The 72,089-nt window shown below is 36.5% G+C and overlaps 1 protein-coding gene and 1 pseudogene across 5 annotated transcripts; both read left to right on the top strand.

Annotated features, from left to right (window-relative positions):
* The first annotated feature begins 20,849 nt into the window (after positions 1-20,849).
* LOC114183054 (RNA methyltransferase family protein) lies at positions 20,850-36,703 on the top strand. Of its 5 annotated transcripts, XM_028070158.2 has the most exons (5): positions 20,850-20,939; positions 21,096-21,883; positions 22,465-22,710; positions 24,389-24,422; positions 33,174-33,787. In XM_028070158.2, the coding sequence occupies exons 2-4, from the start codon at positions 21,173-21,175 to the stop codon at positions 24,404-24,406; spliced, it is 975 nt and encodes a 324-aa protein (XP_027925959.1). In that variant the 5' UTR covers positions 20,850-20,939; positions 21,096-21,172; the 3' UTR covers positions 24,407-24,422; positions 33,174-33,787. The 5 variants fall into 5 exon arrangements, with proteins under 5 accessions (XP_027925959.1, XP_027925730.1, XP_085526051.1 ...); XM_028069929.2 differs by lacking the exons at positions 24,389-24,422; positions 33,174-33,787 and adding an exon at positions 36,442-36,703; XM_085669925.1 differs by lacking the exons at positions 24,389-24,422; positions 33,174-33,787 and adding an exon at positions 34,790-34,816.
* LOC146888679 (uncharacterized) lies at positions 24,429-33,167 on the top strand (annotated as a pseudogene).
* Positions 36,704-72,089: the final 35,386 nt, after the last annotated feature.

A 72,089-nucleotide genomic window follows, 5' to 3' on the forward strand; every position in this document is an offset into this window, starting at 1 on the left:
TGGATCTGTAATAATTGGTTGTGATAATAATATGTGGATTGATCAATTAAAAGATTCGAGATGATTGTGATATTAAGGTTGCTAAATGTCAAGTCATGACTAGAGTGAGTTAGGATATGGATCATGGTAACGAACCAAGAATGGGGTGCCACTAATTCTTCATTTCGAAGTTGAACAGTAAGGGAACATGGTTAACTTGATGTTGTTTAGTGGTGTAAGTTCATGTGCGCTGGCCTATGCAAGAATATCAGATAGTGCATGGTCACTGTTGTAGCGCCTGGCGGCACGGGGGTGTGCGCCAGGCGATAGAAACCACTGCAGAGGTCTCTGCATCGCGGGGCGCCTGGCGGCAAGGGTGTGCCCCGCCGGGCGGTGGTTGGGATACAGTGGCGCTGAAGAGCGCTGGCGCCTGGCGGCAGGCAGATACCGCCAGGCAGTCTGAGCCTGTTTCGCCAGGCGGTGCTGGCTGATGTGCCAGGCGGCTGTGCATCAGGTTATGAGTTGTGTGTGTTGTTTTTAACTAACAATGATGCTTTGCTTGGATCGGGAGATGTTGTGCCATGAGCGGGTAGGTTCATGGATGGTGTTTGACATGTGATGATATGAGCGGGGAGGTTCATATCCAGTTACTCTCACGTGGGGATACGAGCGAGGTAGGTTCGTATGTTCCGTGCTCACGGTGAGAGATGCCACATGCGGGGAGGTACGAGGCTAGTGGGTCACATGTGTTGGACTACGGGCGAGCAGGTCCGTAGAGCAGGACTACGAGCGGGGAGGTTCGTAGAGGCAGGACCACGAGCGGGCAGGTTCGTGTGAGCGTCATATTCCCGAGTCCAAGGCTAACCAGTTGTGTAATTTGAAGGCTATAAAGCCTTGGGGTTAAGGTCTTGGCCAAGCACTATGTAGAATGAATAAGATGGGTATATGATTTATCTTGTGTTTTATATACCTGTTATTTTATTTTCTCAGCTCACCCTTTCTGTTTGTGTATGGCGATGATCGTGTGATTCGTTGCACGGGAGCAGATGTTGACATAGGTGATGCTGAGGATGTCCAGGCGACGGAGTGAGAGCTAGCTTTAGGATTTAGAGCTAGGATTTACTCACATGTATTTTTATGCTTTTATTTATGAACACAAACTTTGAGAACTTGTAACACATTATGGTTTAAGTTATGAGTTTTGGCGCGCTTTTTAATAGATTTTAAATTTTCCCGCGTTGGGATTATTATTAATACGACTGTTGATATAATTTAATTCTTTTAGTATTTATTTTTAAGTAATATTCCTTAGGGATGTTACAACATTTCTTTTGCGTTTATGTTTAATGTAATTAATGCTTTGTTTGCTATTGTGTATGCTAGATGTTTGATGATGTATGTTATGTTTGGCGAAATCGATTGTATGTTAAAGGTGTTCGACCCAAGCCGCTTACTTGTGGTACGGGTGGGGAACTTAAACAAATTAACCAATGAGTTAAAGGTGTTCGACCCAAGCCGTTTACTTGTGGTAAGGGTGGGGAACTTAAACGAATTAACCAACGAGTTAAGGGTGTTCACCCTGGTGCTTACTTATGGTATGGGTGGGGAACTTAAACGAATTAACCAACGAGTTAAGGGTGTTCGACCTAGGCCGTTTACTTATGGTAAGGGTGGGGAACTTAAACGAATTAACCAACGAGTTAAGGGTGTTCGACCCAGGCTTCTTACTTTTGGTAAGGGTGGGGAACTTAAACGAATTAACCAACGAGTTAAGGGTGTTCGACCCAAACCGCTTACTTGTGGTAAGGGTGGGGAACTTGAACGAATTAACCAACGAGTTAAGGGTGTTCGACCCAGGCCGCTTACTTGTGGTAAGGGTGAGGAACTTGAACGAATTAACCAACGAGTTAAGGGTGTTCGACCCAGGCCGCTTACTTGTGGTAAGGGTGGGGAACTTAAACGAATTAACCAACGAGTTAAGGGTGTTTGACCCAGGCCGCTTACTTGTGGTAAGGGTGGGGAACTTGACGAATTAACCAACGAGTTAAGGGTGTTCGACCCAGGCTGCTTACTTGTGGTAAGGGTGGGGAACTTGAACGAATTAACCAACGAGTTAAGGGTGTTCGACCCAGGCCGCTTACTTGTGGTAAGGGTGGGGAACTTGAACGAATTAACCAACGAGTTAAGGGTGTTCGACCCAAGCCGTTTACTTGTGGTAAGGGTGGGGAACTTAAACGAATTAACCAACGAGTTAAGGGTGTTCGACCCAGGCCGCTTACTTGTGGTAAGGATGGGAAACTTAAACGAATATGAGAAGTTAAATAAAGAGTAGTCGTAAAGTTGGGAACCCTTTGTATTATTCATTGAATCTGGGGTGCCTCGTTAAAACCTCCCTGGCCAAAACCTTCCTTAGGGAAAAAAGACCAGGTGAGGAAAAAGAGTACACCCAAGGTTACAAGTGTTTTGATGTGATACAATGCATGCTTAACTAAAGTAAAACTTGAGGTGGGACACATTCCACGTATTAGGTATTTCCTCCCCAGATAAATGCTCCAAGCGATATGCTCCTCCTCTTGCGTCTTCACGTATGCGGTATGGACCGTCCCAATTGGCGGAGAACTTGCCATCCTTCTTTCGTGCACTGCTTGCCATTCTCCATACTAAGTCTTCGCTTACGAATGATCATGGACGTAGGTTTGCGTTGTACTTTCGGGTAGCTCTTTGTTTGGCAGCTAAGTTGCGTATCTGGGCTTTTTCTCTGAGTTTGGGTAGGAGGTCGAGATGAGTGGCCATGTTTTGATGGTTACGGGTTGGGTTGTATAGTTCTCGGCGCAGGGATGGTTCGCCAATTTTGACTGGTATCATGGCGTCTGCACAGTAAACTAGGTTGAATGGGGACTCGTTTGTTGATGACTAAGGGGTGCACCTATAAGCCCATAGCACTTCCACTAGTTCTTCGGGCCATCGGCCTTTGGCGCTATCTAACCTTTTGCGTAGTTCTACTAGGATAACTTTGTTGGTCGCCACTGCCTGTCCATTTGTTTGTGGGTGCTCTACAGAACTTGTTATGTGTTTGATGACCAGACCAGTGTAGAATTTGGCTAGCTCCTTATCTATAAATTGTCAGCCATTATCGGTGATGATAGTATGTGGAACACCATATCTGCATATAATATCTTACCAGACGAACTGCTGAACCTGCTGGGTTGTGATAGTGGTCAATGGTTTAGCTTCTATCCATTTGGTGAAATAATCAACGGCTACTATCAGAAATTTCACCTGCCCTTTTCCGGGGGAGAAGGGGCCGAGGATATTTCATTCCCCATTTAACAAAGGGCCATGGGGATAGTATGGAATGAAGTTGTTCTTGCTTTTGGTGGATGAGGTGGCCATGTTTTTGGCATGGTTTGCATTTTTTGACGTAGTCTTGGTAGTCTGCTTCTATAGTCGGCCAGAAGTAATCTGCTCGAAGGATTCTAGTGGCCATAGTACGTGCGCCAGAATGGTAGCCGCAAATGCCTTCATGTAACTCTTTAATGATATAATGTGCTTGTTCTGCAGTGACACATTTGAGAAACGGTTGGCCATACCCGCGTTTGTAGAGGTCATCGCCTATCATGGTATATCTGGTGGCCTTAGCCAACCAAGTTTTGTCGGCATCTTGTGGGGGGTTGCCGGTTTGGAGATATTGGATGTAGGGGGTGGTCCAGTTGTGGGTTTGGGGAGGGGTGGTATTGTCGGCTGGGGAGTGGGTTAGGTTGTGGCAAGTATTTGTGATGGAAGATGTAGATAATGTTTGCTGTAATAGGGATCGGTGGCGGCTTTTTAATTTGGTGCTGGCTAATTCGGATAGGATGTCAGCTCTGATGTTGTCGGTCCTGGGAATGTGTTCTATGCGGACTTGTTCAAAAGCGGATTGGATGACTGCGCGGACCAGATGGTAATATTGCAAGAGGATGGGGTCCTTAATTTAGAATTCATCATTTAGGTGGCCCACAGTAAGCTTGGAGTCGGTTTTGCACGTTAGGGTTTTGACGCCAACTTCGCGGGTAAGGGAAAGGCCGGTGAGGATGGCTTCGTACTCGGCTTGATTGTTGGATGTTTTGAAGGCAAAGTGGAGTAATTTTTCAATGAGGATATCCTTGGGCTCTTCTAACACGATACCAGCACCGACACCTTTCGAATTTAAGGAACCATCTACATGAAGCGTCCATTGGTCCTCTGTGGGTGTTTGCTAGAGGTCATTAACAAAATCTAGGAGGCATTGGGCTTTTAATGGGGCCATGGGGTTCGTAATGAATGTTGAATTCTGACAGCTCGATAGCCCAGGATGACATCCGTCCTGCTAGGTCTGGTTTTTGCAATATCTTTTGGATTGGGTAGTCGGTTTTGACGGTGATGTTGTGGTTTTGGAAGTATGGGCGTAGGCGGCGGGCTGCGTGGACCAAGGACAGGGCCAACTTTTCCACCATTTGATACCTGGTTTCAGGATCTTGCAGCGTTCTGCTAACGAAGTAGACGGGATGTTGCGTGCCCTCTATATCTTGGACAAGCGCGGCGCTGACGGTGTGGTCCGTGGCTGTGATGTACACTAGCAGGGGTTGACAAGTGTCCGGCTTATGGAGGATAGGTGGTGAGGTGAGGGTTGTTTTTAGTTTCTGAAAGATTTGTTCACAATCGTCCGTCTACTGAACCGGGCGGATTTCTTGAGGAGTTGGACTATGGGTTGGGTTTGTTCAGCCAGTTTGGGCAGGAAGCAGGAAATGGCTGTAAGGCGGCCTATGAGGCGTTGGACCTCTTTAATGGTGGTGGGACTACGCATTTCGATAATTTCCTTGCACTTTTCAGGATTGGCCTCTATACCACGCTGGGTTAACATGAATCCGAGAAATTTACCGCGGTCGATGCCGAATACACACTTGTCGGGGTTGAGACGAAGGTTGTATTGGCGTAATACAGAGAAGACCGCTGAGAGGTCTTGGGCGTGTTGGTGGTGGCTTGGAGACTTGACAACCATGTCGTCAATGTATACTTCGACACATTACCCCATTAGATGGCTGAAAACTTTGTCCATTAGCCGTTGGTAGATTGCTCCAGCGTTTTTAAGACCAAAGGGCATAACTCTGTAAAAGTAGTTGGCGTCATCCGTAATGAAGGCGGTCTTGTTCATGTCAGATGCGGCCATAGGGATTTGGTTGTATCCGGAATATGCGTCCAAGAAACTAAGTACTTTATTCACTGTCGCGCCATCAACAAGTCGGTCGATATTGGGTAAGGGGTAGGCATCTCGAGGACATGCCTTGTTTAGATCCGTGTAGTCTACACACATCCGCCACTTGCCATTGGCTTTCTTCACCAGAACTACATTAGAAAGCCAAGTGATGTATTGAGCTTCTTCGATGAATCCTGCGCTCAATAACTTATCGACCTCGTCCTTAGCTGCTAGGCGTCGCTCTTCGCCGAGTTTGCGTTTTTTTTGGGAGATGTAGTGGGCTTCTTTATAGATGGATAGCTTGTGGGATGCTACTAGAGGGTCTACCCCAAGTAAGTCAACGGCTGACCAAGTGAAAAGGTCCGTGTTGCTGACCAGGATAGGTGTGATGATGGCACACTCGTTAGAGTTCAAACCGGTGTCTAAGTTGATGGAGTGGCCATTTGGAAGTTCTAGAGGGGAGGTTTCTTCGACAGGTTCGAGACAAACATCCCGGCCCACTCTGGGGTTTAAATCTTCGCCTGATAGAGCAATGCTGGAGCTAGGTGATCGCTCAATGTGGTTGGTTTGCTGGATTGGGAGTTGTGGGCGTAGGCTGGCCATGTAGCATTTACGTGCTAGTCATTGGTCGCAATGGACGGTGAGGATGTCGCCAGAAGGGGAAGGGAACTTCATGGCCAGATGAGGGGTGTAGACGACAGCGCCGAGGGTGTTGAGCGAAGGACGACCAAGGAGGACATTGTAGGATGTGGGTGCATCAATGATAAGGAAGCGGATGGGAGTGGTTTTAGTTTGGGTTCCATCGCAAAACACGGTGTGAAGGTCAATGTAGCCGCGGGTGGAAACTTGTTCGCCAAAGAAGCCATAGATTGGTTCGTCATATGGAACCATGGCAGTGTCTGGGAGTTGGAGTTTTTGATATGTGGTCCAGTAGAGGATGTCGACAAAGCTGCCCTGGTCAACAAGGACTTTCTTAACGACATAGTTTTCGATTTCAACAATGATGACCATGGGGTCGTCTTGTTAGTGGTTGAGGTCGTGAAAGTCGTCGTCTGTGAAGATGGTGGGAGGCATGCGGCGTCTGTGATGGGAATGGGTAATATGGTTGATGTATTGAATATGGCGGAGGTGTTTCTTTCTGGCAGAAGAAGTGGATCCTCCACTAGCGAAGCCACCAGAGATGGTGTTGATAGTGCCACGTAGGGGAGGATCGGGGGGAGGGGGTGTTGTCGGTGGTCTCGTTTGTTGAACTCTTGGCTAAATTGTACACCTGTTATGTGCGGTTGCCGTTGGACGACTTCACCATGAGTGTGTTGCGTGCGTTGAACGTTGCACCTACACAGCTGCACCCAAAAAGTTGGGCCTATATGCAAGCCTTCCGTGTTTTGTGCCAATCCCTATATCTGCAGCCTTCTCCTTATGCATTTCTATACTTCTACGATATTAGGCCCCGCCAACCGACTACTTGGCTATCTCTAATAAGTCGTCCCAGCATTAGCAGATTTGACGCGTTCTCTCAGTCCTTCAAGCATTTTAAGGACGGATACTTTAAAGTTGTGGTAAAAGAGGAGGGCAGGTCCCATTTCCTGAATGCAGATGGGAGTACGAAGTTCCCGTTTAGCTGGACGGGAACCCCCTCACGATATAAGGATATGGGCACCGACGAGTTGTCGGCGGGGGATAAGGAGGTGGTGGAGATCTTGATGAAGTTTATCGATAAGTTGCCTACTAAGGGTCTAGTTAGAGTTTATAATTCAGTGCACTCGATTATTGATATTAAAGGTATCTGTTTATTACTTAAACTGTGGTGTACCATACCAAGCCAACTTAACAAAATAATAATAAAACGATCACCATACCTATACACCAAAACATAATAGTAATCGGCCTAGGATGGGCTGACCTAAGTCTAGCCGGCCTGAACTGGTAACATAAACATCTAGAGGAATAACCTGCCTAAGACAACATATGGGCAACACAAACCGCCAAGGGAAGTAGTCGGTTTAGGCCGACAACCTTAATACACTTAACAAAATTAAAGCCCCCTGATATTCAATGAGTCCACAATAATCGACCTGAGGGCCTGGGTTAAGGCCCAAGCCCACTTACAGCCCAAACTAGGGCCTAAGCTAGGGCCCGGCGCATGTCATAACCAAACATAATTAATGCTCTATATATACACGTGGACCCCAATAATTAAAGGTACGCATTCATTACTTCATTAATCACCTGATTTGACTTTTTGAGAGCTTTGGCTAACTTAAGCTTCGGAGGTAACCCCTCCTGGGTCCAAGCAGACATGTACCAACCAGGAAGAGGCCAACTAAGGAGATAGCGGACTGCATAGGTAAGGTGACACTTGTGCCTAACTTATCTTGTTAATTCTCTGCAAGAACAACTTTTTTTTATATGGTGTCATGTGTGGTCAAGGATCCATCACATTTCCTTTCTTGGAGAGAATTCGACCACAAATTCTTAAAATCTATATCAAAAGGAGAAAAATCACCCACATTAAAAGTATAACTCATGTTATAACTATGGGGTAAATCTAACTCAAACATTGTTGTTGATCTTCCAAATCACTTGGTAAGGGCCATTCACCCTCGAGAGGAGCTTGGACTTCCTTTGAGTAGGGAACCTCTCCTTTCTCAAGTGAAGCCAAACCCAATCACCCAACTTAAAGGTGACCTCTTTCCTACCCTTGTTAGCAAATTTTTTGTGTTGGCGAATCTTCCTTTTTATGGTTTCCTTGACTTGAGCATGGAAGTCTTAGATCATCTTATCTCTAGTTACTCCATCTTGGCAAGTCCATGCCTCATGAGTGGGATGAGGGGAAAGATCTATGGATGTTAGGGTATTAAACCCATATGCAATCTCAAAAGGAGAGTGGGAAGTGGTGAAGTGCACCATCTTATATTATATGCAAACTCAATGTGAGGAATAAGCTCCTTCCACTCTCGAATGTTATGAACTATCATGCATCGCAACATTTGACCGAAAGTTCTATTGACCACCTCAGTTTGGTCATCGGTTTGGGGTGACAAGTGGTAGAAAATAGGAGCTTGGTTACAAGCTTCCCCCATAATTTCCTCCAAAAGTGGCTTAAGAACTTTGTGTCCCTATCACTTACGATAGTTGTAGGCATGTCATGCAGTCTTACAACTTCTTTGAAGAAGAGATTTGCAATATAAGTTGTATCATCAATTTTGTGGCATGGTATAAAATGAGCCAAGATCTAAATTTTTTTAAAGTGATTAGAATAAGACAAAGGTATGATATTACCTAATAGAGAGTTATTTGTATAAGCAAAACCAATTTGGAAAATTTGATTTGCCAAAATAGACCCGAGTTGGTTCGGTTGAATTTATGAATTCTTAGCATGGACATTCTTGAAGAGACCAACAAGAAATTGGTATTGCTGATTTGTGAGGCGAATGCCCCTAGTATCACTGATGGTTGCATCTTTTTCACTTCTATTTTCTTCCTAAACAACAATATTGTGAGCCTAAGATGGTTTACTATTATGCAATTTATGACCAAGAGGATAGTCTTGCTCCTTATAGCAAACTTCAATGGTATGGTTGTTTCTCTTATAGTGTGTTCAAATCCTTCTAGACTTTGAGTTCTTGAAATTCTTTATTTCTTGAGTGGGAAGCCCATTTTTTTATAGCAAAAAGACTTGGTGTGACCATCTTATCCCCAAAAGGTGCAAATAATGGAGGTGTTCGCAGTTATTCCACCATTAATCTTGGTTGCGACAATGATGCTTTCAACACACATGTTTTTCTCTTGTTGAGTCACTAAAGCAAACACCTTTCTGATGGGTGGGGTAGGTTCCAAAAGTTGAACGTGAGATTTAATATTGTTGTAGTTGTCATTTAATCCTTGAAAGAATTGCATCGCTTGATCTTCCTCTTTCCTAGTTTTTTGGAGTACTCGCAACATGACATGAGCACTTGGTTTGCCAAACACACAGAGGATCGAGTTTGTAGTTGTCCAATTCATCCCGCAAAATACATCATTTAGTGAAATACTTAGACACATTCAAATCATCTTATGCAAGTGTGGTTGGCTACATTTGCAAATAAAAAATGTAAGATAGATTTCCTTGTGAATATTGATTTTTCAAATTATTCCAAATGTCATAAACTTTGTCCATCCATATCACACTAGCGAATCAAAGTGGAGATAGAGTGAACCAGTCACGAAACAACCATGTTGTTACATTGGTTCCAAGCATCAAACATGCTTTACTTCTTATCATGTTGTTCAGTTGTATAAAGAATAAACTCAATTTTGTTCTTAGCATTGAGTGGAGTCAAAATCGAATGACTCCATGAATGGTAGTTTGAAGCTTCAAGAATGGGAGAGACCAAGGCTATGGCATGATTTTTGTTTGGATGGAGATAAAGGAAACTTTAGGCATTTGATTCTTCTGCCATGATTCAAGAAAAGACAAAGAAAGAAAAAAAAAGAAAGAAAAGAGGGAGATAGGAATAGCCCATAGTTGATGAGGCTCCAAATGCGTGATTGATGGAATAATGGAGCTTCATAGATGATTAGCGAAAGTAATATGCAAGATAGAAACAAAAGGCTCGGTAGTGGTGAAATCGGGTGGTGAAGGAAAGTTGGGCCAATCTTAGAGAAGGAGGCTAGAAGAGGTTCCTAAGGGAAGCTCTAGCAAGTGACTCTCAAGAATAGGTGTATGTGGAGTAATCTCAACAACATAACTTTGCATAAACTCAAGAGTGTTTTTACATGGGATGAAACTCTCAATTTATAGGAAGGAGAGCTCTAACTTTCTAGCCGTGAAAAGTGGATCAAGTGTCAAGTGGCACCTCATATTTACCATACTTTGCACCATGTGCTAAATATGTTAAATGAGTGGTGGTCTAGAAGGAACTCTCGGCCTAGCCTTTGAATTGGGTTTTAATTGATCAAATTCAAATGTTAGGTGATTTTCCATGATCCAGTTTAGTGCACCACTAATTACTTTAAGCAAGGCCTAAATTACATGGCCCAAAATTAAATCTACTCTATTGGCCAAAATGCAAGCCATCATCTCTTGATATCTTCCTTGGCCCAAGTAAATAGAAGTTGAAGCCCATTAGGCCTATGTGTTTCAACATGCTCCAAATCTTCTTGCATTCTCCTTAGCATGCTTCAAGTAATTGAGCCTCTAGTTAGGCATATGTCATCAAGAGTGGTGCAATAGAACTCTTCAAAAGAAGAGCTCTGATATCATCATAATGTATCCACTTGTCATCTTCAAGATCAAAGAACAGAACAAAAAATGTGAACTATGGTGAGAAGAAAGCTAATCAAAAGTGTTTGAGGAAGAAAAAGAGAGAAGAGAACGGGAAGGGGAACACATAAAGCTTTGTACATAAAAGTTTAGTACACAAAAGCTTCAAATATATAAACAAGAGAAAATAGAAAAAAAGTGCTTAAACAAATAACCAAAAAGAGATATGCGCAAATTGAAGCTCAAGCATTCAAGCGGGAAAAATAGAGAAAAACTAGCCAAAAAAAGGTATATGCTTTCATTCATTAGACAAAAAAAAAGTAATATGAACATTCCAAATAAAATCCATGAACAAGCTAGGAATGTTTATTTAGTGGTGGATCTTAACCACTAATTTTGGGGAACTAAAATAATATACTCAAAATTTATATATTTTATCATTATTACTAATATAAAAAAATGAATATGTAATTTAATATAATTATATTATAAATGAAATCACATATATCTAATACATTATTTTTCGTTTTTTCAAATTATCGAGCCTATCAATAATTTAATCAAATCTAAAAGTTTCAGCTATTTTTGTTTTCAATGTAAATAATCGTATTGTGTGCAAGAAATTTATCTCCCATTTTATTCTATAATCTTGTTTTGATAAATCATTATAGAAAAAGTATCTTTTCATTCAAGTAAAACATACTTCCTATTCTTACTAAAGATTAATATAACTCAAATAGGATTGATAATTTTTTCAAATTTGGATGGTTAAGAGCATCTACAATAAAATAGTGAAATTCAATTTTTAAACTAGTTTTCTTTTGAATATGATATTGGAAACTTAATAACAAAATTGTTAATTGAAAGCAAGAGAGCAAGCAAAAAATTCATGATAAATGTTATCATCTTTCTTCATATTTTCAAATTCAATAATTATTTGAGTTTTATCTCTAAGAAAATTAATTTTTGAATACTTATAATTTAAAATAATGAGCATATATTATTATATTTTAGTGAAGAAGTGAAAAAATTTTGGGGGAGCCAAAGCCCTCTAGAGACCAACCAAGCTTCGACACTGGTTATATTCATGAAACAACGAAACCGTGAAAACAAAAGAGTTAATAACTATGAATACAAACTTTGTAATGTTAGAGTAGAACGAGTCTTCTAAATGTTTAACTTCTAATAACCTCTAATCTCTTATGATTCCTACCATACAAACTTGATTGAATTACATAAGTAGTATATAATATATATTAACACATCATTATTAGCTTTTAAGAATTCAAGTGTAAGTCTAATTCTCACATTTGATAGAGAAAAAAAAAAGAGTACACAACCCATCAATACAAGAAAAATACTTAAATATCGTTCACCATTGCATCACACCCTCACTTCCATTGTCTTCATCATTGCCACCACCACCACCACCACCACTACCGCCTATGTACCGCTACTAGAGAGGAAGAAGAAGAGTGAAAATGCTAAAAAAATCCATTCTAAAAAGTTTTTTCTAGAACATATTTCATATGTTCTAGAAATCTCTTTCCGGAACCCATTTCATGTAAGGATGCATCAGAAAACTCATTTCAAGAAGTATTATATGCATTCCGAAAAGTGTGTTCTAGAAATCTATACCGAAAAATTGTGTTCCGAAATTTATGAAATATATTATGAAAATCTTTTCTGAAAATTACATTTCAATTTTTTTTCTTCTAGAAATTATGTTCCAAAATATTTTGTTCCGGAAGTATTATTTCGTAAATCCTGTTCCAGAAAGCCTGTTATAATTATGTTATGTTGTGTTTACTTGAAAGGATTTACTATATAGAGAGATTAGAGAGACATGATTTGAGGATGAGTTACGTGTTTATTTATAGGAATTTAAGAGAGAGGGAAGGAAGGAACAACATGATTCTCTTATTTTAGCATCTTTCCTCGTGTGGGATGATTTGAGGGTGATTTGAGGAAGATTACCATCATGTCCTCGATTCATTTCTCCTTTTTTTAATTAATGTTAATTCACGTATATGAAAATTAATGACACAAATCATAACTAATAATGTTACATAATTATGATAATAATGTAAAAATGTGGCTTTTAAAATTAAACTTACAATAATAATTAATACTTCAAATTTCTAAATTATTTATAAAAAAAAAGTTGAAGAAGTAAATATATTGTATTTTTATCATTTTTTTATTAAAATATTTTTTTTAATTTATTCATTTCAAATATTTTTTATAAAATAAATCTAATTCATTTAAATATAATTTTAGATTACTTTTAACATAAAGGACAATTTGGTAATTTTGCTTTTTCTTTTAATTAAATTTAATTGTTAATCCATTATATCAATCAAATCCCTCACAAATTTTCAGAAATTTTACTTCTAAATCCACTCACTTTCATCTCTAAACCCTTTAAAGTGAACAACACAAACTTAATCCTCTAATCCACTCAAATCCATCATTTTCTTCTCTCCCGAATCAATTTTTACAAGTAAACACATCCTTAAAGTTTTTGGTTGAAAATGATAATTGAGTTCGATTTAGATTTATTGGTGTTGTATGTTTCCAAGAAAGTCTTTCTCAAAAGATCCATCATTAGCAAGATAATCAAAGTAAGAATGTGTAATAGATAAGTGGTTTAAAATTGGTGTTCAGCTAGGAACAACTAAACTCATAATTAGCCTTATTTTCTGTCTATGGATGGGGAAAAGAAAAGCTTCACATCAAGGTACTTATTTGTCAATGTTAATAGATCAATACCATCATTCAATTTCATTTCAAGCACTTTTCTTCTTTAGTAACCTTGTTTTACTACATCTTGCCTTGAGAGAGAAGAGAGAAAAAAATGGGGAGCAACCTGTTTAATTTCGTGGTGTGTGAAAATTAAAAATTTAGGAAAATATCATAATGAATTGAAAACTGGAAATTCTTTAAGAATTTTCAGTTATGCATCGATCATAGCTACTAAAAGGTTCTCAATGGAAAAAAAAGGTTAGGAGAATGGGACTCTATGTTAAGACTACGTCTCCTAACAGGCCCATTATGGTGGAACAACTAAGCCCAGAGAATATTCAAGAGGAAATAGAAAATGATGCAAGACCACAACGAATTCGGAGGAGACCAATTTACCTCAAGGATTATGTAACCAAATGACTACATGGCAGTATCTATAGGAATTAGTTAAGCAGCAGGGAGCATGTCTAACAAACTTTATTCTCTTTTCTTATTTTGCACTATTTTGCACTATTTTGAACGTTGCATGTATGACGCTATATATGAACAGTTAATGATTATGAAAAAGGGGACACATGTTAAATACAAAATTTCTCCCCTGATATTCTCATACCTTCTGATTATTCCTTTCTATTTTCTATGCTAACCTATCATTGGTGCTTTCATTGACCCTCTTCCTCCTATGGCTGACACTTCTGACGTTTTTTCTTCCCTTGACAAAAAATTGGAGCAAATACTTCTTTCTCAGCCCAATTTCTCCAATACATTACATGACATCGCTACTCGCACCTCCCTTTTGGAATCCAAATTGGAAACCAAACTCTTTGTACCACCTCTCACTCCTACATACACCTCTGCCCGCCCCCTTAAGTTCGACCTCCCTTCTTTCAATGGTGATGATGCACTGGGTTGGATTTTTAAGATCACTCAGTTTTTCGACTTTCACAATACACCACCGAAACAAAGAACCCAGATTGTTTCCTTCTACTTAGAGGTCCATGCACTCGCTTGGTACCAATGGATGCACAATAATGGTCTTCTCACCTCTTGGGATGTCTTCCTTCTTGCCTTGGAACTGCGTTTGGCACCATCAAAGTTTGACGATCCGATTGATGCACTCTGTCGCCTCACTCAAACTCAGACCCTTCATGACTATATTTTTGAGTTCGAGTCGATTGCCAACCGCATCTCAGGGTACCCAACCAGCTTCTACCTTAGTTGTTTCATCTCCGGCCTTAAGCCCCACCTCAGACGTGAGGTCACCACCCTCTAACCCACTAACATGCCACAAGCTGTGGCGTTCGCCAAATTACATGATGACAAATCCAAACTCCGTTCCGCTCCTATGCCTTTCCACAAATTCCCCAGACCACCACTCACCACTACCACTACCCTCCAAATCACTCCCACCACTACTTCCCACATCTCCCTCCAAACTACCCATCAAACGCCTTACTGAAGCTAAAATGTAGACACACCGTGAGAAAAGCCTTTGTTATAATTGTGACGAAAGGTATACACGTGGCCATCGTTGTAAGTCACAGTTCCTCTTGCTCATCATTCCTGACCCCGACGATGTTTCTAGCTCACTCACGGAAGTGGATTGTGACCCACCAGATAACCCATCTTTGGAAGCAGGGTTGATTAGCCTTCACTCTTTTTCGGGTCATTCGACTCCTATAACTTTTTGGGTCACAAGCTCTATTAACAGTTGTGAAGTACATATCATGGTTGATAGTGGTGCCACCCATAATTTCATACAAACAAAGGTAGCCTATTTTCTTAACCTTGCACTTGAGCCCACTTCGGGTCATGGTTAGGAATGGTGAATTTTTACCTTGCACTACTTTTTGCCCACATTACTTTAGCCTCTCTCGACTTCCCTATTGACTTATACCCCTTAGATCTATCTGGCACTGATGTAGTCTTAGGGGTTCAATGGCTTACTCAAGTTAGCCCTTTCATTATGGACTACAATGGCCCTTTCATGAGATTTATGTGGGAGGGTCAGATGATAGAACTCAAGGGGGAACAAGGCCGAAACCCTACACCTATCACCGCCCACCAACTTAAACGCCTACAACAAACCAACAGATTAGATGCCCTCTTTCAACTCACACTCGAGCCTTCTCCATCCATCCATTCCCACATTTCAGTTATACCTCATTTGCCCTCTGATACTGCTATTCCTTCTTCTTCTACCCCTCAACTACAACACTTACTCACCACCTACTTTTCTCTATTTTTCGCACCAACCACCCTTCCACTGTCTCGTTCCACCGACCATTCCATCACCCTTTTACCCAACACTGCTCCCATTTTAGTGCACTTTTACCGTTACCCATACTTTCAAAAACAAGAAATTGAGGCTTAAGTTCAAAAAATGTTGCACTCGGGATTCATTACACCGAGCACAAGTCCTTATTCTTCCTCTATTCTTCTTGTTAAGAAGAAGGATGGTACATGACAATTTTGCGTCGATTACCGTGCCCTCAATGCAGTTATTGTCAAAGACAAATTTCCGATACCTACTATCGATGAGCTTCTGGATGAACTCGGTAATGCTACATGGTTTTCAAAATTGGATCTCTTCGCAGGTTTCCACCAAATTCTCATGTTGCCTAATGATTCCCCTAAAACGATGTTCCCCACCCACAACGGCTACTTTGAGTTGAAGGTCATGCCATTCGAGTTGTGCAATGCACCTTCTACCTTTCAGGCTACCACGAATACCTATTTCGCCCCCATTTACGTCGTTTTATTGTCGTCTTTTTTTATGATATTCTTGTATACAGCCTCACCTTGGAGGAGCACATCTCTCATTTGAAAATAGCCTTCCAATTGCTACTTACAAACAATTTTCATCTTAAGGGTTCCAAGTGTTTCATAGGGCAGCAATTGATTCAATATTTGGGTCATGTAGTTTCTTCTTAGGGTGTCACACCAGATCCTTCAAAGGTCCAAGCTATCGTTGATTAGCCCTTACCCACCACTTTGAAGTCTCTACGTGGTTTTCTTGGCCTCACGGGATTTTATCTTTGATTTGTAAAGGGGTATGCCTCTATTGTTGTTGCCTTAACTAATTTACTTAAGAAGGATAACTTACTTGGTCTGCTTCAGCTACTACGGCGTTTGAGAACCTTAAACTATTGTTACTTCCGCACCAATTTTGACTCTGCCACGGTTTGATCTGATTTTCACTGTTCATACAGATGCCTCCGGTTCTGGTATGGGGGTCGTGTTATCACAACAGGGACACCCAATTGCCTTTTTTAGTAAGCAATTTTGCCCTAAATTGTGTAATTCATCAGCATACATAAGAGAACTCCATGCTATCACATCTCCTGTTTAGAAATGGCACCAATACTTGCTCGGTCGCCACTTCGTCATCTACACTGATCAGCAAGCCATCAAGGAATTGCTTTCTCAAACTGTGTTAACTCCTGACCAACAATCCTATGTAGCCAAACTATTGGGCTTCGACTTGAGATCCATTTTAAACCTGGCAAAACAAACACCGTTGCTGATGCACTTTCCCGTATTTCACCTGATGCATACTCATTTTTCCTCATTTCTCTGTCTCAAATGGACTTTCTTTAAGACCTTAAGCACACTCTTGCTTCTGATGCTAATTTTTTGGATCTTAAGAATCATATTCTGCAAGATCCCTCCATGTTCCCTGATTTTTCCATCCAACAGGACCTAATACTATATAAGGGAAAAATTTGGTTTCCCAAGTCATGATCTATGATTCCCTTACTCCTCCAAGAGTTTCACTCAACCCCTTTGGCTGGTCACCCGGGGGCTGCTCGTACATTGGCTAAAATTAAGGCTAACTTTTATTGGGATTGTATGCGAAAATATGTTTTCTCTTTCGTTGCTCACTGCACCACTTGTCAACAAACGAAAATTTCGACCCAACGTTCCTCCGGCTTGTTACAACCTATCTTGCCTCTGTCACGCTGCTGGGAAGATCTCTCTCTAGACTTCATAATTGGACTGCCCCCGTTTTAGGGCCATTATACTATCTTGGTTGTGGTGGATCGATTCTCTAAAGGTGCACATTTTGGTATGTTGCCTCGATCATTCACCATTACTAAAGTTACTGATCTCTTCACATTTGGTGTGCAAATTACACGGCCTTCCTCAGAGCTTAATTTCAGACCGTGATCCTATATTTCTCAGTCACTTTTGGCGCGAACTATTTCGTTTGAGTGGCACAAAGCTGCGTATGTCCACAGCTTACCATCCTCAAACGGACGGAAAAACTGAGGTCGAAAATAAAATTCTCCAACAATATTTGCGTTGTTTTGTCCATCACTAACCATCTTTATAGGGCAAATTCCTTCCATTGGCAGAGTGGTGCTTCAACACCACCATTAATTCCTCTATTGGTTTCACTCCATTCGAAGTTATGTTTGGTCGTCCTCCACCAAACATCCCTCAGATTTTGGATATGACTACTACCAATGTTGCAGCATAATTTGACACCAACTCCCGCGACGCAATTCTTCGCAAATTGCAGTCCAATCTTCTTAAAGCACAACATGCCATGAAACGATGGGCTGATTCCCATCGATGGGATGTTCACTTCAACATCGGTGATTGGGTTTACGTAAGGCTTCGCCCACGTCGTCAACGCTCTATCACTGGTCAGTACCTTGGAAAGTTGTAGAAAAGGTTCTTTGGCCCCTATCAGGTTCTTGAAAAGATAGGTGACGTAGCATACAAATTGGACCTTCCTTCTAATGCCAGGATACATAATGTGTTCCATGTGAGCCTTCTAAAGCCTCACCAAGGCCCCCTTCCTTCTCCTCAACCATTACCTCTTCCCTCTAACATTGAAGACAATCAACCAGTCCTCACTCCCACTGTTATTCTGGATTGGAAGTTGTCCTCTAACACTGATGCTCCACAACAATTAGTTTTGATTCAATGGCAGGGCCATCCTTTAGAAGAGGCCACCTGGGAACCTTGGGCACAAATTCAAGCCCAATTTCACCTTGAGGACAAGGTGACTCTCGCAGAAGGAGATGTTAGGACTACGTCTCCTAATAGGCCCATTATGGTGGAACAATTAAGCCTAGAGAATATTCAAGAGGAAATAGAAAATGATGCAAGACCACAACGAATTCGGAGGAGACCAATTTACCTCAAGGATTATGTAACCAAATGACTACGTGGCAGTATCTATAGGAATTGGTTAAGCAGTAGGGAGCATGTCTAACAAACTTTATTCTTTTTTCTTATTTTGCACTATTTTGAACGTTGCATGTATGACGCAATATAAGCACAGTTAATGATTATGAAAAAGGGGACAGATGTTAAATACAAAATTTCTCCCCTGATATTCTCATACCTTCTGATTATTCCTTTTTGTTTTCTGTGCTAACCTATCACTCTACTAGACCTGTATATAAGGTCATTACTTAAAATCATGAACATGCTTTTTTTTTTCTTCTTATTTTCAATATTACTTCCTGAAATAAAATCAATAATATTTGTTCATTTCATGGATTATTGCCCTAGGGAGAAGAAATAGCAAACAAAAGACTTTTGAAAGGTTCAGGGCAAGGAGACAATTTAAAACTGAATTAACTCTCATATCTGAACTGCAACTCGTGAATCGTGTTCAATTGTTCAGTTTGTGAACTACAACATTCTACTTGATCCATTCAAAAGGAAGTATTAAGATGCACTCATGTTGGTAATGTGCAGCTGATCAAAATATTTCAAAATCATGTAGAAATGATTTATGTTTATCCTCGTGGGGCTGAAATCATAATCTAAATGGTAAAAGTGTTTGCACAAAAGTTAAATACATTCTATTTAAGTATTGTTTGTGCGGATTTTATTTAATAGTTTTATAATATGTTGAAGCATATCTTTCTTATATAAACTATATTCATGTAACATTTTGATTCTAATTAAGAAAATCCTACCCTCTTATGTGGTGGATAAGAAAGTATATCATGAGAAAAATAAAAAAATATTAGTTATAAAAAAGAGAGTTAAGTATGTTTTTTATCCTCAAATTATTATGGAAAATTGTGTTTAGTCATTAAACTAAGGATTAAATATATTTTTAGTTCCTAAATTACGATGCAAAATTGAAATTTATCTCTGTTCCAAACATTGACAATAATTTGTCCCTAAACATTAGAATTGAATGGATTTAATCATCGTCATCAAATAACATTAATGATTTGCTCATATGACAAACGACGTTGCTGCGTGTGTGTCCATGTGTTGACATGTGTATGTCCATGTCAACATATTTATTATGGTGTCTCCCAAGTTTTGAATCATTTTCATTTCCAAACTTTATTAATGAACAAATGTAGTCCTCATTACCAAACATTGTTAAAAATTTGTTGAGGTGACAAACAGTGTTGTCGCGTGTGTCATGTGCTGACATGGATACACACATTGACACACATGTGGTAATATTTTTCCCACATCAGCAAATTCTTGACGTCTTAATGATTAGAACTTCATCAAATCATTTTTAAACTTTGAGAACTAAACATGATCAAAATTCAAAACATGGACAAAATCTAATTTCACGCGTAACAATTTAGAGAATGAAAAGACATTTAAGAGTTAAACTAACTTATAAAGTATTTAATCCCTATACCTTATAAAAGTCAATATAAATTTTTTTTTTAACAAACTCATGAACATTATATTTTAGTTCAGAATCAAATTTGATTTGTTTCTTCTGAAACATTTCATAAACTCTATGTGTAGATTATTGAGAATGATATAAATTATAAATTGACTTTTATAAAGTTCAAAGAATAAATACTTTATAATTTAATTTAAAAACAAAACACAATTTTGTAATAATTAAAAGAAAAATATATTTAATTTTAAAAAGAAATATATCAAATTATTCCCATGCCAAACTTTGAAACCATGTCTTAAATTTTGTACTTTAACATTTTACGCTTTTAAAGGAATTAAGACGCGGAAATGAGAATATTAAATAATCAAATAACTTTACATTAGATTTTTTTATCTCATATTTAAAATCATCAAATATTTTTCTAAGAACATCTTATGATGTCCTTTCTTGAACTACTTTACTTACACTCTCAAATTAATTTCTTTTAATTTCACATGTTTTACTTTAAAGATTGTTATTTCCCTATATTTCAATTATTTATGTTTTTTTAAATATTTTACATATTTCTTTTCTAATTTCAAACATGTTTAAATTTTATTTAAATTAAAAAATGTGTCAAATATATAATACAAAATTGAGTTAAATATGTTTTTAGTCTCTTAACTTAAATTTTGAAATTAGTCCAATTCGAAATTTTGAACTAATTTAGTCCATCATCTTTCGAAATACGTAAATTTAGTCATTTTAGTCAAATTTTATTAAATTTATTTGACATTTCAAACGTTTTTTATTATAATATTTAACTTAACCGTAAAACAAAAATGTGTTAAACAGTATAAACAATTTAAATACAATGCTGAACTATATACCAAATATCAAATAAACCTAATCCCTAATAAAATTTGATTAAAAAGACTAAATTTATATATTTTAAAAAATAAAAAACTAAATTAATCTAAAATTTAGAAATAAACTAATTTTAAAAAGAAAATCATATTTAATTCTAAAAATTTTACATGACACAAGCTAATACTTTTAAACTAAGATTATCCCGTTCAGGTGCCATATCTCTTTCCAGGTGGCTATTTACCTGTTACATCCTCACTTCAGAGTATTTTCTTCGTCTTTCAGTAAGTAAGCTAAACCTTGTCTGTTCACAAATTGAAATTTGTTGGGGGTTTTAATTTCAAGTGAAAAGCATCTTGCGGGGTAACGCTAAATTTGAATTATAACAAGAAAAATAACTTGATTTTTTTGCCAACCCTTACTCAGTTTTTATCTGTTAGGTTATGCAAATGCTGAAGTTTATGACTGATGATGCAGTAGAGTAACAAAAAAGTTTCGTCATTTTCGTTCTCTTCTAATGAAGCTAACATTAGGCAGTGTAAATCTTCCTCATTGCTTCCCCAAACTCCTCAATTGTTCTTCTTTTGGCTCTCTGGGTAGACCCTTTTGCTCTTCAGCACTGTCATCTTCCCCCACTTGTGTGAAACCTCAAGTTCCCCTCTTTTTGAGACCACCCATTTACTCAACCAAGTTATGTGACCTCAAGAAATGGCACGATTGGGCCAAAGGTCTTTCCTTTTCAATTGGGTCAACTTTTGTGCAGTCAGATAATGGGCCAGACTCAAGCATGCTCTGCAGGGAGCTTAAGTGGCTAATGGAGGATGCTGTTGAAGACAAATCACTAGGTATGGAGGATGATGATGAGGTGACAATGAGGATTGATATAGAGGAGCTTTACAGTTTGTGGAAGCAAAGGGTCCACGAGAGGAGACCCTTTCAGTATGTGGTTGGGTGTGAGCATTGGAGGGACTTGGTGTTGAGTGTCCAGGAAGGAGTTTTGATACCAAGACCTGAGACAGAACTTGTCGTTGATATCGTGTCAGATGTGGTGTCAGAGAATGAGGATTTGAGGAGTGGGGTTTGGGCTGATTTGGGGACTGGAAGTGGTGCCCTTGCTATTGGTATTGGTGGGGTTTTGGGGAATGAAGGAGGGAGAGTTATTGCCACAGATTTAAGCCCTGTGGCTGTTGCCGTTGCAACTTATAATGTGCAGAGGTATTGCTTACAGGTTAGAGATTCTAACTTTTCAATCTCCATACTTTCATTTCCTCTTGACCTTTTTCCACCATGGTTTTAACAGCCTCCGTTGGTTTTATATGAAATTGCTGAAAATTTGGAGGACATATTTCCACCTTCCTGTGAGTTTTTGCCAATATGTTTTTGTTGATTTTCATATTCCTTTCATTCTATGTATCTTACATGATGGTCTATGTGTGTGTGTTTTGTTTTCAAGCCAAAGCAGAGAGTTGATTTCATGTTTAGAAGCTCCAAATGTCCATTCAAGTCACAATGAGACTTGGCCTTGTTCATTAGAATGTGTATAAACCGCAACAAAACTCGTTTTGGGTTAAGACACATCAAATGTTGCTGGGGTTGAATACCCAGCCTTTTGTTTTAAATAGATATCAGGAGAAGTATACTGACAAACTAAAATAAAATAGGGGAATTTAAAATTGTTGATTTTTATCTATATGTCTTCTGTTGTTTATCATCATGCCCCCTTTAAAATATATTTTCTTAATACATCTTTATCACTTCCAGTTATGATTATTATGATTGACATTTGAACTACTTTGTTGTCCTTTGCAGGATAAAATTGACTTAAGGGAAGGATCCTGGTTTGAACCATTGAAAGATATGGAAGGAAAGCTAGCTGGTCTAGTGAGTAACCCTCCTTATATACCAAGTAAAGACATTTCTGGTCTACAAGCTGAAGTTGGTAGACATGAACCGAGATTAGCATTAGATGGAGGTATTGAAGGAATGAATGCTCTTCTCCATCTTTGTGATGGGGCTGCTTTAATGTTGAGATCTGGTGGATTTTTTGCTTTTGAGGTATGGATCTCGTGCTTTCTACAAATTTGTACCAAATGTTTGTTTCTTATTGTGTGTCTGTTTTCTAGGTTGCTCATATAAATAATAAAATCAATACCACCTAGCTTAATTGGATTGCAATTGAGTGAACTGTAATCCCCTTGAGGAAGGGGCATTTGATTCAGAATAAGTTTTCCGTTTGGCACATCTATTCAAAGTTGGAAACTTTGGAAATAATCTCTATAAGTAATCCCTTTGTAGAAAAGTTTATAGTTATATTCCTAATTCTAGAAAATAAGTACTCATTTTTTATTACATTATTTTTTATATCACTTTACTAGAATTCAAGTAAATTTCTCAAAGATGCCAATCGACTTTCCTTTCTTTTGTTATCTTTTGTTAAATTGTTATGTGTATTCTTATTCATCTTTAAGATGCTTATTATGATGCGTATCTTGCAAAGCTTTGAGATTCTATTGGAGACATGGATTGAACATATATTGGAAGACTTCAAAGAATTAATTTGAAAGAAAAAGGATTCTTACTCAATTGATTAATTTGGAAAAATACATTAGCCTCTCTATATAGGTAACTCTAATCCTATAGTAATAATTACAGAGATATCTCTAGATTCTTCTAACAGCTTCTAAGAGCTTCTAACAACTTCTAAGAAATTGTAACAACTTCCGTAATATTTTTAATATCTTGCTTACAGTAAATTAGTCTCTATATATGAAGAGTTGTAATCCTATAGTAATAATTACATAGATATCTTTAGAATCTTCTAAAAGCTTCTAGTAATACAATTAATATTCTACTAACAACACTCTCCCTCAAGCTAGTGAATGGATATCTATCAGTCCTAGCCTGCATGTGAGATCATGAAATTGTTGAATGAGAAGACCTTTCGTAAATAGACATGGCAACTGAAGCTTAGACGGGATTTAAGAAGTAGTGATAATGCCACTATCCCATTTCTCTTCAATAAAGTGTTTATCTATCTCTGTGTTTGATCCAATCATGCTGAACCATATTGTGAGTAATGCTAATGGCTAACTTATTATCACAATAAAGAATCAAAGGCTCTTCAAATGCCACTTTAAGATCATTTAGAATAATTCTCGGCCATGATAATTCACACACCCTATGTGCCATAGATCAGAAACTAGACCTTGCAACAACATTTTGTTTCTGTTAGATATTGTTAGTTACAAAATCTTGTTAGTGACAATATTATGTATATTTGGGCTAGCCCATATTTCCTGGATTATTTTTCATTATAAATATATTACCATATGTGTATTTTCTACACAAAGGGAATTAACCCTATACCTAGTTTTCACTATTTTCACATGGTATCTAAAGCTCGGGGTTTTTTTGGTATCCCCATATATACTTTTTTCCCGTCGTCCCTGCAACAACCACTGTCATCGGCGTTGGAGCCACCAATCAGATGATCTCGACCTGCCAAGATCACCTTGATAGGAGCTCTCACGCGCTCTCACGTGCCACTCCAGTCTTGTGTCTGTAACATCTTTTCAGCTACGCATGGTGTTGGTGCTATTAATCTTTTTCCTTCTCTATCCATTGATAATGTTCTTTATGTCTTGAATCCCCATTTAACTTATTATCTATTAGTTGTCTCACCCGTTTCCTTGATTGTGTTATTTCTTTTACCAAAGCTCTTGTTTGCTTATAGGACTGGAGTTCAGGATAGATGAGTGACACCGAATGTAAGTTTCAAGGTCTTTTTCACCTATGACCTTCTGCACATGTGGGCACGATTTTCGATTGTCTGTTGAAACCACTCGCACATTTAATTCACAGTGAGGTTCCTTAGTATTTTTGGGGTGATGTTGTTCTCACTACATTTTATCTTATTGATCGCATGCCGCCTTCGGTTTTAGATAACAAAATCCCTCATTCTATTTTGTTTTCTTATGTACCTCTTAAACTTTTTGGGTCTACATATTTTGTTCATAATTTTAGTCCTGGTCTTGATAAATTTTCTCTTAGGTCACAAAAATGTGTCTTTTTATTTTAGGATTCACTAGATCACAAAAAAGATATAAATGTTGCTCTCCTTCCCTTAACGTTATTTTATTTCCGCAAATGTGTTAATTCAAGTGATTAGTTAACAAATATTTTTACTAAGTCTTTATGGACACCTATAATTGATTATATTTTTATCAAACTTGCTTCATATAAGTTATATGTACCAACTTGAGGGGAGTGTTAGACATTGTTAGTTACAATATCTTATGTTAGTTGCAATATTATGTATATTTGGACTTAGCCCATACACTTCCATTTTTAGTGTTTCATTTTTCTTGAAGAATAACACCATGGTAGTTGAATTGCAAATCATATCGTGTATCAGGGAGCTTAAATATATTGAATGGTGAATAGTATCGTGAATCATACGATTCATAAACATTATATAAACCTTAAAAAATGTAACATATACTTAAATATATAAGACATATAAATATGCAAAGACAATTAATAACAAAACAAGCTCATAGTCAAATAGAGTGGTTGTATTTTTTTTTTGATCAGCAGAGTGGTTGTATTTATGTGTATTTACCACAAAATTTCACAATTTCAGCAACAAAGCCTTCAAAAAATAATGTGGTTGCTGCATAAGATTCCTTTAACTATGGCTATATGCTACTAAACAAATTTTGCATTATAGCCATCTAAAAAAGGTGTTGTTGTTTCTATTTGCATAATTACTACATACAAAAATATTTATGGTTGTTGCATGTATACTAAACAACCTCAAAAAACATTTTATTTTGATCATTCATATTTCATCCTCTTCCTTTCCAAGGTCTACATCACTCAAGTCATCTTCATTTTTTATTTAAAGTTCTTCCCCTTCATTAATGTCTTCAACTTCTTCCTCATCTCCTTATGTGGATTTTCCATTTTTATTGGTCTTGGCATTTAAGTTTCTAGGACCTATATTAGCACAAGAGTAACATAAAGTTTAGTTCTAGTTTGTTGAACATTCAAGTTTTAACTTCTAAAACTTGTGAATAGAAATAATTACCTTTCTTCCTTTCTTATCTTGGAGCTCCTCTTTAACATCAACACAAGAATCAATATGTAAACAAGGATTTTCTTTTTCAGTGATCCATTCATCACCCACTTCAGTATTTGACAAACATATGGGACCATTAGTTTCTCCTACTCTTCTCTACTCTTTTGTCTCAGCTCAAGTTGAAGATTGTACTTTACATAAACAAGAGCATTTAATCTTTGTTGTTATAATCTATTTCTTCTCTTAATATGGACTTGGTCAAATGTGCTCCAATTCCTTTCACACTAGTTGCAGTACATGTGAGGCTCAAAATTTTCATGGCTACCTTTTGTAACTTTTTAACTTCTCCATAACACTCCCCACCAAAAAGTTGTCAAAACAAAGAAGTATTGAATTATAATATAATGCAATTAAAACTTATAAATCATATAATATTGTTAAATGAGAGTAATTTCGTTATTAGGTTTTTCTTATTTCTAGTATCTATTGCCATGTCCATTCCAAAAAGTACCGTAGCTCGCTTGAACTTTTTAAGTTGTTGAACAATTGTAACTCGTGTTTTTACGTCCAAAACAATTAGTTGAAATGTTTGATGTAAACCAATCACACCTCCCTATTCGGATTGAAATTTTTATCATAGTAATATCTAACACATTGAAAAATAGTTGATGAGAACTTCAAGAAGATAGTGCAACTTGGTAGGACAAATTTAGGTGTAATTAGCTTACCTAGGATTGAGATAATAGGGTGCTGCATGGATAGGCCTATGTAGTTGTAAATTCCACTTAGTGTTAATAATTTTCCACACTTTTTTATACCTTCTGTCTATCTGTTAGAAATTTTCAACAATTTTCTCCTTGGCTCTATCCATTGCTTCATAAATATATGGCATAGCTGGTTTTGCATCACCATTTACAAGCCTCAACACTTTTACAATTGCAATAACACTTTTACAATTGCAATCACACATTTTAAGCAACAGGTGATTAATTTCCAAAATCTTCCATCACTCAACACTAGATTCATCACTTGCTTACCCTCACTCTTGGTAGCATGTCGACTAGTAGCTCATTGCATTGATCTAAGTACTTTTTTTTTTTGCTTAATACAATTTAATGTAAGATAAGAGGTAGCAAATCATGTGATAGTTGGTCTTGCTAATTCCTTCTATTAGAGTACTTTCTATACAAATTAAGAACCCATGTGTGCATAAATATATATGTAAGTGCTGATTTTCTTTGCATTGTTCATGGTATTGTAAAATACCGAAAGCTTTCCAATATCCTCAAGAACTAAATGAAGACAATGTGTTGCACAAGCAGACCAAAATAATTTGGTTCTCTTTTCCGTTAACATTCTCCCGGCTACCACAAGGTTAAAAGCTCTATCTATAACTACTTGGACAACATGTTCCTCTCGAATTTCATAGACCATGCTGTCCAAAAACTCAAATGTTTTTTACCCATCTTTAATTACATCACTAGTATCATCATATTTCAAAAAAAACAGTCCCACTTGGACTGTTAACAAGAAAATTAATGAGTAATCTTTCTTTCCCATTTGTTCAACCATCAAACATCAATGTGCATCCTCATTTTTTCCAATCAGTCCTATACTTTTGTAGACATTGTTGTACATTATCCATAACCTTTTTCAAATAGGAAACCCTTACCTCATGATAAGAAGGAGGCTTTAAACTTTTGGCATACTCTCCAACAACCTTCAACATTTGGATAAAAAGAGGATTCCTTACAAGATTAAATGAAAATGCATTACCAGAAATGTAGTTGCAAACTTCTCTAATTACATCATCTCTATTCTTATAAGATGCATTGATTGTCTTTTTGATGAAAATCATTCTTACCTTTTGTCACTTTTGTTGATATGTATGCACAATCAAAGTTGTTATCCTCTGTTTTATTTTTCTTTACCTTTTAACATCATTACAAATATTTCCTTCACCTCATCTGGGACAAATAGGGAATCACATCTTTTTTTGTTCCAACAAGATGCTGCTTCATCCTTGTTATGCCACCCCATAAGCATGGGAATAAAATTTACATTTTACTTGTCTATTTGGTGGAATACTTTCACAATAATTCCAAGTAATATCAACTTCTCTTTTTGGTTTACTCATGTTAAACATGTAAACAATAGAAGCAAGTGCCCAATAGAGAACAGAGAGACACCGCAAGACGTTGCACAGTAAGCGTGAGTCGCTTGCACAGAGAAGTGATGAAGAGAGATGCACAAGATGAGTGAGGAGATAATGAGGGAGGAGAAATGTGAGAAGCAGACAAATGAATGGGAACGAGCTTCAAGGGCTTGAAAAATGAAAGGTAAAAAAGTTAGGGTTTTCAAGTTGGGTGGGCCGACCCAACCCGGTTCAAATTCCCATGATGACCATTGCAAATCAAATTGCGATTCAAGCGGTTCGCACTTTTATCGCGTGATTCATGATACGAATAGTACAATATGATAAGAGCCAAGCCTCCACGATATGAATTGTCTGAAGACTCGTGTTAGCTCCTGAGTCATGTTCGAATCACACAATACAAATGTGAATCATGATCAGAGTTGCGATATGATCATCATGGGTATCTGAACTGGGTCGGGTAGGCCCACCCAATTTGAAAACCTTAACCTTTCCCGTCTTTTGGTTCGTGCCCTTGAAGATTGTTCTCGTTTGTCTATCTTCTTCTCACATTCCCCCTCTCTCGATATCTCCTCTCTCCTCTCATCTCACACGCATCTCTTCATCTCTTCCCTCTACACTTGCAGTGCGACATTGTATAGGGTGTCTCTCTATTATGTGCAGGGGTGCTTGCTTCTGTTGTTTATGCGTTTGACATGAGTAAATCAAAAAGAGAGGTTGATATTACTTGGGATTATTGTGAAAGTATTCCACCAAATAGACTACAAGTAAAATGCAAATTTTGTTCTCATGCTTGTTGGGGTGGCATAAAAGGATGAAGCAGCATCTTGTTGAACAAAGAAAGATGTGATTCCTTGTTGTAGTGTTCCAGATGAGGTGAAGGAAATATTTGTAATGATGCTGAAAGTAAAGAAAAAAAAGGATAACAACTTTGATTGTGGAGACGAGTCAAGAGAAGTGACAAAAGGAAAGAATGATCTTCAACAAATGATAATCAATGCATCTTATAAGAATAGAGAAGATGTAATTAGGGAAGTTTGCAACTGCATTTATGGTAATGCATTGTCATTTAATCTTGTAAGGAGTCCTCTTTATCCAAATGTTGAAGTTGTTGGAGAGTATAACAAAGGTTTAAATCCTATTTCTTATCGTAAGGTATGGGTTTCCTATTTGAAAAAAGCTGTGAGTAATGTACAAGAATGTCTAAAAAAGTCTAGGATTGATTGGGAAAAATGGAGATGCACATTGATGTGTGATGATTGGATGGATGGGAAAGGAAGATCACTCACTAAATTTCTTGTTAACCGTCCAAGGGGGATAGCTTTTTTGAAATCAACTGATACTAGTGATATGATTAAAGATGAGAAAAATGTTTGAGTTGTTGGATAACATGGTGGATGAAAAAGGAGAGGAGCATGTTGTCTAAGTAGTTACAGATGAAGTTTCTAACCTTGTGGTAGTTGGGAGAATGTTAATGGAAAAGAGAACCAACTTATTTTGGTCCCCTTGTGCAACACACTGTCTTGATCTAGTTCTTGACGATATTGGAAACCTTATGGCATTTTACAATACCATTAGTAATGCAAAGAAAATAACTACTTACATGTATAGGCACACATGGGTTCATAATTTGTATAGAAAGTAGTCTAATGGAAGGGAATTAGCTAGACCAGCTCTCACACGGTTTTCTACTTCTTATCTTACATTAAATCGTATTAATCAACAAAAGAATGTTCTTATATCAATGTTTGCTTCGAAGGTGTTAAATACTGAGAAAACTGTATAGGGTTAATCTCTCTTGTGTGTAGGTGAATGTATTTAAATTAAAGAGTGATTCAAGTATATATGACAACCAAACATAAATATGGTAAATAGAAGATATTGTTATAAACAATATCTACCAATATTAAACAATGTCTATTTTTCCCTAATAAACAATAGATGCTATATTTCCCTAATTAACATAAAACTTCATATATATCTAACACTCTAGTGTTGGAAGTTCCACATCACCTAGAGATAAGGCAATTTCATAGTATATAAGTGGGTGCAAACCTTACCTTACAAGCCGGTTTTGTGGGGTTGTGTTAGGTTTAAAGTCCACTTCTTAACATTGTAATAGAGCCATGGTTTAAAGCCTATCCTAGCGAGATTTGTGTTTGTTGGACATGTAGTTCCACCCACTATCGAGCCGTTATCGGATCACCCATTAATGTCTAGTTTCACGCACGAGATATATATACCTCGACGTGAGGGGGGTGTTAAAAGTTCCACATCGACCAAAAATAAAGCAATTTCATAGTATATAAATTGGTGCAAACCTCACCTTACAAGTCAGTTTTATAGGGCTGAGTTAGGCTTAAAGTCCACTTCTTAACAAAAGGAATGGACTACTAGTTCACATGCTACTAAAAATGAGGGTAAGCAAGTGATGAATCTAGTGTTGAGAACTGACATATTTTGGAGATCTATCACATATTGCTTAAAATGTGTGATTCCGCTTGTGAAAGTGTTGAGGCTTTTAGATGGTGGTGCAAAACCAGCTATGCCATATATTTATAAAACAATGGATAGAGCCAAGGAGCAAATTGCTGAAAATTTCCAAATGATAGAAAGAATTATAAAATAGTGCGGAAGATTACTAGGTTGAATTTACAACTACATAGGTTTTAGACACTAGGTTGAATTTACAACTACATTGGTTTATCCATGCAACAACCTATCATCTCAATCCTAGGTAAGTTAATTACACCTAAATTTGTCGTACCAAGTAGCATTATCTCCTTTGTTCTCATGAACTTATTTTTTATTGTGTTAGATATCACTATGACAAATTTCAATTCGGACAGGGAGGTGTTGACTGGTTTATGTCAAACATTTCAAAGAATGGTTTTGTATGTAAGAACAAGAGTTATAATTGACCAACAACTTAAAAAGTTCAAGGGAGCTAAATGCTTTTTTGAAATGCACATGACAATAGATACTAGAAATAAGGAACACCCGGTAATGAAATTACTCTCATAACCATTTTTATATGATTTGTAATTTTTAATTCCACTATGTTATAATTCAATACTTCTTTGTTTTGATAGCTGTTTGGTGGGAGAGTTATGGAGGATAAGGTAATGAGTTACAAAAGGTAGTCATGAAAAATTTAAACCTCACATATAGTGTAACAAGGTGTGAAAGGAATTGTAGCACATTTGACCAAGTCAATACTAAGAGAAGAAATAGATTAGAACAATAAAGATTAAATGCTCTTGTCTATGTAAAGTAGAATCTTCAACTTGAGTTGAGACAAAAGTGTAGAGAAGAGAAGAGGGAAACTTACCCCATATGTTTGTCAGCTATTGAATTGAATGATGAATGGATCACTAAAAATAAAAATCCTTGTTTTCCTATTGATTCCTCGTGGATGTACATGAGTGTTTTGATGTTGAAGAGGGAGCTCCAAGCAAAAAAAGGAAGAGGTAATTATTTCTATTTATAAATTTTAGAAGTTAATTGAATGTTCAACAAACTAGAACTTAACTTTATTTGATTTTCTTTTGCTACTATAGTTCCTAGAAACTTAAATGCGAAGACCAATAAAAATGAAAAATTCATAGTAGGAGATGAGGAAAAAGTTGAAGACGTTAATGAAGGGGAAGAACTTTCAATAAAAGATGAAGATGACTTGAGGGATGTAGATCATGGAGAGGAAGAGAATGAAATATGAATGATTAGAATATAATGTTTTTTTGAGGTTGTTGTATACAAGCAACAATGGTAAATATGTTTGTACGTAGTAATTATGCAAATAGCAGCAGCAACAACACTTATTTTTTGGATGACTATAAAATGCAAAACTTTTTTAGTAGCATATAATCATAGTTAAAGGAATCTTATGGAACAACTATATTTCTTTTTGAAGGCTGTCTTGCTGAAGTTGTGAAATTATTTGGTAAATACACATTATACAACCACTCTACTTGACTGAGGTTGTTTGTTATTAATTATTGCTTTGCATATTTATATATCTTATATATTTAAGTATGTGTTAAATTTTTATAATGTTTCTGAATCGTATTATTCACGATTTAAAATTTAGACTCTCTGATACTAAATACATTTGACAATTCAACTATCATGCTTGTAGTATCTAGAGATGATTACATTAGCAGACACGTGATACTTTAGAAGAGTGGATATTGGATGCTCCAAATCACTAAAATAAGCGTTGGAGTCATCAAAGTTGATATACTTGGACAATTAATAACTATAGATCCTTTGCATATGCTATAGTAGGTATTAAATAGAGGCATTAAATAGTTTTATTGGAAAATTGCTTAGTGTTTACCTATCTTCTTACCTATGATTCTAGTTCTGATTTTTTATTTTTGCTTTTTCATCTAATAATTATATGCGAATTGTATCAATATAAATATGAGAACATAAAAGAGGTGATTAAGCTCTCTAAAATATATAATATATTGTCACTTATTTATCATGCTCAGTCTTCAAAATGAACATCCCTTCTTTACTCTACCATCCTCCTATTTGTAGATATGATTAACCTGACTTATGATATCCTATAATTTATAACTACTCTGTTTCCTGTTATTTTATATCCTAACGTGTTGCCTTTGACAATTTACGCTACATAATTAGAAAAAGTATTTGTCTTGTTCAAGCTACACTAATTTGTTATCATGGAACATGAGTAATGTAATATCAATAGTTATGTTAGTGATATGATTATAAGTTTCTTTATGTTGTCATAGCAGTCAACAATGTTATCTGTATACAATTATAAAACCGTGAACATTTTTAAGTTTTGTAGTACGATCAAATTTAGACCAAGTCCCTTGTAAATTATCAAATCAAACAATGACACGTGATACTTTTTCTGACATTAAATAGTCTGTACTAAAAATATGTAGTGAAATTTAAAAACTATTCTGATTCATTTTGTAATTTGAAAACTTAATAGCAAGTATAAGGAACTTGATCAAAGGTGTCCTTTGAAATTAATACTCTGTTCTCCCTCAGTTTATAACTAAATATGATTTTAAACTTTTTGTGGTTGCTAAGATAATTGGAGTTGCAAGTAATCTAGTACTTACATGTTTTAACAGTTAGTTATAGAATCTAAATCCAAAAGTGGATGAAACTGAAACTGTGATAATGAATACACAAGATATTTCATGAGACAAAGTAGCCCAGAAAGCAAAAGTATTTTATTTTTATGCTATGACAATCACTTATTTTGCTTCTGAATGTTTCTTAAAATTTTCTTAATAGACAAATGGTGAGAAGCAGTGCCGGGGTCTTGTTGATTACATGAAAAGCAGAAGTGAAAGCTTCTACAATTTAGAAATACGTGCTGATTTTGCTGGTATTCAAAGATTTGTTATTGGATTTCACCAATAAGCAGTTTTTGGAGATGCATGTTTATTTTAGTTACTATTTTGGTTGAATAGTTCTCCCTTTGTTCTACTTTCTTTTAAGTTTTCTCAGCTATTTGTTGAACAGATTGTTACTGGTAAAAGTTTAACTTCTATGCACCGGATAAAAAAAACACCTCTATAAATCAATTAGGAATAATTTTTGGTACTTTTAGGGTAGATTTTCAAAAAGTACAATATATATCATATGATAATTTGTGATTTTGATGTACTGAACATTTCATAGGATAGGCCGTTTGAAAGTTGTAGAAGTTGTTTAGTGAAATATAAGAGATGTTTTTAGCTAGTTAGGTTTCCGTTTTGTACACGTAAGTAAATTGTAACTGCTTTGTGGTTCTTCACAAGGGTGAATGTTGTTTATACTAAATATATGAAGTGTATTGAAACTGATACAAATTATAATATATGTAATAACACTTGTTATTGAATTTAGTTTTTGTGATTTGGTTATCTGTTTAACACGTTTTTTTTATTGTTTTTAAACCTCTTTTTTAGCACTCTAATCAAAACAGGTTGAGAGAATGGAGGCCTCTATTCCAAAATAAAGAGGTAGACATCAAAAGAGGAATGTGTAAATATTACGAGTCTAACTTTGCTAACACAAAAAAAAATAAAAAATAAAAAATTCCCAATTTTTTCTGTAAGTTCTCAAAGAGAAGTCGGAGACGATAATTAAAATAAGAATCGCACTATGAGAATCGTGATTTGTTTAGAAAATTTTCTTTAATGATACATGTTGGTAAGGTGAATCATTTTACCGTTTGTATTTTATGTATTTCTTTTTTTTTTTTCTTTGCACTTCTATAAAACTCATTAATATCAAATTATTAATCATTAAAATTATAATATATAAAAGGCAAAAGTTATCCTTGCGTCATGTGTGTTTGGAATTTATTTTGAATTGTATAATTTTAAAAGTATTTTTGAATTAAGAGTATATTTCAGATTATACAATTTGAAATATATTTTATATAATTTTAAATATATTTAAAAATTTATTCTAAATAATGTAATTTAAAATATTTTTAAATTTTAAAATACTTTTTGGATTATGTAATTTGTAAAATATTTTCTAAATTCAAAAATATTTTTTGAATTATACAATCCAAAATACATTTAAACAAATTATATTTTATAATGTACATTTTGAAAAGTATTTTTAGATTTAGAAATTACAATTTAAAATATATTTTTTAAATATATTTTAATTCGAAACATATTTCTGCATTTGAAAATATTTATCAAATGAAATCTAAAATACATCTTAGAAACATTTACATTGTATATTGTAAGATCCACTTTTATTGAGTGTCCTAATGTTAAGGGTTGCCACACTGTTGGGCCTAAAGGGCTGGCCCATAGGGTGCCAAGGCCCCTAAAGCAGCCAAGGTCACTCAATTGCAAGTCATTCTGAAAAATCAGTGTCCTAACTCACCCATTTCCTCTCCACAGAACCTTTACTAGGGTTTGGAGATCTACCCAAGTTCAAGTGAGCTCAACCTCCGTCTCCCGTTCACGTAAGTTAATTCTCAAACCTAGCCTTTCTAAGTTGTTTTCGTGGTTTATGTCAGGACTCACGGTGTGAATCCAATCTCCTTTGTCGTGCCATTGTTTCAGTTCATAGATTTTTCCTTGGAGCTACTGGTTTCGCTGGCTTAAGAGTCGAAGTCCAATATTAGCCCTTTTCCAAGTAAGGGAAGCTAGGTTCTTTTTCGCGTTTTTGAAACATGTGGTTTGTTTTCGTTTCTGTTTTATGCTTAAATGATTGGAAAACGTTAGTTTTGGTATATTTCTGAGTTAGGGGTTCAAATATTAATGAAACTGTGATGTTTGACGTCATTTCTCGTATTCTGATGCGTCGCACAGTCGTTGGGCGAGTTCCTTGGCTCGTTGGACGACTATGTATTTTTTTGATATGCGCAATTTTAGTAAAATTGACTTTCCCGACTCATTAACTGTTGGATTGAGCTAAAATTTTGACATGTGGTTCATAACATGCTATTTTATGGTTTGACCGGTTGGATTGTCGATTAGATGTCTGTAGCTTGAAAAATGTGTCACGCATTACTACAATGATTTTGGTTTCGTGATAATAAATTTTCTTGGGAATTTTGGTGTAAGAATTATGGTTGTGGGTTGTGCTTGATTGTATGGAATTGCAAGTACTTAAACGTTGGCACTCATTTATTTGGGATGAATACTATTTTGTGATATATGTATGTCTTGGTATGCATTTATAAAGTATGAGATGAATGAATATGCATGAGTGATGTGATCCATGGATTTGAATGATGAACTTGGATAAATCTTGGCATGCGATTTCAATGAAATGGTTGGTTATATATGTGGTCATGAATTCGGTATGAACAATAATGTTACATTGATGGCATGGTATTGGTATGAGGTGAAGTTCTATATCCCCGAATTGAGAAGAATGGGATGGTATGAAATCAACATGGAATATGAATGAGGATGGGTTACAAAGGATGGCGTGAGGTGTTAAAGGCATGATCAATATTATTTGTTTGTTTGGAATGTGATTGGTATGTTGTCAGTACGTAAATCCATGAGTCTCTAGGTGAGACTTCCTGGTCGTGCTTCAGTGGTCGGGACGTAATTCCATGGCTCCTGTTAGTGGGTGTCCATGGTGGTGCCCCATCTATATAACTTGGTAAGGATTCAAGGTAAGGATTGCATCCTGACACTCTAAGGAGTCAGTTAGTCTCACTTAGATCGGACTGACTCCTGTGGTGAGAGTAGCAGGAGGCCTGAAACTCATCAAGGGCTAACCTTGTGTATGAGGGAATTGATTCATTGTAACACTTGTAACACATAGCTCGAGGGTGAGCAGAGGTATCCACCACAAGTGCAAGCATCCGCTGAATCTGACCAGGTTATATGTATCTGGATGAGTCGAGTCGAGTCTTAGTGTATTGATTTGAATGTCATAACATGCTTGGATGATCTGTGTATATTGGACTGTGAAAGTATATTTGATTGCATGATGAAATCTTTTTGGCTCTAGCTTACCCTTTGCTTGTTTGATTGCCTTGTATGTTGTTCTTCTACCTTTGCGATGATCATCAATTTATTGATGGGAGCAGATGCGAGAGGTACTTGTGGTCAATAGGAGAGAGATGAATCTACTACATAGTCTACTTGGGCTGGACTTCACATTTTATTTGGGCTTTTCTTTAGGGCTAAGGCCCATGTATTGTATTGTCCCTAAGACTTTATTTTGAATACTGGCTATCTCTTACTCCTTTTGGGTTGTAGGCATTGTAGTGAGCTTTAGTATTTTCTTTTAAGTACCTTGAATAACTGTAAGGAGTGACCTTATACTCCGCAACTTGGCTCTTTATATTATCCGGTGTAAGATTTCATTTAATTATGTTATTATTTAAATGGGATGTTACAAATATTCCAAAATATATTTATAGATTTGAAAATATATATATTTTAAAGCATATTTAAAAAAAAATTGAATTGCATATTTTGAAAGATATTTTCAAATCTCAAAATATTCTAGATTAGGTTTTGCATAACACATTATGATTCTTTCTTTCTGCTCTTCTTCGCTTAGCTACACTGGCTTATACATGTTTATATCTTAGTTGATTTTCTACACTAAAGACTCTAAATAGTTGTTTATGTCGCTTCAATAACCATTCTAATCCCTTTTTTAACTTTCAGGACAATCAAGGAAAAAAATGGATGGAAGAATTACACACCTCATAAATTAAATTTTTTAATATATTTTTATTTTGGAATTTAGGGGGTACAGGAATAAAAAAGTGGGGTGGAGGAAGAAGGGGCCTCATGTTGGTTGGTGGTGAATCATTTTATAGTTTGAATTATGACATGGATTAAATGTAGGGTCTTTCTTCCTATACCTCCAAGCATTTCTTCTGCACCTCCAAAATTTCTTTAAATTTTCAAAATACCCTTTGACCATTTAAGAAAACTCACGAACATCACATTTCCAAAAATACTTCTAGATGTCGACTTCCAGAAGTCAAAATATGACTTCCGGAAGTTAAAATATATCACCAGAAATCGACTTTCGGAAGTCAAAATATATCACCGAAAGTCAACTTCTGAAAGTCAAAATATATCACCGGAAATCGACTTCCGGAAGTCAAAAATCATTACCGGAAGTCGACTCTCGAAAATCAAAAGACATTACCGGAAGTCGACTTCCGAAGGTAAAAAAATTAAGTCAATTTTAAATATTTTTAATTCTTTTTAAAATTTATATTTTTTAACTTTTATTTTATTTTATATTTTAAAACATGAATTAAAAATTATAAAACATAAATTTTTTTTAAAAAAATTACTTTAAAAAAAATAAGTAATAAAAATACTAAATAAAAAATTGAATATATATATATATATATATATATATATATATATATATATATATTCTGTTTTTAAGTTAAAGTTACTATTTTAAGTTAAATTATTTTTCAATTTTATTTATTTTATTATATTATTATAATTATTTTATTATATATTCCATGTGTATAGTATTTTTTATATATATAGATATTAATATTTCAGTACATTAAATAAAAATAAAATTATATATAGATATTAATATTTTTTTAAAAATATATATTAAGAAATATGAAAACATAAAAAATAAATACAATAATAAACTAAAAAAATCATTAAAAGTTAAAAAATATAAATTTTAAAAAGAATTAAAAATATTCAAAATAAAATTTGTTTTTTGACTTACGCAAGTCAACTTTCGGAGAATTTTTTTGACTTCCGGAAGTCGATTTTCGGGAATATTTTTTGACTTCTGGAAGTTAACTTCCGGGAATATTTTTTGACTTTTGGAAGTCGAAATCCGGTGATAATTTTTGACTTTCGGAAGTCGACTTCCGGTGATACATTTTAACTTCCGAAAGTCAATTTTCAGTGATACATTTTGACTTCCGGTGATATATTTTGACTTCCGAAAATCATATATTTTGACTTTCGGAAGTCGACTTAATTTTGAGGGTGTGGTGTCTGCGAGTTTCCTTAAATGGTCAAAGGATTTTTTGGAAATTTAAAGAAAGTTTGGAAGTGTAGAAAAAATTTTGGAGGTGCTGGAAGAAAGACCCTTGAATGTGTCGGATTTGTTATACATGATTCGTGGCGACTCATACACTTCACATAATTTCTTTTTAAAAATAAAACAATAAAATGAAAAGTAATACATATTTGATGGAACTACTTGTTTATAAACTGAGAAGTACAAGAAAGATAAAAATAATAAGGACGTGGAAAAGAAGGACAATAGAATCAATAAAGAAGTACAGTGGAAGAAACTCATATGAAAAGAAGAAAATAAAATCAATTGATAAAGAAAACCAAAACAAATTTATGAGTAGAAGAACTACCACACCACAGTCTACTTTCAATTTTGTAAAGTTAACTAATTCAATCAAATTAATTAAACTGATTATATGAATTAAATTTCAATATTGTAATTCGTATTTAGTTATCATATTAAGATCTAAGTGATTCTTAATTTCAGAAACATCACAGAGAAAAACTAATAGTCGGTGCAAGACCTCAGTTCATATTGTTTGGTCTTGATTCCATGAATTCAACCTTAGAGATTTAGTTTTCCATTTAATATAAAAAACAAAAAATAGAGAAATAAGGAAAATTAAAACCCTAAAAATTATGTAACTGATTTCTCTCTTCTATTTTGGACAAAATTTACAGTCTAAAATAGAATTTACACTTATTTAAACATAAATACTAATGTTACAAACTTTTAAGAATAATGGGCCTAATAAAGTCTAGAAGCCCAATTTAAAACATGCAAATCTTGAGGGTCCATTTACAATAAATTTGCCGGAATTTCTAAAAATTGTAAAAAGAACATTTCTTTCTGCACCCTCATTTCTCTTCCTGCACCCAATTAAGGCATGAAATCTCGTAAATGCCTTTCCTCGTAAATGTTATTAATTAAAAAAATGAAATTATTCTTTGGTTTCCTTTCCCGCGTGTCCCTTTTCTTCTTGCCCATTGTGTCACAACATTTCATGTCATTGGTGTTTCCTTCGTTCAACATTGAGCACCTTGTAATTGTTCTTAAGAGATCAAATTGTACTTCACAAGTCTGCTGAATTGCTCTAGTGCTTGGTTGTCGACCGGATGTCTTCCCAATTGTTCTTAGGAGACCAAGTTGTACTCCACAAGTCTGCTGAATTGCTCTAGTGCTTGGTTGTCGGCTGGATGTCTTCTTGCTCCGATGAAGCTCTAATGACAGCGCAAGGGTGCTTGCAAAAGACACTTTGATGCTTAAGTTAGCACTAGTGATGTCAAAGATTTAGAAAATATTTTAATGCGTAATCAATGCATAGAACAATGTGCTATTTATACCCTTTTTACCTGTAGGTCCTACCTGGAGTGGGCTTTTGGGCCCAAGTACCTCTCTGTTTCTAGATCCAGTGACAATGGGTGAAATTACCAGGTGACCCCCTTGATAGCTACTAGCAAGCGGCTATGGGTCAGTAATGCTAGATACCGCATACTCTATAGGGCATTCTGAGTATGCGGTACCTAGTAATCCGTCATGTGGGTTTTAGTGGTTTGGTACTTCTTGGTTGCTTAGTCACTTGCGTGGTCAGGGGCTTCTTATTGCATTTTTAGAGGAGTAAGCAGCTTTAGGAGCTACTGGTGTCCACTTACTTTGTACTTAGGTGTCTCTCAGCACAGATTAAGCGACCTTGTGACATTGGTGCCGCTTACTGTGTATTGAGGGATCTCTCAGCACAGAGCAAGCGACCTTGTGACATGGTGCCGCTTACTGTGTACTGAGGGGTCTCTCAACACAGTGTAAGACCCGAGAAATTTAAATAACTAAATAAATAATTAATTAATAAATGCGGGTAGTGGGAGCCTTTATGACATTAAATATTGATTGATATGATGTGGAAAAGTATTAGTTGAAATGGTTGAGAGTACTTTGATTGTGTGAGAAGACTTGGGTTCAAGTCTTATGTATGCCAATTATGTGTTGTTTTATTATTTATTATTAATTTTTAATAATAATATGCATGATCATGTTGAGTGATAACATGATTATAGAATTAGGTGAATTATGACAAAATATAAATAATGAGCATGGTATGGGTTTGAACCTTGGTGAACTCATATTTAACTTTCTTTATTTTTTGTTAAAAAATTAGTTGTGGCCTGAATATGAAAGGGTAGAGAAAACCCTAACAGAAGGGGCACAGCCAAGAGGGACTGAAAATAATGGGCTTTGAATAACAACTAACCTTACCATAAAGCCAATTTCGTTTTTTTTTTTGGCATTTACCAACATTAAGGCAACCTTTAAAAGGCAAATTCAGGTGAGAGGGGTTTTTGGCATATGTTATTGTGGCATAGGCAGAGGGATACGAAAATTTAGAGTGAATTGTGAGGATTGAGAGCTGATTTGGGAAAGAATCAAAGAGAGGGCATTGGTGCTCAAGGGAAGACGAGTAATTCAAATTCTAAGCAAAGGAAAGTCCCAGGTAAGGGGAGCTGACTAGTTTAATCTCTTCCTTTGAAAGAAGATTTTAAGTTTTGTTTGATTGAATTATTGTTTACAATAAAAAAAAATGTGATGAATTTGTTTTATATTTTAGAAATTTTTATTGTAATGGTGATATAATATCATGAAATTTTTGTTTGAATGTTAAGTATGTGATTGGTGAATTTTAGTGATACGAAATCTAATATAGCATGAATGAATTGAGGTTTTCTTGATTTGTGGGTGAATGATGCAAAGGAAAGGTTAGGGTTTATGTTTTTCTTTTACAGTGGCGTGACTTGGGGTTGCACTCTAAAGCTTTCATTTTTTTTAGTTATATGAAAAAGTAGATAAATGTGGTGTTATGGTATGCTATAATATTTTAGGAGGATATTTTACGACATTCATCATATAGTAATTTATATAATATTAAAGAAAAAAAAAGGAAACAAATTATCTACTTTTGGTGTAGAGCATCGATTACATTAAATAGTTTTTTTAATATAAATATATATTTAAAGAAGGTTAGAGGTGGGACTAGCTTTCTTTCTTTTCTTTTTTTTTTGTTGTATTTGATATTATATATGACTTGTAACTTTTGGGTATTAAGTTTTGGTAGTGACTAAACTTTTGGTATGCTGCAGTTAAGGTTTTAAATAGGGATGGCAATTAGGGCCTGTCCCGCGGGTCCGGCCCACAGGCCCACAGAAAAAACGCGGGGCGGGCTAAGATAGTGAGCCCACAGGCCCGCGCGGGCTCGACTCGCATAGGCCCGCGGCCCGCGCAGGCTAGCTCGCAAGCCCGCATAAAATTAAAAAAAAAAAAATTTGCACTTGTGTATATTAATTACTTCTTTTATGGACTCTTGCATTAACGTTTTAAATTCTTGTATAACTTGAAAAGACAAGTATTATGTAATTTTTAATGTGCTAAAATTTAAAGAATACATTGTGTATGTCATAGTATGAATATGATGAAAATGTTGAATTATCAATTTATCATCTAATTCTCCAAAGTCTTTACTTAATTTTGTAAACTTCTTAAAATTTCCCAATTTTTAAACATTGAAAGTTTTATCATAAAAATTAAAAAAAAAATTAAAAAATTTTAAAAAAAAGGCGGGCCAAGGAGTATGTGGGGCGGGCCAGCCCGCATTGCCACCCCTAGTTTTAAAATAATTAGTAATTTTCTTTGGCAGTGTTTTCTTATAGAAATTATGATATGGTATAATTAGTAATTTTTAATATATTATATAAGAGGGGAATGAAATAGTTATAGAAAGTGGTTTATAAATGGGGATTCCAGAAGTGATTTTATTAATTTAGGTTGGTATTTAATTAATTGACTTTAGTTGCATTCGACTTCTAGGGTGCGTGTTTAGAGTTCTTCTTCTAAACATAGCACATTTATTATTATTATTATTATTATTATTATTATTTATTTTTATTATTATTTTTATTATTATTATTATTATTCTATTTTACTACTATTATTGTTATTATTATTCTTCTTCTTATTATTATTTCTATTATTATTATTATCATCATCATTATTATTATTACTATTATTATTATCCTTAATATTATTATTATTAATTTATTTTACTATTATTATTATTATTATTTTCATTATTATTATTACTATTATCATTATAATTATTATTATTCTTATTCTTATTATTATTAATTTTATTTTATTGTTAATATTATTTTTATCATTATTATTATTATTTTATTAGTTTCTTTTATTATTATTATTATTATTATTATTATAATTATTGTTATTTATATTATAATTATTTTTAGTTTTATTTTTAGTTTTATTATTATTATTATTTTATTTTACTAGTATTATTTTTATTTTTATTATTACTATTATTATTATTATTATTTTATTATTATGATTATGATTATATTATTTTATTATCATTATTAACTTTATCATTGTTTTATTTTATTTATGATTTTATTATCATTATTATTATTTCATTATTAATGCTTTATTTAATTATTATTATTATTATTTTATTTTATTTTATTAGTATTGTTGTTTTATTATTATTGTTTATTTTATTTTATTATTATTTTCATTATTTTTATTTTTATTTGTATTGTTTCATTTTATTATTACTATCATTATCGTTATTATTGTTGTTGTTGTTATTTTTATTTTTATCCTTATTACTGTCTTATTGCCCGTGCGATATTTTGGGGCAATGATTATGTGTTCTTCTTGGTTTATATATTGTTTGGTTGTCCATGATTGTGTTAGGTATAACACTTTTGTTTTGATGGTTTTATATGAATTTAGAAAGGGATAGATGTGTGTTTATAATTGAATGATGCATATGAGTTGTGATGTTGTAAATTTAAGTATATGAAGTATATGAATGCGTATTTTGGGTTCTGGATGTTTGAGAATTGAATTTTTTGATACTAGGAACTTAATTAGAGTACCTAAAACCAGTAGTGTCACATTACTGGTGTAACCCCTGACGGTGAAGAGTGAAGTGCTGACGGTGTTGTGAAACCGTCAAGCGGTCTGCACTTCCATTTTGCCTGGTGGCGCTTTGGCAGCGCCAGGCGATAGTGCAGGAGCAAGGGTCCATTGTAGATGAATTTGCATGGATAGGTTTGTGGGCTTGGTTAGGGATATGCTGGATTAGTTACGAGCGGGGAGGTTCGCAACGGAGATTTGAGATGCGTGATTGATACGGGCAGGAAGGTCCGTATCTGTTGTACTCTTGTGTGGGGATACGAGCGGGGAGGTTCGTATGTTTCGTGCTCACACTTGAGGCTACTATGAGCGGGGAGGTTCATAGTAGGTGTTCACGCATGTTGGACTACGAGCGAGGAGGTTCGTAGAGTTGGACCACGAGCGGGCAGGTTCGTGGAAGCATTGGAATCCCTAAGACCAGCTTGAGCATGTATCTTGTATAGGGCAGTGTGTTTTTCTTAATTTTTTTTTAATGTGTTGTGATATGGACTTGGACCAGGAGGTGCTTGACTGTGTCATGAGCGGGTAGGTTCATGGCTAGTGGTGAACACGTGATAATATGAGCGGGGAGGTTCATATTATGATGCTCTCGTGTGAGGACTATAGGCGGGGAGGTCTGTAGAGTTGGACTATGAGCAGGGAGGTTCGTAGAGGTAGGACCACGAGCGGGCAGGTTCGTGGAAGCATATATATCCTAGGTCCATGGTCATGAAATTGTGGATTGGAAACCTTAGGGCAATAAGGTTTCTTGGTTAAGCATTGGCTGAAATAAATTAATTTGGGGGTGAAATTCTATGTATTAAATTATATGTTTATATTGTTACATGAGCTCACCCTTTCTGTGTGTGTTTGGCGATGATCGTGTAATTCGTTATACGGGAGCAGACATTGTTTCACGTGGAGCTGGTGACACTTAAAGCCAGAGAGGGGTTAGCTTGGGAAGTTTTATAGACTACATTTGACTATTTTGTAAACATTTAGTTGATCATTTTTGAACTATGTAAACATGGATTTTACTTTATGGTTTTAAATTTTGATACATTTTAGTAAGGTTTTAATTTTCCCGCGTTTTGGGAAAGAACTTTGAATAATAATGACATATTTGATATTATTTTACTTTATTTTATTTAAATTAGTAATATCCGGTCAGGATGTTACACACAGAGTAAGCGGCCTTTTGACATTGGTGCTGCTTGTAGCATCCCTACTAGAAATTACCTATTTAAAATAAATAAATAAATACTTATAAAACAACCTCATAATTTCATTATTCCCAAACGCAGGAAAATTTTAAAAAAATTTGTACCACGAGCCAAAAACTATTTAATAATGGTAATAAAGTTATTACAATTTTCCAAGATCCAATAAAATAGTAGTAACATAAATAAGTTCCTAGCTCAAATCCCAAAGCGTCAGTAGCATCACCTGTAGCATCATCTGCTCCCCTGTAAAGAATTACACGATCATCACCAAGCATAAACAGAAAAGGTGAGCTTATAAATAAAATAACATATAATTTAACAAAATACAAGCAATACACCCATCTAACTCATCCTAGTTAGTTCTTGGTCAAGACCTTAATATCCCAAGGCTCTACAACCTTCAATTTACACAAACAGTTAACCATGGACTTAGGATTTATGATGCTCACATGAACTTGCCCGCTCATGGTTCTGCCTCTACGAACCTCTCCGCTCGTAGTTTTGCTCTACGACCTTCCCGTTCGTAGTCCTGCTCTACAGACCTACCCGCTCATAGTACAACACACGTGATCCACCAGCTATGTACCTCCCCACACATAGTATCTCTCAAGTGTGAGCACAGAACATACAAACCTACCTCGCTCGTATCCCCACACGAGAGTAACTGGATATGAACCTCCCCACTCATATCATCACGTGTTCACCACAATCCATGAACCTACCCGCTCATGGCACAACATCTCCTGATCCAAGTCCGCATCAATGCATACAAACAACACAGATTCACCCTTCGCCCAGAATAAAAAAACTCTCACCTGGGCTACGATCCACGTAGAATCACACAGATTTCTCCACGATTTCTCGCTGAGGCGAGATGACTTGTCGCCCAGAATAGGGCTTTCCGCCTAAGCGAGATGCTCGAGCAGAACCATAAAATCCTCGCGATCTCTCGCTGAGGCGAGGACCTCTCGCCTGAGCGAGATGCTCTGTCGCCTAAAAAGTGAGCTCTCCGCTTGAGCGAGAGGCTCGAGCAGAAACAGGGTCGAGTCGCTGCTACTTTCGCCTAGGCGAGCCTTACTCGCCTGAGCGAGAATAACAGATGTCCTCCTTGTTCACACACGCAACACACCAGAAAACAATGACAAAACCCCATTTCACACATTATCAAGAAATCTATACAGTGCGCAAGTCTCATGAATGTGATTTAAACCCAATTAGACCACAAAATTTTGAGATTGAGCCATAAACAATCATACAACACATAAACCCCCATCATATTCATACCAAAGCATAAGAGCTTCTCAAACAACACTAGAAACAACAAAACTCTAATCCCATCACATAGAGAACGAAAATTTCATAGCAAGCAAGAATCAAATGATAAGAACAGAACTCAGAATCGTAATACATATCATTTACTTTAAACACATAAGAACAAGCCCCCTAACTTGGTTTCCAGTGCTTAGAATTCGAATGGGTGAAAGTTCTTCTAGACCCAAAATGGCTCTCCTTAGTGCTCCCACAATTCAGCTTCTCTTGATTCCCTCTAACTCACGTTTCACTCAGAATTCGTGCTCCTTCCTACTTTCCCAGTTTTCAGTCTCAAAAACCCTTCTAATTGCCTTATTTTTCCTTTTTAATATGTCCTTAATTATAGTTAATGGCCCAAAAACGAAAAATGACATTTAATTGAATATAATTGCCCTTCAAAGACCATTATGGGTTGTTTTTCCCAGCCTCCTTGGCTGCCTATTGTCACTAGGGTTTCTCTACCCTTTCACATTCAGGCCACAATTACTTTAGCAAAAAAAATAAAATAAAGAAGTTAATTTCGTTCTTAACAAGGTTTGAACTTATAACCACTACATTACAAAGCAAGTGTACAGCCAATTCAACCAATCATGTTTCGTGATAATTCCTATAATTTTAGGATTACATTATCACTACTCCAATTCAATCATAACCTTTAAAACAATGCACAAAATGAAATATCATACAATTGGCATATATAGGACTTGAACCTAAGTCTTCTCACACAATTAAGTACTCTCAACCACTTGAGCTAATACTTTTCCACGTCATAACAATTAGCATTAAATGCCATAAAGGCTTCCATTACCCGTATTTATTAAATAATTATTTATTTAATTATTTAAATTTCTCGGGTCTTACATCGCTTACTATGTACTGAGGGGTCTCTCAGCATAGAGTAAGAGGCCTTTTTTACATTGGTGTCGCTTATTGTATATTGAAGAGTCTCTCAGCACATAGTAAGTGGCCTTGTGACATTGGTGCCGCTTACTGTGTACTGAGGGGTCTCTCAGCATAGAGTAAGCGGCCTTACTGCATGTGTTCGTACTTGGTTCGTGGTGTAGTTGGGACATCAGCCTCTTAGTCTTAAGGAACGTAGTGACGTATACCAGCACTATGCCAAAATTGTCAATAGATAGCAGTTTTTTGTTCATAAACAGCGCTTTTTAAGCGCTCTCTATTGAAGCGATGTCTATTAATAGAGAGCGCTTGCAGAAAAGCGCTCTCTAATGATTTTCAATAGACAACGCTTCGCCAAATAAGTGCTCTCTATCTGCACGTCAATAAATAGCGCTTCGCCAAATAAGTGCTCTCTATCTGCATGTCAATAGACAATGCTTCCCCAAATAAGTGCTCTCTATCTACACGTCAATAGACATCACTTTCATTATCAAACGCTCTCTATTAGATGCGTTTTTTTTTTTTATAATTTATTTAGTTTTCATTCATTTAAACAAATGTGTTTTATAATATCCAACGCTTTGAACAAAAAACACTCTATTTGGTTGATTTTTTCTTTTATAATTTATTTTATTTTTCATTCATTCCTTCTTATTTTGGTGTTATATCTGCATAAAACTTATATAACAACTATTAAAATCAATCAAAAGTATAACAAAATGTGATTCATAATAATATGCATGCATTGCAAGTTGTCCTTTAAAGATAGAAAACAAACTACTATAATATAGTTATACAAAAAAAAATTACAGTGTAGTAGCCAATATCAAATCAAGTATCTAACCCAAAATGACGCAAGTAAGCAGCCAATATGAAGCCTCAAGAGTAATAAAATTTAATACAAGCTTGAAGTAACACACTAATTTCATGGCATATATGAACCTAACATAGTCTTAGAATATTCCCTAGCCAATTGATCCTGCAATAAAAATAAATTATACTTGTCACCAATTAGATACAACATTAAAATGAAATGTAAAGATTCAAATTATCATGAGCAATGACATAGTTTTATAAAGATACAAGCATAACATACCAACCTATAATAAGCATTTACTAATGAGATAAAAACACCAATCTTCCCTAACTTCAATGATTTGATTGTCAGAATATTGTTAACATCTGCAACTAGGAAAATACTACAACAAAGAAAAATAAAATTAAAATACTTAATTAAAACTATGCTACAATATATATATATATATATATATATATATATATATATATATATATATATATATATATATATATAATCAAAATAACTTAATTCTATTGGAATTGTCCCTCCTTCACAATATGTGATAATTTTCTTCATATAGCGACAAATGTAATACCCACAATCATAGTCGTTGGCTTGTTTTGGACACTAGAAAACCAAAAGTACAAAACATGAATATTAATTGGTATTAACAACATTAATTGATTTTCAAATAAATAATTATAACTACCTTAATTGTTGTCCATTTGATATTGCTTAACTTAGCCTTTGAAACCATATATCCTCTTTGAGCTCGGTAGGTTTGTATAACCCTAGTTTATAAATAAAAATAAAGCATGTATAAGTAAAAAAAAAAATACAACTACAAGTATACATATATGTGAATCACATGTATATTCTTACATGTCAAACAATTTCTTCAAATCTTGCCTCATATTAATGTCATTGTGCAATGGATCAAGATAATAAATTATCTCCATCTTAATATTGATTGCAAGCAAGACCCAATGTTGGCTACAATTTGAAATAAATAAACAATATTAGATTATGTGCATCTAACTTTGAAAATTATACATTGTTCATAAAGTTGGGAAAAAAGTATTACCCTGTATTGATAGGTGCAACAACAAACTTATCAATCACCCTATTATCAAGAAAAATACTGACTATTTTTTGCATTCTCTCTTTCATAGGTAGCTCATGTGTTGTTATTTTGGGTGATAAAAAGAAGAACTTCTTGTCATTTGGCTTAATAAAAGTTCGATATAGGTACCTTATGAAAGAAAAATAAAAGAATACATTAGTAATATCATACATAAGAGCTACTAATGAAAGATTAAGTTTAATGATAAAAACTAGTATATTGTACCCGATATATATAGCGATTGCTGTTGCACCTAGCCATGCATAGTCAATAACTTCAATAATTTATGCCTTGACGGTCTCTTTATGTTCATCTAGTCCAAATATGGCTTTCTCCATTTCTATTGGGGAAAGTGACTCTGTAGGCTTTAGTTTCATGTATGAAGGGAGGTAGTTGCAACATTGAGGAAGATTAGGATGAATCACTTTACGAGGATCATGTTGAATGACCATTTTCCCTTGACATTTTCTTTTAGTTACGACATATTCATTTGTATTATTGATCCTTTTCTTTTTAGATAAAGTGGAATCCTAAAGCATCATCAATTAAACAAGTTACATAATAGATAAAATATTTTCATAAATAATCATGAATTAATATATTTGTACAAACCTACCACATCAACAACCTGTAAAAGATTGTTTGGCCATGCCACAAATGTACCTATTGCTTGTCCTGTTGTCATTATGTCATGATTTGCATTAGGTATAGGCAAGGATACATTTGGCTCCACATTAATATCTACACTAACTTTTACATGTCCACTAGGTAAAGATCTACCATGTAGTGCATCACTTTTAACATTATGCAATTTCCCATGGGCAACCAAGCAAAGTAATGGTGATGATACAAACAATTTACAACTTGAGACCCCCTACATTGTAAAATATAACTATAAGATAAAAATATATAAAGTGAGCAAATATAGAGAGCTATTGCAAATTTAAAGTAAGCAAATTAAACTAATATTGATGCTAATGTAGAAAAGTTAGTTACCTTAGGAAAACTATTTAATGAAATTGTGCAACTCCCTTGGCCACTATTGACACTAATATCAAGTTGTTCTATATTATTTGATGTGTCCTTTTGTCGAAGTGAAATAATCTCATTCTCCATTCGTGCCATTCTTTCAATCATGTCTTTCATTTGAGTCGTCAATGTGTCATGCTCTTCTTGTGTATAACGCTTTTTAGGCGGAAAATAATCTTTGTGATCAACTCTAAATCCCACTGCCCTAACACAACCTGGATACTCTGGGAGGCATAAAGCTTGAACAAGAATATTTGAGCGAGCATCATTTGTTTATTCTGAATGTATAGTTTGTGATAATATGACCTAAATTAAACAATAATCAAACATATCACACTTATTCTTGAATCACATTTTTGTGTGTGTAGACTTTAGTGCACATGCTAGATTTTGGTTTATAGTTTGTAGTAGTTAACTTCAAGTTTAGTTTTAATTTACTTCTTTAAAGTTGTAGTAATTAGTTTAAACAAATTTTGATTTACTGTTCTTCTCCAACTTTGACAGCTAGTTTATAGTCTAGTTTAAGCAAGCTAAACTTTGGTGCACATGCTAGATTTTGGTTCTTTTATAGTTTGCAGTAGTTAACCTCAAGTTTAGTTTTATTTTACTTTTTTAAATTTGTAGTAATTATTTTAAACAAATTTTAATTTTCTATTCTTAGAGTAGCATAGAATCTAGTCCTATTTTACTCTTTTTAGTGCATTTTCTTGGTTTTCATAGGCATATTTTAATTCCTTTGATGTTTTTAGTAATTAGCATAATTTACAAAGGTCTTTTAGCATTTAAAATAGGGTGATGAGTCATTATTTTCCTCCATTCCACTAGCCTTTGTGTACCCATTTGATAGTTTTTCAGTGCTTAATTGTTTATCTTTAGTGTGTTTTCATCTGTTGGGCTTTATTGGGCCACTGTTCCGAATTTGGGTTAATTTCACATTATTTGGCCTAATTTTCGTTTTTAATTATTTTTAGGTATTTGGGTGAAGCAAATTTTGGAGCTTGGACATTAATATTCAGTTGAAGAGAGTTGCCACATCATTGCCACATCATTTCCGTGTCATCTAAGTGAATGGACCAACATTTGAGGCCTAGTAGTGGCATTTTTGTAATTCTGAGTGGCAGAATGACATTTTTGTAAATACTAGTGGCAGAATTGATTTGACCACGAGAATTAGGTCTTTTAGCATGAGCCAGGCGCATGGCATCTTCCCCAACCGCATGGCAACTAATTTTTGAATGCATTGATTCCTTGCAAATAATGAAATGAAACCTTGAGATTAATGTTTTGTTCGGTGGGTTTTGTTGTTTCTTAGTTGTGGATTTACGTTTGCGTTTTAATTGAAGAACCATATATGGTTTTGCTTAATTTTTAGAGTGGGAAACTCGTTTTAGTTGATTTTCATGCTTAATGAACTTTGACAAATTCATAAACGCTTGCATTGCTTAATTTCATGTTGAATTCGTGGTTAATGTAACACCCATGAAAATTAATTAATTAATTAATTAATTAATACATGCGAGTTGAAAGTGCCTTTATGGCATTAATTATTGTTTGATGTGACGTAGAAAAGTGCTAGCTCATGTGGTTGAGAGTACTTTATTTGGGTTTGAGTCCTATGTATGCCAATTATGTGTTGTTGTTTTATTATTGATTTTTAATAATATGTATGAATATGGAATTGGTATTGTAAACTTATCATGTTTGGAGTGTATCACTAACATGACTTGGTTAATTGGTTATGCACTTGCATGGTGACTAAGTGGTCATGGGTTCAAACTTGGTTGGGAATGAAATTGGAACTTTAATTTTTTAAAGTGTAGTTTTGGAGGAAATATGAGAGGGCAAAAGAAAACTAGGAAGGGGAAGCCAAGAGGGGTTGGAAAACACACTATAATGACCCCTAAATAAGAATTAAACTCACCATAAAGTCAATTTTCGTTTTAACCTTTAAACCCTTAATTAAGACACCTATAAAAGGCCATTTTAAGGGAAAAGAAGGGTTTTGGCAGTGCTGGTAATTGGCTTTTGAGAGGAGCACGAGTTCTAAGGATGTGAGAAGATAATTGAAGGCTGAATTGGGAGGGTATTGGAACAAAAGAGTGGGCAACAAAGGAACATTCTTTTTTTCCCCCAAATTGAATCAAGAAGTCCAGGTTAGGGGTGCTGAGTTTAATTGTACTAATTTTTCACGTGTTTTTGCATTTTTATGTTCAATTGGATTCTCTCTGATATGATTGTGGTATTATGTGTACTGGTATTGAGAGTTTCTAGATGGGTTGTTATGTATAAAGCCTCTTTTGGGTGGTTTATATGAATGGGATAAGGGTTTGGGGTATTGTTGTTGTGGTTTTTGGCCAAACCTTTAGTTTGATTGATGCAAACCTATATGAACCATGTTACTATGATGGCCTGATGGGGTATAATGCTTGAATATTGCCTAAATTGGATTTTGGTATGGTTGTGGTTTGTTCTCGCGCAAGACCAGAAGAGGGATACTGCAATCCTTGCCCAAGCGGGTCACCCTCGCCTAAGCGAGAGTTGCAGTGTTTCATTACTGGTTTAGGGGTCGAGCATCTCGCCCAAGCGACTGTTTTGGCACTTGAGCGACTTGGTCTCTCGCTTAGACGATAGACACTCGCCTAAGCGAGGTCGCGTGGTAACTTAGGTGTTCTGAGCGCGAAACCTCGTCCAGGCGAGGAGTTTTTGTGGGTTTGAGGGAACCAGGGTTTCGCTCAGGCGAGACGGCCTCGCCTAAGCGAGATGTCGTGGTCAAGTGTGATGTTTTGCTGCATTGTAGCCCAAGCGAGATTGAATTAGGTGTTTGGGCGAGAGATGATCTCGCCTAAGTAAGGGGATCTCGCCTAAGTGAGATAACGTGATGATGTTGCTGTTTTAAGCTTGCTCAGGCGAGGTGAATTAGCCTAAGCGAGGCTAAGGGCTTAACTTGGGCGAGAGTCCCTAGCTTAAGCGAGTTTATGCGAAGTTTCATGTTTGTGTATGCTTGTGTGTAATAGGTGGTGGAGCTCCAAAGGTGCATGAAGAGCTCCATGGGCAGCGGAAATGGATGAAGGAATGGAGGCAAGGCACTTGCAAGCAATTGAAGGTGAAAGAGGTGATAGGATTTCGTAATCTATGCTAGCCTAAGGAAGGTGGCTAGAGGTAGAGAGAGGAAATCTCTAGAAAGTGGTGACTCTCAAAGGCAATAGAGGAAGGAGTGCTCTCAACTCAAGTTGCATCTATTGCATAAAATTTCAAGAGTGTCTACAAATGATTGAAATTTTGGCTTTTATATGAAGCCATTTACATATGAGAAAGGAGAGCCATTGGATGGAGTGGGCCTTGATCTTGGCCCTTAGATGAAGCTTAGAGAAGGAGGCTTGATCTTGGCCATTGGATGATGCCTTGGAAAAGGAGGAAGCATTCCTAACCCTTGGATGCTTTGGATCCATGAGGTGTAGGAAGAAGTGTTGACTTCCACTTAGTCCACCTTGGCTCTTTTGATAGCTCATGGCCAAATCTCCTATTGGGCTTAGTCAAGCCCAATTTTATCAATTGAACTACTCATTGTTTGACTTATTATTCTAGAAAGCAAAGCCTAAACAATGGGCCAATATTATTGCTATTTTATTGCTCTTTGAGACACCTCTTCAAATCTTCACATCTTCTTTGGCCCATGTGAAGAGGATGAGAAGTCCATGTGTGTTTGTGCTATCTTGAATGAAGCCCAATTGGATCTTTTTGAGCATGCTCCTTGTTATTGGGCCTAGGCGTTGAAGGTGAATGTGGGCATGTATTGGGCCTTGAGCATGATTTGGGCCTAGGCGTTGACCCAAGCTACAAGCCTTGTTGGGATCACATCATCTGGGCTGCTTTATCCTAAGTATAGGACGTATATGCTTGTGGTGTGGTGTTTGGGCTTGAAGGACTAAGTCCAATAGGGGTCTGGGATGTGCTTGGTCGTTGGACACATGATGGGCATGGAACTGGTTGAGTTCCCGTCGGCTACTAATGGGCGAGGAGTCCTTAGGATGGTGATTACATGTGTCGGGAGCACAATGGGCAAGGAACTGTTATGTTCCCGTCGGCTACTATTGGGCGAGGAGTCCATAGTATAGTGATTGCGTGCGTGCCAAGGTCCAAGTTGAGAAGACTTGGATGTTTTACTATAGACGAGGAGTCTGTAGGGCAGGACTATGAGCGGGATAGGCTCATAGGGTTGGACCATGAATGAGTTAGTTTCGTGGGAGCACAGTGAAGTCCCAAGACCTAGTTCATGGATATGACTCATGAAGGACTATGGGGTCATGGTTGGGTTATTTGAAAAGCTTGAAATATTAGTTATGTTATTTTGGGATGGGCGACATGTTTAATTCATGCATCTGTTTTATATATTGTGCATAGCTCACCCTTTCTGTGTGTGTGTGGCGATGATCGGATAACTTGTTATCCAAGAGCAGATGATTTGACATGTGGGTCAGGAGATGCTTAGACTCAGAGCGAGGGATATCATGGGATTTTTGTATATATGTTTCTTATTTTGGTTTTGAGATAATTATGTAACCTTTCGGGAGCCATTGAATTTTATTTCAGTTTTATAATTATGGACTCCTGGTTTATGACTTGTATATTAAAAGTTTTGAATTTCCCGTGTTTTTGGGAAATTGTTTTATATTAAATCTGGTCTTCATTTTATTTTGGAATTTATTTATTAAATATTAGTAATATTCCTTAGGGATGTTACAATTGGTATCAGTGCAAAAGTGTTGAAAATATTTTTAAATATTTTGGGGCTAGTGGGGAGTGAGCTTATCGATGTGATTGTTTGTTGTGTGATTGAGTTGGATGTTGAAAAGGTGTGCGTGGTTTTGTTTGACTAAGTGAGTAATTTTTAACAGTTGTAATGTGGCGTATCCAGACTATGGCTGCTAACAAGAGGAGGAGGAGTAGTGGTGCTGATGACATCGCTGAGGCTATTCACCAGATGATGGATGTGATGCAGCCACCCGTAGTAGCGCAACCTAGGACGGCGATTGCACCAATCAGGGTGCCGACCGTGGAGGACTTCTTGCGCCACCAGCCACGGAGTTTACTGGCAAAGCCTCTCTTGATGAAGCGGATGCATGGCTCCGCAAATGCGAGATGATCTTCAAGGTGATGAACTGCGAAGATGAGCAGAAGCTACTGTTTGCCACCTATTTGCTAAATAAGGATGCTAAGTACTGGTGGAGTGGGATGCAACAGCAGATGCAAACCCGGGAGGAAGAGGTCAATTGGACCAACTTCAGGACTCGTTTCCTGGAGAAATATTTTCTTGACACAGCCAGGCAGGATAGGGAGGCAGAGTTTCTTGCATTGCAGCAAGGAGACATGACAGTGCAAGAGTATGTTAACAAATTTGAGCACTTGGCGAGGTATTCCTCACAGAACATCACCGAGGAGTGGAAATGTTTAAAGTTTGAGCAAGGACTCAGACATGAGCTGAAGAGGGTGGTAACACCTTTGAGAGAGAGAAGATTTCCCGTTTTAGTGGAACAGGCCAAGAGTGCGGAGCACCTTGAGAAGGGCCCTGTTCCCATTGTAAGTAGACATCAGAAAAATGTCGCTGAGGCTAGGCAGATGAAAAAGCCTTATAATAGACCACAAACATCTCAGGGTCCCACTTGCTATCAGTGTGGCAGACCCCACCTGAAGAGAAATTGTCCCCAATTGACAGGCGGAGTAGGAGGCTCTGGCGACCGTCGCAAGTGTTTCATATGCGACAAACCTGGACATTTTGCAAATAATTGCCCAGAAAAGAAGAGTCTGAGTGTGAAGAAACCAACAACATCACCCGTAGAAAGGGCGAGAGCGGCCGACAGGGTCTTTGCCATGACATCTATTGAGGCTACCCAGTCAGGTAACCTGATATTACAACCTTGTTTACTTATGGGGCATGATGTATTGGTTTTATTTGATTCTGGCGCAACACATTCTTTTATCTCTAATGCTTGTGTGGGGAGATTGAGTCTGGAGACACATGACTTAGGGTGTGAGTTGCTTGTTTCAACTCCTTCCTCGGGTCAGGTAGCTACCAATTTAGTCTGTGTTGGGTGTTCAATGGTGGTGGCAGGTCACAGATACAATGTGAACTTGGTGTGCTTGCCCTTCGAGGGACTGGATGTGATATTGGGGATGGACTGGTTGTCTAACAATCACATCATAATTGATTGTGGACGGCGCAGTCTGGTATTCCCAGAACATGAAGGGTTGGAATTAATATCAACTCAGAAAGTTGTGAAGGCACTGCAAGATGGGGCCATGTGTTATATGGTTGTGGCCAAGCCAGAGAAGAAAAGTGTTGCGGAGGTGATCCAATCTATACCGGTGGCTAGCGAATATGCGGACATCTTTCCAGATGAAGTGTCAGGATTGCCGCCTAGTAGAGACATCGACTTCACCATTGATTTAATTTCTGGTGTGGGTCCAGTGTCTATGGCTCCATTTAGAATGGCACCGACTGAGCTCGCAGAAGTGAAGAAGCAAATTGAGGAACTGTTGGAGAAGCAATTTATTCAGCCGAGCGCGTCACCTTGGGGAGCTCCAGTTTTGTTAGTGAAGAAGAAGGACGGGAGCTCGCGACTATGTATGGATTATAGGCAGCTGAATAAGCTGACTATTAAAAACAAATATCCGCTACCAAGGATCGACGACTTACTAGACCAGTTAAAGGGTGCATGGGTGTTCTCTAAAATCGACTTGAGGTCGGGATACCACCAGATTCTAGTGCGACCGGAGGACGTGCAAAAGACAACATTCAGGTCACGATTCGACCACTATGAATATGTGGTTATGCCATTTGGAGTGGCGAATGCACCGGCAGTATTCATGGATTACATGAATAGGATTTTCCGACCTTAGTTGGATAAGTTTGTTGTCGTCTTCATTAATGACATTCTTATCTACTCGAGGACACGAAAGGAATATGCTAATCACTTGAGGGTAGTGTTGAATGTGCTCAGGGAACACCAACTGTACGGGAAGTTGTGCAAGTGCGAGTTTTGGCTTAAGGAAGTGCAATTCCTCGAGCATGTGATTTCCGTTGAAGGTATCGTAGTGGATCCAGCCAAAATAGAAATTGTGTTGAAGTGGGAAAGGCCTAAGACAGTGACAGAGGTGCGAAGTTTCTTGGGCTTAGCAGGTTATTACAGGAGATTCGTGGAGGGGTTCTCAAAGAAAGTAAACCCTTTGACATAGTTGACCAGAAAGGATCAGCCGTTCTCTTGGACTGAACAGTGTGAGGAGTGTTTTGAGGAGATGAAAAAGTGTTTGACTACCGCTCCAGTGCTAGTAATTCCTGATATAGAAAAGATGTTTGAAGTGTACTGTGATGCATCATATCAAGGTCTTGGGTGTGTATTGATGCAAGAAAAGAGGGCCGTGGCATATGCTTCTTGTCAACTGAAGGTGCATGAGAAGAATTACCCGACTCATGACTTAGAGTTAGCCGCCATTGTGTTTGCTCTTAAGTCTTGGAGGCATTATCTATATGTTCTCAATTCCGAGTATTCAGTGATCACAAAAGTTTGAAATACTTGTTTGACCAGAAAGAGTTGAATATGAGGCAGCGTAGGTGGATGGAGTATTTGAAAGACTATAACTTTGAATTGCTCTACCATCCAGGCAAGACAAATGTTGTAGCCGATGCTTTGAGTCGAAAGAAGATACATGTGTCTTGCATGATGATAAAGGAGTTAGATATGAATCTGGGGATGCAGTTTGGGCAAGACTCGATACAATGTAGCTTGCTGAGAGTTACTAATGAATTTCTGAATTTCGTGAGGCTTAGGGACACGATTTGGAGTTGCAACAGTTTGTGGGGTGGTTAGGCAGAGAGAAAGGGAAAGATTATCAGATGGGAGAGGATGGCATTCTACGTTTTAAAGGTAGAGTGTGCATACCAGGAGGACCTAATTTCAGGAGACAGATTCTGAAGGAAGGTCATCAGAGTTGTCTTAGCATACATTCAGGTATGACTAAGATGTACAAGGATTTGAAGGAATCTTTTTGGTGGAATGGTATGAAGGCGGATGTAGCAGACTTTGTTGCTCAGTGTTTGGTATGTCAAAAAGCCAAAATTGAACATCAAAGGCCAGGAGGTACACTGCAACCATTAGACGTACCTCAGTGGAAGTAGGACAGTATCTATGAATTTTGTGACCCATCTTCCGAGGTCGACAAAGGGTCATGATTCAGTCTGGGTGATAGTGGACCGACTAACAAAATGTGCTCATTTCTTGCCTATGTATTAGAAGTGGTCTATGGACAAGTTAACAGAGTTGTATGTGAGAGAAGTGGTGAGATTGCATAGAGTACCCGAAAGCATAGTGTCAGACCGGGATCCTAGATTCACATCACGGTTTTGGCAATCATTGCAAGCGGCCTTGGGTACACATTTGAGGATGAGTTCAGCGTATCATCCTCAGACGGATGGACAGTCTGAGCGGACCATCCAATCTCTAGAGGACTTATTGAGGTCTTGTGTGCTAGATCACATGGGAAACTGGAATGATGTGCTACCTTTGGTGGAGTTCACCTTTAACAATAGCTACCACTCCAGTATTGGTATGGCGTGCTATGAAGCATTGTATGGAAGAAGGTGTAGAACTCCATTGTGCTGGTATCAGGATGGTGAAGCCTTTGGGCTTGGTCCTGAATTTCTGCAACAGATGACTAGTAAGGTCAAGTTAATCCAAGATCGGATGCGAGCAACTCAGAGTAGGCAAAAGTCTTATGCGGATAAGAGGAGGCGGCCACTTGAGTTTGATGAAGGAGACCGTGTATTCCTTCGGGTTATGCCAACCACATGTATCAGAAGGGTTCTTAAATCAAGGAAGTTGACTCCGAGATTTATAGGACCTTATCAGATTACACGAAGAATAGGAGCAGCGGCGTACGAGATCGCTTTACCACCTCAGCTATCCAACTTGCATAATGTGTTCCACGTCTCTTAGTTGCAAGTCTAGATCATGTTTTGTAGTCAGATGAGGTGCAAGTACGCGAGGATCTGACTATGCCAGTTGGACCTGTTCGCATATTGGATACTCAGGTCAAGCAACTAAGAGGCAAGGAGTTGAAGATGGTGAAGGTTCTCTGGGACGAGGCAACCCAGGAGATGACTTGGGAGATGGAGGATCTCATGAGGAAGTCTTATCCTCACCTCTTTGCTGGTAAGTCCTATTTTCGAGGACGAAAACTTTTAAAGGTGGGGGAATTGTAAGACCCGTGAAAATTAATTAATTAAATAATTAATTAATTAATAAATGCGGGTAGAAAGCGCCTTTATGGCATTAATTGTTGTTTGATGTGACGTGGAAAAGTGCTAGCTCGTGTGGTTGAGAGTACTTTATTGTGTGAGAGGACTTGGGTTCGAGTCCTATGTATGCCAATTATGTGTTGTTGTTTTATTATTGATTTTTAATAATATGTATGAATATGAAATTGGTATTGTAAACTTATCATGTTTGGAGTGTATCATTAACATGACTTGGTTGAATTGATTATGCACTTGCATGGTGACTAAGTGGTCATGGGTTCAAACTTGGTTGGGAATGAAATTGGAACTTTAATTTTTTAAAGTGTAGTTTTGGAGGGAATATGAGAGGGCAAAAGAAAACTAGGAAGGGGAAGCCAAGAGGGGTTGGAAAACACACTATAATGACCCTAAATAAGAATTAAACTCACCATAAAGTCAATTTTCGTTTTAACCTTTAAACCCTTAATTAAGACACCTATAAAAGGCCATTTTAAGGGAAAAGAAGGTTTTTGGCAGTGTTGGTAATTGGCTTTTGAGAGGAGCACGAGTTCTAAGGGTGTGAGAAGATAATTGAAGGCTGAAGTGGGAGGGTATTGGAACAAAAGAGTGGGCAACAAAGGAACATTCTTTTTTTTTCCCAAATTGAATCAAGAAGTCCAGGTTAGGGGTGCTGAGCTTAATTGTACTAATTTTTCATGTGTTTCTGCATCTTTATGTTCAATTGGATTCTTTGTGATATGACTGTGGTATTGTGCGTACTGGTATTGAGAGTTTCTAGATGGGTTGTTGTGTATAAAGCCTCTTTTTGGTGGTTTATATGAATGGGATAAGGGTTTGGGGTATTGTTGTTGTGGTTTTTGGCCAAACCTTTAGTTTGATTGATGCAAACATGTTTGAACCATGTTACTGTGATGGCCTGATGGGGTATAATGCTTGAATATTGCCTAAATTGGATTTTGGTATGGTTGTGGTTTGTTCTCGCGCATGACCAGAAGAGGGATACTGCAATTCTCGCCCAAGCGGGTCACCCTCAGCTAAGCGAGTGTTGCAAGGTTTCATTACTGGTATAGGGGTCGAGTATCTCGCCCAAGCGACTTTTTTGGCACTTGCGCGACTTGGTCTCTCGCTCAAACGAGAGACACTCGCCTAATCGAGGTCGCGTGGTAACTTAGGTGTTCTGAGCGCGAAACCTCGTCCAGGCGAGGAGTTTTTGTGGGTTTGAGCGAACCAGGGTCTCGCTCAGGTGAGACGGCCTCGCCTAAGCGAGATGTCGTGGTCAAGTGTGATGTTTTGCTGCATTGTAGCCCAGGCGAGATTGAATTAGGTGTTTGGGCGAGAGATGATCTCGCCTAAGCGAGGGGATCTCGCCTAAACGAGATAACGTGATGATGTTGCTGTTTTAAGCTTGCTCAAGCGAGGTGAATTAGCCTAAGCGAGGCTAAGGGCTTAGCTTGGGCGAGAGTCCCTAGCTTAAGCGAGTTTATGAAAAGTGCCATGTTTGTGTATGCTTGTGTGTGTAATAGGGCTGCTTTACCCTAAGTATAGGATGTATATGCTTGTGGTGTGGTGTTTGGGCTTGAAGGACTAAGTCCAATAGGGGTCTGGGATGTGCTTGGCGGTTGGACAAATGATGGGCATGGAATTGGTTGAGTTCCCGTCGGCTACTAATGGGCGAGGAGTCCTTAGGATGGTGATTACATGTGTCAGGAGCACGATGGGCAAGGAACTGTTATGTTCCCGTCGGCTACTATTGGGCGAGGAGTCAATAGTATAGTGATTGCGTGCGTGCCAGGGTCCAAGTTGAGAAGACTTGGATGTTTTAATACAAACGAGGAGTCTGTAGGGCAAGTCTATAAGCGAGATAGGCTCATAGGGTTGGACCACGAATGAGTTAGTTTCGTGGGAGCACAGTGAAGTCCCAAGACCTAGTTCATGGATATGACTCATGAAGGACTATGAGGTCATGGTTGGGTTATTTGAAAAACTTGAAATATTAGTTATGTTATTTTGGGATGGGTGACATGTTTAATTCATGCATCTGTTTTATATATTGTGCATAGCTCACCCTTTTTGTGTGTGTGTGGCGATGATCGAATAACTTGTTATTCTGGAGCAGATGATTTGACAAGTGGGCCAGGAGATGCTTAAACTCAGAGCGAGGGATAGCATGGGATTTTTGTAATATGTTTCTTATTTTGGTTTTGAGATAATTATGTAACCTTTCGGGAGCCATTGAATTTTATTTCAGTTTTATAATTATGGACTCCTGGTTTATGACTTGCATATTAAAAGTTTTGAATTTCCCGTGTTTTTGGAAATGGTTTTATATTAAATGCTGTCTTCATTTTAGTTTTGAATTTATTTATTAAATATTAGTAATATTCCTTAGGGATGTTATAGTTAACCTTCGCTTAGTTGTTTAACAACGAGTTTCATGAGGAATAACGAAACAAATTTAGTTTGCAATCTGTGATGGGTGAAATTTCATTCGAAGCAAGAAATTACTGCTATTTTTGTGATTGTTTAATCAAAATTGAAATTATGTTTTGTTGTTGTGTTGAAATTCTTAATATGCTAAACCCCTTATTGGTGTTGTGTTTGAATATGGGAATTGAAGCTTTGAACGAAAATATTGGTCATTGGGAGACGACTTGGTTCAACTTTCACATACTGCATGTAATTTGTTTTAATTTGGTGGAGTATGACCTCTATCATAGGGGTACATAGTTGCATTATAATTTCCTATTCTAAAGTAGTGCAGTCTTTCCAAATAGAGTAGTTTTAGCACATTTTCTAGGTACTTAAGGGTGACTTTTTGAGTTTGAGTAGAGATGTAGCTTTTGAGTTGATTCTTAGCTTTATTTATTTATTTCAGATGTGTTTAAACAGATGCTGCATTGCATTTTTAGATATTGGTTTAGTAGATTTTTTGCCTTTAGCTTAGTTTAGTGTTCTTTTGTTAGGTTTGTAGGATGAATTTTGCAATTGTTGCTATTTGTAGGAGTTAGACAAGTTTCTAGCTCTCTTGCATCATTTAGAACTTGCTTAGATAGTGAATTCTCTGTGTAGATTCCTGAAACATTCATTTTGACTCATTATAGTGTACTAATATGACTAATTCACGTTTCTAGTGAAATGGTAAAACACCACCAAAAATATCGTATTTATCGACGAATATATATCTATCGGTAATTGACCTTTACAGACAAACTTACCGACGGATATCCATGGCTGTCATTACCGATTGATTAATCCGTCGATAATGTCTATATGAAGTTTTCTTCTTATTTACCGACAGATTAATCCGTCAGTAATGTCAGTATGAAATAAGTCACTTATGCACTGACGATAGTCGCATACTTATCGACGGATGATATCCTTCGATAAAGTTCGCAGTCATATGAAATCGCATTTCACTTTCCTCTTCCCCCAAATTCACTTTCTTCCCCAAAACGCAAAACAAAAGCCCTGCCGTTGCTGACCGTGGGTTTGAATAGTCGTTGTCGTCACCTCGCCGCTGCCATCACCTATCCGCTGCCACCGTGGGTCTGGGTTCCACGAGCCAAGTTTGTCGTCGGTGGAGGAAACATAGCGGCTCTGTATTCTCACCGACCACCGCGTTCTTCGACCCTCACCGTCGTTTTGGTGAGTGTAATTTGTTCTAGTTCTTGCAATGTTGATCGCTGCTACTTGTTCTCATAGGTTCTTTGATTTATAAGGGATTGTGTTCTGGATTGCCGCTGCCGTCACCTATGTATTGTATCCGACCAACGTGTTCTTCGACCCTCACCGTCGTTTTGGTAAGTTTAATTGATTCTGGTTCTTGTAATGTTGATAGATGCTACTTGTTCTGACATGGTTTTTTTGATTTTTAAGGGATTGTATTCGGTCTTCCCACGCCCCTTGGTCCCAGAGCACTGATCTTGTTGTGTGTTTGCGAGATATCAGGGCCATTGTAAGGTGTGACCGTTTATTCCTTTCTCACTATATTTTAAATTCATTAATTGGTTAAGTTTTTGGTTTGATTGCCAATTGGTTCTGTTTTTGGTTTGATTATCACTGATTGATGCTTAGTCCAAATTGAAATTGTTTGAATTGTTATATGCATTTGGATTGGTTCTATTTTTGGTTTGATTTTTGACTGGTTCTATTTTTGGTTTGATTATCGCTGATTGATGCTTAGTCCAAATTCAAATTGTCTGAATTGTTATATGCATTTGGATAGAATGATGGTATTTGGTAAGATTATTTTTTATTGCATTGATTGGATTATGTGTTAATTCTCTCCCATTCATAGTCATGGTGCAGTGAGGTAGTCACGCATCTCCCCCTTCTCTTCCAAGAATTGAAGAGTATGAATCTATGTCACTTAGGTTCTCCAACCTCAAGCCTAAGAAGGGAGAGAGAAACCCCGTGAGAAAGAAACTAAAATTGGAATTGTTTTGGGATCTACAAAAATTGTGTTTTTCACTTAGTTCATATTCTATTTATATAACTACTAAGTACCACTAGTTAGCTAACTGAACTGCTAAGTAAAACTTACTTAAAATTCTCTCCAAATTAACCAAAACTAAGTTAAAACACATTCTAAATAGGCTGCATTCAACTCTAGTCAGCTGCATGATTCAAGCGACTTCTTGTGCTTCAAAGCTACTCAACAATTCACCAAATGCACCTCTAAAAGCCTCCCAAATCTTAGCAACAATTTGCTAAAATCTACCTTACTATGCTAAACTTGGTAGATAAGGGTAGCATGAAATTGGTCCAAGACTCCACCCTATATCCCTCTTCCAGGGTTCTCTTGCTTCCAACAAATGTAATTGGACTTCCCATGTATATTTCCAATGTTGAATCAAGTACAAAAGCTAAATTCCTAAAAGTCAATCGAAAAGTCAACCATATTGGTTTTTACCAAAACTGCTGCAGAATTAATTTTTCAGCCCTGATTTCTTCTTTCTTTTTCCTTCATCAACCCTCCAATTACTTGTTGAATGTAAACCCCTAGTTTACTTGCAATGCACCACTTCATATTACACAAAGAATGATGAGAGCCATGAGCTTGTTTGGTTTGAGAGAACATTTGTGGCTTTTACTTTTACTAATAATTACAAAATGATGCAAGCTGAACTCATATATGCTGCAGCTTGATGTAGTTGAACTACTCATTGACAGCAAAAACATATAATCATGCAATTTTAAGGTTGTGATGCAATGATAATCATTAAACTAAGTTATTGATATGCCTTAAGTGTATGGATACATTGCAGAAACATAATTAGAAAATGCAAAATCCACTAATTAGTGTGACAACAAAACCACGGGTCAAATTCTGTACAGTGACTAAAAATTGTTACAACTTGAATCCAACATCAATGTAAACCCTAAAAACATGTTTGAATCATCAAATTACTGTCATAATAAAGAAAAACAGAAATAATTCATATTGAAACTCAAAGAATGAACAAGTGCTGGGAAATTTAACAAAATTAACTACTTTTTGGGGTTTTGATGATTTAAGCTTTATATTCTAAAACTATGAATTGGATTATGTTAAAGATGATAGAAAATGGGTAAAGAAAGCAACCTAGGACTGAAAGCTAGCTGCCACATAGGATTAATGGTAATGACAAATTGCTTTTGGCTTGATATCTTCTTTGTAACTCTGGACTCATTTCTCCTAGCTTCACCGTTTTTTAAAAATCATCTAAGCTCCATTCAAAAACACAATTATAGTCTAAATTAAGGCAAGTCAAGCAACTTAAATAAAATTGAAGCAGAGTTAAATAAAATTGGTAGTCTAAACTAGAATTAAGACCACTATCCTCATGCAAGTCTATAATAAGCAACTAAAAAGTATGACAAAACTACTTAGACAAGTTGTAAGAGACACCTACACTCTAAAAATCTACTTACTTCCCAAAACTGAAACTTTAAACAAAATTTCACCCCCTAGAACCAAGATATTCTCTACACTACTTCCCTAGAAAGCAAAAAAAAAAAAAATCCAAATTGAACTAAAAAACAAAAGTAAGTATAAAGATACTGTATGACCAAGTTTAAAATGGTAACATAAAGCTAAGAAATTACTCAAATTTTAAAATGTACTAAAAGCTCAAAATGTGACGCCCTACAACCTAAAACACAAGCTAAAGTTGGCTAAAATGCAAAATCTACTCTAATCAAGGGTCTAAACGTATAACAGTGTGAAAATGCATTATTCTACCATCTAGACATGTTTAAAATGATGCTAATGAGTTACTAAAATAGTGATGTTTCCCAGAAAACTAGTGTACAAAAAAATCCTAATTCTAAGTAGCCTAGAAAACAAAAAATGAGCTTATCACACTCAAAACTTGTAAAATACTTGGAATGAGATAATTGATGGCTCAAACATGTTTCAAATCACTAAACCAAGATGCTAGGATGCTTAAACCTTGAGTTGGAGCTTTGATTTGAACAATCAACCTTTGTATCAACTCTCCATCAAAAGTGACTTATAGAGTGGTTGAAATCTGAGCCCTTGTTGAATTTTTAAGTTCAGCACCTGTAATCACTTTTAATTGTTCAATTTGAGTTGTTAAGGTGCACCAAATTCACACAATACAAGTTAGTGTGTTAGTTCCCTATGTACAAGAAAAATAGGTTAAACTAGGCTAACTAGTTAGTCCTAAACTAATAAAAAGCAGATTAAGGGTTAGTTTTTAGTAAATAGAAAGCAAAATGTAATCTAAAACGATTGAATAATAGTAATGAAACAATGCAAAACAACAAACACATATCACACTCTCATCTCAACTTTTAAAGGCTTAAAATGGGGATTTTACTTCAAATTGAGTGTGTGGAGGTTTAAAATAGGGTATGAAAATGGTTTTTTTTTTATCCTTTGGCCATGCATAATATGATGCAAGTGAACTTTAGAAACAACCTAATGAACAAAATATAAAGAGAATTACAAAATGACTAGTTCAAGTGCAAAATGGCTTGCAAAGAGTGCCTACAATGCATATGAAGACAAAAAATGAGTTTCAAGTGCTGTAAATACCTTGAACACGTTTCAATATGATGAAATATGTAGAATAAAATAGTGAGGACCCTCCAACAACCATAGTTTCATGAAATCACTATCCAAACCCCACTTTCAAGTAAGAAAAGTTAGCTAATCATGCACACGCTTGTGTGATCAAGGGTCAAAACATGTAGCAGTGTGCAAATGCATTATTCTACCATCTAGACATGGTTAATATGATGCTAATAAGTTACTAAAACAGTGATGTTTCCTAAAGAACTAGTGTACAACAAAAATCCTAATTCTAGGTAGTCTAGAAAACAAATAATGAGCGTATCACACTCAAAACTTGTAAAATACTTGGAATGAGATAACATGTTTGAAATCACTAAACCAAGATGCTAGGATGCTCAAACCTTGAGTTGGAGCTTTGATTTGAAAAGTCAACCTTTGGGTCAACTCTCCATCAAAAGTGACTTATAGAGTGGTTGAAATCTGAACCCTTGTTGAATTTTTTGGTTTAAGTGCTGGAGCTAAGTGTTTGGTTTTAATTTTTGGAACTAATTGTTTGGTTTTAATTGGTGAAACTAATTGTTATGTTTTATTGGTTATGATTTCTGCCAATGTAGGTGTTTGTGAGTAGGGTTGTTGATCCGTGGTGAGTGTTTTGCGCTGAAGCTTCAAAGTAAAGGTGAGTGGCTTATTTGACTCTTTGATCTCTTTATGCTTTTACTCAGTTTTATGGTTTGAATATGTTTATGCTTTGAATCTTATTTTGGATCCATCTAGGATCCATTTTGCTATCATTAGGTAATTACTATTGGAATTCCTATAACTAGGTAATTCCAATTACTACTTTTGGTCTGCATAGTCATGGGACTTGCATTCCAATTAGGACAGTGAATTTTGGTTTCTATTTGGATATCTTACACAATAAGTGAGATATATCCCCATATTGCTCCATTTAAATCCAATTTTCCCTTTAATAATCTAATTTAAGGCCTTTATTATTTTATAGAACATGGGCGAACCTCCTTTCAATCGTGCTTGGATGTATGATCGTTGTTATAGTGGTAGAAGGGGGTTGAAGAAGTCTTTTGTCTTAGGCGTTGAAGAGTTTGTTCGAGTAGCAAGACAGTCTAGATATTTTGAACTTGAAGATGGGATTAGATGCCCTTGCATTAAATGTGAATGTACAAAGATTTTGACAGATGCAGTTGTCAAAGTTCACATTTATAAAAAAGGGTTCATACCAAATTATTGGATTTGGACATTACACGGTGAAGATATACCAGCTATTGATTTACATGAAGGTGATAATTATGTCCCTAGAGATAGTGTACGTATTGTAGAAATGGAGCAATTGTGTGACATGGAAGAGATGGTCAATAACGCTTTGTGTAAATTTCAATCAACCCAACGACACTAACTTAGAAGAGTGTCCTAATGAATCCACACAAAGGTTTTATAATTTGTTGGCGGAGGCAAATCAACCTTTATTTGAAGGGGCGAGAGACTTTAAATTGTCAGTATGTGTTAGACTTCTATCTTATAAGTCTAATTGGAATATTCCCAACCAATGCTTAGAGGCTTTCACCAAACTTTTGTTAGATCTCACACCACCAAATATGAGCTTGCCAAAGAGTTATTATGACGTTAAGAGGTTAGTATCAAAGTTGGGATTGGAGGCTAAGAAGATTTGATTGTTGTGTGAGTGGTTGTATGCTCTTTTATGACAACGATAGTGGAAAAAAGATGCAGCATTGCTTGAATGTAAATTTTGTCACAAACCAAGATATCACCCACTTCTTGAGGGATCAAGGCACCAAAAACCAATTGTAGTTAAGTCAATGTTCTATTTGCCTATAATCCCAAGATTACAAAGAATGTTTGCTTCTATGCAAACCATGCCACATATGACTTGGCATCATGATAACCAAAGTCAAGGAATGCTACGCCACCCATCTGATGGTGAAGCCTGAAAGCACTTTGATCATAAACATCCTACCTTTGCGTCTGATCCACGCAATGTGCGACTGGGTCTCTGTTCAGATGGATTTAACCTTTACATTCAGGCTTCATCTTTACCATATTCCTGTTGGCTTATGATTGTTACTCCACACAATCTTCCTCCTGAAATGTGCATGTCAAAACCTTATATGTTTTTGAGTTGTCTTATACTAGGGCCATCCAATCCAAAGGCCTCTATTGATGTTTACTTGGAGCCCTTAATTGATGATTTGAAGAAGTTGTGGGTTGGTATTTTGACCTATGATGTTTCAAGGAAACAAAATTTTATAATTAAAGCACGTTTGATGTGGACTATTAATGACTTCCCTGCTTATGGAATGTTATCTGGTTGGGGCACACATGGTAGATTAGCTTGTCTGCATTGCATGGAGCACAATAAGTCATTCACGTTAAATTATGGTCGCAAAAGTTGTTGGTTTGACTCACATCGTAGGTTTATACCTAATGACCATCACTTTAGGAGAAATATTAAAGCCTTTCAAAAATGCCAAGTTGAAACAGATGGGCCACATCCTAGGTTGACACCATTACAAGTTTGGAGAAGAGTGAAACATTTTCTAAAAGTCACTGAAAATGGTGTAACAAGGATAGATGGATATGGAGAGTGGCATAATTGGACAAAAAGAAGCATTTTTTAGGATCTTCCATATTGGAAAGATAATTTGTTAAGGCATAATCTTGATGTAATGCACATAGAAAAAAAAATTGAGAACATATTCAATATTGTTATGAATGTGACGGGAAAGACAAAGGACAATGAGAAGGCAATAAAGGATTTAGGATTGTATTGCAAGCGAAACGACTTGGAGTTGAAGGTTCAAGATAATGGGAAAATATTAAAGCCTAAAGCAAATTACACCTTAACCCCAAATGAAGCTAAATCAGTTTGTCGGTGGATAAAGGAACTTAAGATGCCAGATGGTTATAGTTCCAACTTGGCTAGATGTGCTGATGTTGAAAAGGGAAGAATTCATGGAATGAAAAGTCATGATTGCCATGTATTCATGGAGTCATTACTTCCTATTGCATTTAGTGCTTTGCCCATTCATGTTTTAAATTCTCTTACTGAAATTTGTCATTTTTTCAAAGATTTGTGCTCTACAACATTAAAAGAGGATTCCCTAAGAAGAATGGAGGAAAATATTCCAATTATTGTCTGCAAATTAGAGAGAACATTCCCTCCTGGATTGTTTGATTCCATGGAACATCTCCTTGTTCATCTCCTCTATGAAGCATTGTTGGGTGGACCAGTGCAATACAGATGGATGTATCCATTTGAAAGGTACTAAAGGACCTCCCTATTCATATTTATAATTAATTTTGTCACCAATTTTTTTTATCATGATGTATTTTTTTATTTGTATAGATTCATGGGTGATTCAAAACGATCAATACAAAATAAAGCCAGAGTTGAAGATTCTATTTCTGCATCTCATTTACACCGTGAGACAACATACTTTTGTTCTCATTACTTCAACAACTTCATGTTGTCACCATGCAATTGGAGGAATGAAGTTGAATGTCAAAGAGATGTGTCAACGTTGTCTATTTTTCAACAACAAGGTCGACATGCAGGGAGAGAATCGATTCATTGGTTAATTGATGTCGAGTTCAAATCTGCTTATGTTCATGTGTTAATCAATTGCATTGAAGTCAAACCATATCTTGAGTAAGTTATATCCTCCTTTGTGAACAACTCTGTGGTCAATTATATATAAGCCTATAAAAATTTACCATTGGAATTTATTTTATCCAGCTCATTCCTTATGTGCTTGCAAATACTTGAGACCAATCCTCTGCTCGTATTCATTCAGAATTTCCTGAATGGTTCCAATATCAAGTATGTATTGTACCATTAATTATACAACAAATGGATTTTCATGTATCATAATTCCACATCTATCTTTCTATATTTGTAGGTTTATAACAAGCCATTAAGTGTTAGGAACCAAGACCTAAGGGATTTGTCAAATTGGCCCATGAAATGTGTCAAAGAATGGCACACGTACTTCGTGAATGGGTACAAGTTCCATACTAACTCATGGAGCAAAGGGAAAAAGACTATAAATAGTGGTGTTTATGTCAAGGGCCTTACTGAAGGAGGTGACGATGATTTTTATGGGATCATTCATAGAATATATGAACTAGAGTACAATACTTCTAATAAACCGAAGAAAGTTGTACTTTTTTTTATGAATGGTTTGATCCCTCAAGAAAAGGTACAAGAGTGGATCCTAAATATAACATCGTGGACATTCACATGACTTCAAGGTACCAACCATTTGATCCATTTATTTTGGCCTACAATGTTAGACAAGTATATTATGTACAATATCCACCATCTCGAAAAGACAATCGTGGTTGGTGTTACAATTAAAACAAAGCCGAGAGGTCGCATTGAATCAAATGAGGTGGAAGACGATGTCCCTTACCAAGTTGATGAAATGTCACATGCAAACAAAGTAATTGAAGTAGAACGTGTATCTGGATTTCATCACATAGAAGGTCATGATGAAGAGTTGGAACAAGAGGAGGAAGAGGAAGAAGAAGAAGAAGAAGAAGAAGAAGAAGAAGAAGAAGAAGAAGAAGAAGAAGAAGAAGAAGAAGAAGAAAAAAAGAAAAAGAAGAAGAAGAGGGAGAAGAGGAGGAGTAAGAAGATCTAGATGAAGAAGAAGAAGAAGTGAAGGAGGAGGAAGAGGACGATGAGGATGAAAGTGATGCTAATGACTAATTTTTTCTTTTTTGTTTTTGTACTTGAACTTTTTAATATGTCTATTCTTTTTTCATTTCATTAGAACCTTTTCTTGTTGTATTTCAACATTTTTAATATGTCTAATGAATACTTATTAAGTTGTTGATATATTTGTTTGTTATCATACACTATCATAATTTGTTTGACACTTAGATTGTAAACTACATATGCCATGTCATCGAGAGATCCACCTCGACCACCCCCAGTTGACAAGGGGAAAAGTATTGCAAAACAACGAAAGAGACGTAATAATTATGTGCTTCGGATTCCACTCAGACCCATCACCCCTACCCTTGGCTTACATATGCCATCCTTATCTTCCCCATCCCCACCCACAGGGCTACATAACCCTACTTCTATCCCGACAATTAATATGTCGTCCTCATCTTCTCAACCTCCAGCCACAAGGCTACATAACCCTACTTCTATCCCGACGATTCATATGTCGTCCTCATCGTCTCAACCTCCACCCATAGGGTTGCATACCCCTGCTGCTGCTCCTAGGCCCTTTTTTGTACCACCATCACATATACCATCCTCATCTTCCTTAGCTCCACACACAGGGTTACATACCCCTTCTGCTGACATTGGAGCATCCCCTTCACCTCATATTGTACCATCCCCGGTTGCAGGTGATATGGTTGCCCCACAGCCTATGGTTGATCCTAATTTAGATGCAGAACGTGACCCTCCTTTACAGGACCGCCCGATGATTGAACCTGTCGGTCGATGGTAATATTTCAATTCAGTTATTCTCATTGTTTATATTATGTAAGTTCTTTTATCTTCTAACAATTTTCCATGAATTTTAGGTTTGTTCCATCTAGAGTTGCTTCACAGGCTATCACAAAGACAATCAAGCAACAATTTCTTAATCCTTGGCCAGCATGGGGAGTAATACCTGAAAAAGACAAGGATATTTTCTAGCAATGCTTCAAGGTAATGTGTTCTAACTTATTATATTGGTAAATTAAGTTGTTAATTACTACTCCATGTGTAATATACTTATAATGTATTATATGTTTAAATTGTGTTGTTATAAAGGAGAGTTTAGTGGGCACCAGAGCATGAAATTGAAATTAAGAGAAATTTCAACAACAGAGCTTCTTACCGTCTATTTGAGCTGTTTAGAGACGCTAGAATTGTTAGAGAAAGACCATAATGGATTCCTAATGATGTGTGGACAAGGCTGCTAGAACATTTGAATTCTCCAAGTTATCAGAGCAAATGTATTGCAACAAAAAAGAATAGGGCTTCTGAAACGAGTGGCGCCTTACACACAG

The sequence above is a fragment of the Vigna unguiculata genome, chromosome 1, assembly GCF_037176805.1.
Source record: "Vigna unguiculata cultivar grain cowpea cultivar isolate G323 ecotype 2 chromosome 1, ASM3717680v1, whole genome shotgun sequence".
NCBI classification, from domain to species: Eukaryota; Viridiplantae; Streptophyta; class Magnoliopsida; order Fabales; family Fabaceae; genus Vigna; species Vigna unguiculata.

What these genes read in the sequence shown, in the direction of transcription:
- LOC114183054 (XM_028069929.2), top strand. Translation starts at nt 21,173, where the DNA reads ATGAAGCTAACATTAGGCAGTGTAAATCTTCCTCATTGCTTCCCCAAA. An exon ending in TGCAGAGGTATTGCTTACAG is followed by an intron (nt 21,884 to 22,464) that starts GTTAGAGATTCT and finishes TGTCCTTTGCAG; the next exon opens with GATAAAATTGACTTAAGGGA. An exon ending in GTGGATTTTTTGCTTTTGAG is followed by an intron (nt 22,711 to 36,441) that starts GTATGGATCTCG and finishes TGATGGGAGCAG; the next exon opens with ATGCGAGAGGTACTTGTGGT.